This window comes from Heloderma suspectum, chromosome 15, assembly GCF_057233095.1.
Source record: "Heloderma suspectum isolate Gila_16-S chromosome 15, 16-S_ref, whole genome shotgun sequence".
NCBI lineage: Eukaryota > Metazoa > Chordata > Lepidosauria > Squamata > Helodermatidae > Heloderma > Heloderma suspectum.
In genome coordinates this window covers 15,778,954-15,848,308 of record NC_139472.1, presented here as the reverse complement: position 1 = coordinate 15,848,308, position 69,355 = coordinate 15,778,954, and the positions used below count along the sequence as shown (strand labels likewise).

Sequence of the window (69,355 nt, the reverse complement as noted above, 5' to 3'; positions counted from 1 at the left end):
TACAGTTTCCATTATGGCTCACCGCTGACCATGCTGTCTTGGGCTCAAGGGAGTTGTGGGCCAAAACATCTTGAGGGCCAACAAAGTGCCCATCCCTGGTGTAGGGGAACTCATATGGAGTCTTAGAATAGTCAGGAGTGGGACCACCATTCAAATCTTCAGACAAAAGTAGGTAGTAACTAGTAACCAAACAGGGAAATCGGTTGAGGTTGTGCGTGGCACAGCCTTCCCCAATCTGGTACCCTCTAAATGTTTTGGACTACATCTCCCAGCATTCTTGACCATGGACATGCTAGCTGTGGCTGATAGGTGCTGAAGTCTCAAACATCGAGAGGGTACTTGGTTGGGGAAAATTGGAACAGGGTGTGAAGGAGAGATGACTAAATCAGGACCATCTGCACTACACCCTCCATGGTACTGGAGGACAGCAAGTTGCACACATTTAAGAACATATGAACATCAGAGGAGCCCTGCTGGATCAGACCAAGCATCCATCTAGTCCAGCATTCTGTTCACACAGTGGCCAAACAACTGTTGATGGGAAACCCACAGGCAAGACATGGGTGTATGTGCTCCCACCCATATTCCCCAGCAACTGGTGTACATAGGCTCATTTGCCTCTTATACTGGAGGTAGGACATAGCCATCAAGACAAGACTAGTAGCCATTAATAGCCTTCTCCTCCAGGAATTTGTCCAACCCCCCTTTAAAGCCATCCAAATTGGTGGCCATCACCATGTCTTGAGGTAGCAAATTCCATAGTTTGACTGTGCGCTGTGTGAAGAAGCATCAGCTTCATGGGATGACCCCGGGTTCTAGCATTAGGAGAGAGAAAAATGTCTCCCTATCCACATTCGCCACACCATGTATAATTCTGTACACCTCTATCATGTCTCCCCTTACCCTCTTTTTTTTTTTTTTCCCAAACTAAACAATCCCAGTTGTTGTAAGATTCCTTCATAGGGGAGATGCTCCAGCCCTTTGATCTTTTTAGTTGCCCTTTTCCGTACTTTTTCCAGCTCTACAATATCATATTTCGAGGTGTGGTGATCAGAACTGTACCACAGAACTCTAGGTGTGGTCACACCAGAGATTTGTATAGGGGCAGTAAGATATTGGCAGTTTTATTCTCCATCCCTTTCCTAATTATCATAGAATCATACATAATTTCATTTTCAACATGTCCCATCCTTTTACACAATCACATTACAGCCCTGAGGAACCCCTTTTTCTGCAATCAAAAATATGGGCCCAATCTAATGTTCTGCATATTGTCAAAGCAATTTTATTATGATTTATGAAATTTATATCCCGTCTTTCCACTAAAACTAGTTGTCAAGGTGGTTAGCTATAAAAATACAAATAAAATAAAATAATTATTTTTTATTTAAGAGCCTGTGTGGTGTAGTGGCTAGAGTGCTGGGCTGGGAGTTGGGAGATCCGGGTTCTAGTCCTCACTTGGCTGTGAAGCTTACTGGGTGACTTTGGGCTAGTCACAGACTCTCGGCCCAACCTACCTCACAACGTTGTTGTTGTGAGGATAAAATGGAGGAGGAGGCCCATGTACGCCACCTTGGGTTCCTTAAGGAGGAAAAAAGGTGGGATATAAATGTACATATTGTGTGTGTGTGTGTGTGTGTGTGTGTGTGTGTGTAAAACAGAAACATGTATTAAACACAATTAAAAACATGCCAATTAAAACACATCAATAAGAAAGAAAGAAAGAAAGAAAGAAAGAAAGAAAGAAAGAAAGAAAGCAAGCAAGCAAGCAAGCAAGCAAGCTGTGCCCACTGGATTAAAGCCTATTTCAGCAAATAGACCAGCTTAAAAGCCAAAACAACAACAACCTCTTGTCTTAATAAAAAATATCTTTGGCTGCCAGCCAGACAAAGGACAACACAGATAGAACTAGCCTGGTCTCCCTTGGAAGGCAGTTCAAGGGGCTGGGAGCAGATACCAAGAAGGCCCTGTCTTGCATTCCCACCCATCATGCTGTAGTAAAAATGTAACCTAAAAGCCATTGTATGTGTCTTGACCAGCACGTAGTATTGTAAGAGCTGCGCATGCCTGGAATGAGCAGACAGTAACCCTAAGATAAGGTTGCCAAGCAAACTGCTAGCAACCAATCAAAGTGACACGCTGGCTGAGGAATGCAAGCTAAGGTGATAAAACTGTAACGCGGGGGTTGCCCAGGGTCGACTCTGCTTTTGAGCGTGAGCTCCTCTGTCGAACTGTTTGCAAACAATAAAATCGAGCTGGACCCAGCCTGCAGTTGACTCTCCTCTTTGGGGCAAATTGGACCAGCCTCCAGGGGGCGAAACTAGCATTTTGCGCAACAATGCCTCTGCTAGTGGTAGGACAGAGAGAAGGGCTTCTTCTGAGGATTTTGAAACCCAGGGAGGCTTCTGCGGGAAAATTACAGAACTGTTTCCTGCCCCACTGCCAGAGCACAGTAACCCTTTTGGATGGCATATTTGCACCCCAAATCATTAAGTCTAGTAGGCCAGGATGTGTGAGCGTGTGTGCATATGCGCGTATGTACACGTGCACGTTTGCTGGTTTGTTGCCAATCCTGTTCAGTTGTGCAATGCTGACATGTCGTCATCCTAGTCTAACAGGATTAGGCCACTGGAGTGTCAGTGTATGCATTCTCGACCCAGCAAGATTGGAATCCCCCTTTATCTCCCTTTCTCCATCAGCTCTCTGAATCCCCACAAGACTGTGCCTCACTGTCCTTTTCTGCCTTCCTTTGTTTCCCATAGAAACCCCTTTTCTATTTTGAGCATCAGAATGAGGAAATGGGTCCAAAAAGGGGAAAAAAACAAACTTCCTTGACACTCGGTGTTGGGAAACCCTCCTGCCAGCCTTGACGTGAGGAGTGAGCGAGGAAACGGCTCCTCGGGTTTGCAGCTCTGCTCACACACTCTCCCCTCTTCTCCTCACAGGCATGGCAGAAGATGAGGGGGGTGTGTGTGAACCTGACGGCAGTTTCGTTATTCCTGCAACATGAACCCGTAGCTTAGCATTACATCCAAATTGCCCTCAAGACTCAGAAACTCTTCCTCTCCGTGTCGGAGGGTTAGGGTCATGTTGTTGGTGTAGGTGTGTAGTTGTGCGCTTAGAAAACAAACACCCACACACTCGTTTGATTTACCAATTTATTTAAAATACCTATCTCTCACCTTGCTTTCCCATCTCTGGGATATCCAAGGTGGCTACTGGAAAACAATTAGAAACCAGTAATGCAAATTAGAAAAGCAAAGAGCAAAGAGCCAGTGTGGTGTAGTGGCTAGAGTGTTGGACTGGAGTCAGGAGATCCCAGGAGATCCTTTTAATTTGGTAGTAGTAGGAGTCATCCATCAGGATGCACCCAGAGACTGGTTGTCCGAATAAGCCCACGTGTTTAAGGAAACGGAAGGTGAAAGTGGTAGGAAGAATATGGAACAGGAGTGGCTGCTTCGTTTCCTAGGGTCTTAGGGTGTAGTGGTGACAGTGCTGGACTGGGAGCTGGGAGATCCGGGTTCTAGTCCCCCCTCAGCCATGGAAGCTCACTGGGTGACATTGGGCCAGTCACAGACTCTCAGCCCAACCTACCTCACAGGGTTGTTGTTGTGAGGCCAAAATGGAGAGGAGGAGGAGGATTATGTACGCCGCCTCAGGTTCCTTAAGGAGGAAAAAAGGCAGGATATAAATGTAATCACTCAATCACTCAATCAATCAACAGAGGCAGCAGAAATAAAATGAGTAAAGCCACAGGTAACATATATTTCAAAAGTCAGGAAACCAAAATAAAATAGTTACGTAAAGATTCACAAGCCCAGGAACACAGTTCGAAAACAATTGGGCAATCGAGTTAGATCTGGTGTGTATGCCTTAATATTAGGGCTGCAACTTTTAACGCAGGGGTACACAACCTGTGGCCCAAGGCCTTTACTGTGGCCCCGCATGGGTGAACTGGGCCCTGTCAATTTACTCCTCCCTGCGCCAATTTCCCTCCTGCCTGTACTCTACACTCTTTTCCACAGAGATTCTCATACCGATCACTCTTCCTGCAGCTGCAGCAGCAAAGAAAGAGCATCTTTATCAGGAATGTTGGTGTGTGCATATGTGTGCGCGTGTGCGTGCAGTCTCCCCTCCCCAAACCCAGCATCACATGTGGCCCTCAGGGCTGAAAAGGTTGTGCTTGTTGTTGTTCAGTCGTTCAGTCGTGTCCGACTCTTCGTGACCCCATGGACCATAGCACGCCAGGCCTTCCTGTCCTGCGCTCTTTCCCGGAGCGGAAAAGGTTGTGCACTCCTGCTTTAATTAACTAATTAATTAACAGAGCAATCCTATGCATATTTAGAAAGAAAAAAATGCTGGGAGTTGTAGGACTCTTCTTGTCAGGGTGGACACTGAGCCCATAGAATCCCAGAGTAGTTCTGATTCTGAGGAAGAGCAGCCGCTCCTGGGAGAGGAGTGCTCTCATCCTTCCCAGGGCCAACAGCTGACGGAGATTCCTTCCACTGTCATTCCTAGCATAGATAGCGGTCCTGGGAGTGAGAAAGCGCGGGAAGAGGGCTTGCTGGATGTGCGACGCTGACGCAGGGAGCGGCGCCAAATGGAGGGCGCGGAAAGGAGGCATAGTGCCCGGTTGGCGTGCAAACAACAGTTGCGCCCAGAGGATCCAAGGGAAAAGGGGAGGGACTCTCCCTAGCCCATAAGTTCAGGGTCTGCCAGTGATTCTCCTTCAAACGGGGACCAACTGTTCCAACTTAGGGCATAGGCACTCTGCTGCTCATATCTAGTTGCTAACGGTAGAGTTGTTAAGTTGTAAAAGAGGAATAAAGCTTTGAAAAGAATCCCTTTGTCTGTGTCTGGACTTGGCTACTGGATTAGACTGAGAGAGGCCTCCAAGGAGCCCTTGACGCTTCTCTGTCTAAACATGCACGGGATTGTGCCCTAAACGTTTTTTATTGACCAAAATGATGCTCCTGATGAATCAGGTAGCAGAGTAACGCTCCTCCTGTTTTAATACATGCATTTATAAAAGCTGCAGAAGGTAAGGGCTATCTCAAAAGAGACATCTTTCCCTCTTGCAAAAGTGGGAATGCTTCTACCACAGTGATGCCTGCTACCACCTATCTACGCATGCAGAATATATCAATAAAGAAAGCATGCCACATACTTCTGTTGGTTGTTTTGACCCATGTGCAAATTTGATAGGATGGAACGTAGGACGAGGCACAGGTCAGGCTCTTTGTCCATTTCGCTCAGCATTATCTGCTCTGCCTGGCAGGGGCTCTCCAAGGTCTCAGACAGGGAAACATCTCTCCCATCACCTGACCCTTTTAATGGGAGCAGATGCAAAGGATTGAACCTGGGACCTCCTAAGCTATGGCCTTCCCCAAGATTTCATTAATCAGCCAACTCATACCATGAGCCGATGGAGGTTTCTTTAATTGGGCAATCTTTATTTAGGTTCAAAAGAGCCATTCTGTGTTTTTGAGCTCAGACTCCACCTCTGCCTTGTAGTTGGGTTCTTCGGGGAAACTGCTTTTCTTTTAGTCTCACCAATTTTCCTTCTGGAAAATGGGTGTTTCGTGGCCAGCCATGCTCACCATGGCAGTCATTTTTTGAATATTCTCTGAAAATTGTAGGGATGTATGGATTGTATAAAATCAGTTCCACCTGTGTTTTGTGGATTGTTACGCCCCTTTCATTCCATCATCCACCCATTGAAGGAATCAGGTTTTTCTGTTTCCGAATTTGGGCAAATTCGCATTTGTGCAAAAGCGTAGTTGCGCACAGTTGCGCATGCGAAAATGCACCAATTCCCCCCAAATGTGCATTTTCACTCTTTAGCCTATGGGGGAAACGTACGCTTTTGGCTGGGTGTTTTAAAAAATTTTGTGTATTTTTCTATGATGAAGTTTGTGCAAAAACTGGGAAAGTTAGAAAACTAGTCTGCAAGTCTGTGGAATCCACCCAACAGGGGGAAAGTCGGTTGGAATCTGCAGGTCGGATTCATGAAAATCTGAACTCATTTGATTCTGTTGCAGATTTCTCCAACAACATCCCTAGAAATTCCATTGCAGAGTTCTCTGACATCTCATTGACCCCAAAAGGTTGGGGATCCCTGCTCTAGGATGACCGGGAGCCATCACAAAATACCTTCTCTTGACTCATCCCAGCCAGCCAGCCAGTCCAGAATGATTCCATGGCCAATGGTATCCAAAGCCACTGATAACTCCAGCAGGACAAACATGGACACACACTCTCTGTCCAGTTCGCAGCTTTGTTCATCTATGAAGGAAACCAATATTACTTCAAACCCAAAGCCTGTTCAAACCTAAAGCTGGGCCCAGACTGTTTTGTTGGTTCCAAGGGATGCGGGGTGGGATGGAGGGTGGGAAATGGCCCCTGCAGATTGTTATAATCTTTGGGGGTTGGCTAAAACAAGATAATTTGAATCACAGAAGCATATAATTATTTAAGACAAGGTGCCAGGGGCAGGGTTGTCCTTTGAAATGAAAGAAGAAGCTTTGCCCTCACTTTAAGCAGCAACGGAGCTGCAGCTCAAGCAGCCCAGTGGTTTTTTCTATTAGGTGGCCCAAGGGAAATGAGACATTCTTGGCCCCAGGCATGGTTTAAAGGCACAGGAGGCAGCCACCTTGCTGAAACGAAGCAGGTCTGGGACTGGACAGTGCTTGGAGGGGAGACCACCTCGGAAGTTCGGAACCCCATGTAGCCACCTTGAGTTCCATGATGGAAGAAAGGTGGGATAAAAATAAAATAACAAACAAACTGATCCCCCCACTGGCAAACCAGGGGCAAATGGGAATGTGGCCAGGCTGCTTGAAGTGCTGGCAAAAATGTTCCTTGTCAAAGAAAAATCTTGGAGCACAAATGGCTCAGAGAAAGCGTGTGTGTTTCAGCCCTGCTCTAGTGTGTTCAACATGGTGGCCGTGGGGACTAATGTGCCCATGGCACTTTTCTTGGTGACCGCCAAGCTCCCGACACCTCGTGATTTTAATTTTATTAATTATTCCTTGAGATTTTTTTTTAAAATTATGCCTTTTGAACCAGGAGGCTGGCATGCTGCAAAGCAAAGTATGACCTTTCAGCACCATCTTTATTTGTAGTTCAGGCCCCATGTCTACCTTGGTTCTTGGTAGAGATATATGGCAATTTCATTTTTGCTCACAAAAATGCCCCGTTCAAAGCCCCAAATGCACCTGTGAGTGCGAGCATGTGTCAGCTGAACGTTTTTGCAAATTGTCGAACATGTGCTCATATTCGTCTTGTTCCCAGTTCGATTTGTGCACATTTCCTAATTTGCACAAATTTCTCCAGTAGATTGAATCAGCCCCACTTCAGTCTATGGAGGAAAATTGCGCACGTTAGGAAATTTGCACAAATTTCAGGAGATTTGTGAAAATCTCCCTTCCGATCGCTGCTCAGTTAGCACAAAGCTCCCATTCGTGCAACGTGAGCAGCAATTGCAAACACGAATGAAAATCGGGCATGAGATGAGTGCCAGGGTGATGCTGGGCAAATCCTAGCAGTCTCCAACATTGCTTGTTTGCCCAACCCTTGTTCTTGGGCAAGTTACTTTTCTTTTAGTCTTTCCAGTTACCTGCTGAGAAATGAGTATTTTGTGACTGGCCATGCCTCCCATGGCAGACATTTTAGGAATGGGCAAGCCCCCCATGGCAGCCATTTTGTGAGAGTGCCCATGGCACTCTCAAAATTCCAAACATGCCCACTGACGCAAAGAGGTTGGGACCCCTTCAACAGCCAGTTTGATATAGTAGAATAATGTACAGCAGTTATTAAGTTCTAGGCTAACTGGGGATATTACTGAAGTGGGAATATTTCAAATACCCTAATAGAAAACTTAATACAGACCATAGGACAGGGTGCCCACCACCCTAATACTTTATTCCTGGTCTATTCCTTCTTCTTCATTTCAAACCTTCCCCTTTTCCTGTCCTCTCCCCATCCTTATTGAGGCTACAGTTGGACCCTTGCTGCCCCCATCCTTGCAGGCACACAATCAGAGACTAACAAACCAGAGCACAAATATGCAAAATGGTCTATGACACCTGCCCCAGTTGGACCAATCAGAGGTAGGGTGATGCTCAGGCTAAGGGGGGCAAAATGTGCCTCAAAGTATTGTGGGGAGGAAAAGCAGGGTGTGATGCCATGAGTCTGGACACAGGCGGGGGTGAGAACCAAGCTGAGCTTGAGGGCTGATAGAAATAATCGGGGGTAGCCACATTACAGGTGCCTTGGGTGGTGGGAAGGCATGCTCTCTCAGGGATAGGGATGTATGGATTGTGTAAAATTCCTTTTGTCTGTGTTTTATGGATTGTCAGGTGCCTTTCGTTCCGTTGTTCGCCCACCAATGGAATCAAGGGGGGGGGGTTGTTTACGGATGTGTGCAAATTTGCACATGCGAAAATGTGCAAATTCCCCCCAAAGGCACATATTCACACTTTAGCCTATGGGGGAATTTGCATTTTGGGCTGTTTAAAAATAATGCATATTTTTCTGTGATGAAATGTGAGCAAAATTTGGGAAAGTTGGAAAAAATGGTCTGCAAGTCCACAGAATCTGCCCAACAGGAGAAAGGCCGGTTTGCCATGGAATCTGCAGGTCAGATTCATGAAAAGCCAAACTCATTTGGTTCCGTTGCAGATTTCTCTGACAGCCCTAATCAGGGATATCCTTGGCCAGTCCCTGAGTGTTCATCTAGACTAAAACGTCTCTAGCCCTTTTCTTTTTGCTCGCTGAGTTATAAGGAACAGTGGGCAGGCAGTATTCTGTCCAATTGCTCACCAAGAAGTAAACATTTCTCAGCCTTCCCATGTTCTGGCGAATGAGTGCAAAGGCACTAGGATCATGGGAAAGTACCAGGACGCTGCTTCCAAAGCAAGCTCTCCAAACCTCAGGAACAGGCATTAAAACAGCCAATGCAGTTCAATGTAAGAAGGGGTAAAGTGACACATATCACATCACTATGCTACATGTATCACTTCATATATGCGGGTCTGAGCCAATGCTGTCTGACCAAGAAAGAGAACTTGGGGTTGCTTGGTAAAATCATAGAACCAATGAGCAGCAGCTGTGAAAAAAGAAAATACCCCATTGGGCATACTTAGAAAAGGAATTGAAAATAGATCCGAAGAACGTAAGAAGAGCCCTGCTGGATCAGACCAAGGGTCCATCTAGTCCAGCATTCTGTTCACATAGTGGCCAACCAGCTGTCGACCAGGAACCCACAAGCAGGGCATGAGTACAGCAGCACCCTCCCACCCATGTTCCCCAGCAGCTGGTGTACATGGGCATACCACCTCTGAACTGGAGGTAGCACAGAGATATCAGGATTAGTAGCCATCGATAGCCTTCTCCATGAATTTGTCCACCTGCCTTTGAAAGCCATCCCAACTGGTGGCCATCACTACATCCTGTGGTAGAATGGCTGATATGGTGGTGACTTTATACCAAACTGATGAAACCATAGTTGGAAGGCTGTGTACGGTTTGGGTCACCTCATTCCCCAAAAGGATACTGTAGAGTTTGAACAGGTGCAGAAAAAAGGACAACCAAAATGATCAGAGGGCAGAAGCAACTCCTTTGTGAGGAAAAGTTACAACATTGAGGGCTTTTTAACTTAGAGGAAAGATGAGTGGTGGGGGGGATATAAAATTACATGTGGCATATTAAATTACACATATTATGGAGAGAGTGGATAGAGATGAGATTGACTTTGATAATGCTAGAACTTGGGGGCTTTCCCATGAAGCTGAATAGCAGGTGTTTCAAGGCAGACAAAAGGAAGGACATCTTCACACAACGGATGGTTAAACTGTGGAACTCGCTATCACAAGATGTGGTGATGGCCGCCAACCTGGACAGCTTTAAAAGGGTCAAATTGATTTATTATTTATTTACTGCATTTATATCCCACCTTTTTTCCTCTTGCAAGGAACCCAAGGTGGCTTACATTATTCTCCTCCTCTCCGTTTTATTCTCACAACAACAACCCTGTGAGGTGGGTTGGGCTGAGAGTCTGCGACTGGCCCAAAGTCACCCAGTGAGCTTGCATGGCTAAGTGGGGACTAGAACCTGGATTTCCCAGTCCAACACTCTCGCCACTACACCACACTGGCTCTCCATGGACGAGGAAGCTATCAATGGCGACTAGTGCTCATGGTCATATGTGACCTCCAGTAACAGGGGCAGTGTGCCTCCAAATACCAGTTGCTGGGGAACAGTTGCTGGTCTCCTCTTGTCTAGACTACTGTAATGTGCTCTACGTAGGGTTACCCTTGAAGACGGTTCGGAAGCTGCAGCTGGTACAGAACGCAGCGTCTCACCGGATTAAAGGCAGCCGCCGGTGTGATCACATCACTATGGTGCTGAAGGAGTTGCTTGCACTGGTTACCAGTTGTTTTTTCTGGGCCAAATTCAAGGTGTTGGTTTTGACCTTTAAAACCCTATATGGTTCCAGCCCAGCTTATCTCAAGGAGCTCCTCCAGCAACACCAGACGGGCCACTTAACAAGATCAGCCTCGGATGGCCTTCTCTCTGTCCCATCAGCCAGGACAGCTAGGCCGGTGAGGATGAGGGAGAAGGCCTTCTCTGTGGTGGCCCCCACTCTGTGGAACTCCCTCCCTAGGGAACTCCGCCATGCCCCCTCTTTAATGAGCTTCCGCCAAGCATTAAAAACATGGTTGTTCAGGCAGGCATTTGGGGTGGGTTAGGGTATTTTTTAGAAATATGATGTTTTAAAGTAGAATTTTATTGTTTTAAAATTGTTGTATTGCTGTACATTACCCAGAGTGGCCAGGTGACCATCCAGATGGTTGATTAAGTAATTCAATAAACAAACAAACAAACAAACAAACACAAGTGGGAAGGTGCTATTTCACTCATGTCCTGCTCGAGGCTTCCCATAGCCATCTGACTGGCCACTGTGGGAACAAAGTACTGGACTATTTGGTCCAGCAGGGCTCTTCTTCTGTTCTTCTCCATGCACCAAGTCAGATTACTGGCCCATCTGGCCTAGTATTGGCTACTCAAATTCGCAGTGAGTCCTGTGCGACCAGTGAGACCTTTTTTAAGCTGGAGATGTGAGGAATGGAACTCGAGCCTTGTGCATGAGAAACACGAGCTCCCTCACTGACTTGCATGGGTTGGGGCTGGGCTGCTAAGTGTCTGAACAACATGAGGTTTCCTGCAGGAGTTGAGATTTTGCTGGGTTAGGGATGAACACTCATGTTCCAAGTTTTGCAAATATGCTGGAATTGACCTGTGGTCAAAAAGGCTGATTTGCTAAGCCATTCTCTCCCCCTGCCACCAATGTTACGAGGCACACGTGTTGACCTTGAACTTAGCTTATTACGAAAATGTCCGTTTTGATGAGGTTTCCTGTGCCATCTTGAAACTGGCATTTTGCCCCTTTTCTGGGCTAGTTCCAGACCTTCCAAACACCAAGCAAGCCCTCTTTGGCTCTCACTTGCCTTGCCTCTACCTCCCTTGAGGCAGAAGTATGCTTTGAGCCCAAGACCTTTGAGGGGACGTATATCAGAATATCATTCCAGCTGAGCTATTTAAAATCCTAAAAGATGATGCTGTTAAAGTGCTGCACTCAATATGCCAACACATTTGGAACACTCAACAGTGGCCACAAAACTGGAAAAGGTCAGTTTACATTCCAATCCCAAAGAAGGGCAATGCCAAAGAGTGTTCAAACTACCGCACAATTGCGCTCATTTCACATGCCAGCAAGGTGATGCTCAAAATCCTACAAGCTAGGCTTCAGCAGCATGTGAACTGAGAACTACTGGAAGTACAAGCTGGGTTTCGAAGAGGCAGAGGAAGTAGAGATCAAATTGCCAACATTCGCTGCATCATGGAGAAAGCAAGAGAATTCCAGAAAAAGTCTATTTCTGCTTCATTGACTACGCTAAAGCCTTTGATTGTGTGGATCACAACAAACTGTGGCAAATTCTTAAAGAGATGGGAGTACCAGACCACCTTACCTGTCTCCTGAGAAACCTGTACGAGGGTCAAGAAGCAACAGTAAGAACCGGACATGGAACAACCAATTGGTTCAAATTGGGAAAGGAGTACAACAAGGCTGCATATTGTCGCCCTGCTCATTTAACTTATAGGCAGAGTACATCATGAGAAACGCCGGGTTGGATGAATCACAGGTAGGAATTAAGATTGCCGGGAGAATTATCAACAACCTCAGATACGCAGACGATACCACCCTAATGGCAGAAAGCGAAGAGGACCTAAACAGCCTCTTGTTGAGGGTGAAAGTGGAGAGTGCAAAAGCTGGTTTGAAACTCAACATTAAAAAAACGAAGATCATGGCATCTGGCCCCATCACTTCCTGGCATATAGAAGGGGAAGAAATGGAAGCAGTGACAGATTTTACTTTCTTGGGCTCCAAGATCACGGCAGACGGTGACTGTAGCCATGAAATTAAAAGACGCTTGCTCCTTGGGAGGAAAGCTATGGCACACCTAGACAGCATAGTAAGAAGCAGAGACATCACCTTGCCAACAAAAGTTCGTATAATCCAAGCTATGGTTTTCCCAGTAGCAATGTATGGCTGTGAGAGCTGGACTATAAGGAAGGCTGAGTGCCGAAGAATTGATGCTTTCGAACTGTGGTGCTGGAGAAGACTCTTACGAGTGCCCTGGACTGCAAGGAGGTCAAATCAGTCAATCCGAAAGGAAATCGACCCTGAGTGCTCATTGGAAGGACAGATACTGAAGCTGAAGCTGAAATATTTTGGCCACCTAATGCGAAGAGAAAACTCCCTGGAAAAGACCCTGATGCTGGGAAGGATTGAAGGCAAAAGGATGGCAGAGGATGAGATGGCTAGAGATACCATCACCGATGCAATGAATATGAACTTGAGCACACTCCAGGAGAGAGCGGAGGACAGGAAGGCCTGGCATGCTGTGGTCCTTGGCGCCACGAAGAGTCGGACACGACTGAACGATTGAACAACAACAGTATCAGAATATCCTCAGGAGATTCTTAGGCTGAGTCTTTAATGTTCTTCACCACAACCTTGGCTCTATTCTGTACAGCTCTGGTCATCTGATCTCAAAAAGAGTACCTTAGAGCTGGGAAAGGTGCCAAAAAGGGGAACTGAAATGATCAGGGAGATTATGTATGAGGGACAGCTGAAGTCTTGCAGACCTTTTAATTTGGGAAAAGGGCAACTAAGGGAGGACCTGATGGGGGTGTGTGCATGGTGTGGAGAAAGGAGAAATTAAGTTTTCTTCCTCTTTCACAATGCTAGAGATCATGGCCACCCAATGAAAATGATTGACAGCATATTTGGGACGGACAAAAGAAAGTTTTCTGCACAGTGCAGAATTAATGTACTGAATTTTCTGCTGGATGATGTAGTGGCAAGCAGCAGGTTAGCACAAGGTGCTGCACTACCTGAGCTGGAAGGATACACTACCTCCTCCTCCTCCTCCTCCCTATCTTCACTTCCTCTCATTCTTCCTCCACTTCTTCTCTTCCTCTTTCTTCCTCACCACTTCCTCTCTTCCTCTTTCTTCCTTTCCAACTCTTCTCTTCCTTCCTTCCTTCCTTCCTTCCTTCCTTCCTTTCTTCCTTTCCACTTCCTCTTTCTCCTTCCTCTTTCTTCCTCTCCACTTCCTCCTTCCTCTTTCTTCCTCTCCACTTCCTCTCTTCCTCTTTCTTCCTTTCCACTTCCACTTCCTCCTTCATCTTTCCACTTCCTCTCCACTTCCCTTCTCCTTCTCCTCCACTTCCTCTCTTCCTCCTCTCCACTTCCTCTCCTCCTTTCACTTCCGCCTTCTCCTCTAGTTTGCCAAAATCACCCATCAGGACTTGCTTTGGGAGCCACTCCGGCAGTTGCAGCAGGAAAGTGGCAGGTGGGGCTCTCTGGAGGACCCTCAGCACAAGGCCCTGGGCCCAGTGGGTCCTCTGCAGTGGGCCAGCAGTGGCTACAGCTGCTGCCAATTAGGGAAATGTGGCTGGTTGCTCTGGCAGTGGTCAGCCCTCCATATTGTGGGTGGTGGTGGTCCCCTCTTGATCCATTGCCTCGTGGAAGGGGTGGCCCTGGCAGCCAGTAGCTTAGCTGGCCATAAAAGGCAAATTTATGGAGGACAGAGAAATCAACAGCCATTAGCCACAATCGCTAACAGAACCTCCAATTGCAGATGCAGTATACCTTGAATAACAGATGCTGGGGGGTGAAAACAAAAGGGGGAGGCTGTTGATGTCATGTCCTTCTCGTGAGCTTCCTGGAAGCATCAAGCAGGCCACTGTGGAAAACAGGAGGTGATCCGGCAGGGCTTTTCAGATACTCATTATTTCATCATGTCATAGAATGAATCATAGAATAGTAGTGTTGGAAGGGGCCTATGAGACCATCACGTCCAACCCCCTACTCAATGCAGGAATCCACGTCAGAGTATCCCTGGCAGGTGGCTTCCAGCCTCATCTTGAATGCCTCCAGTGTGGGAGAGCCCACCACCTCCCTAGGGAATGGGTTCCATTGTCATATTGCTCTAACAGTCAGGAAGGTTTTCCTGATGTTTAGCCGGAATCCGGCTTCCTGTCACTTGAGCCCATGATTCCGTGTCCAGCACTCTGGGATGATCGAGAAGAGATCCTGGCCTTCCTCTCTGTGACAACCTGTCCAGTACTGGAAGAGCGCTATCATATTTCCCCTCAGTCTTCTCTTCAATCTCAAGGCTAAACATGCTCAGTTCTTTCAGTCTCTCCTCGTAGGGCTTTGTTTCCAGTCCCCTGATCATCTTTGTTGCCCTCCTCTGAACCCTCTCCAGCTTGTCTGCATCCTTCTTCAAGTGTGGTGCCCAGATCTGGACACAGTACTCCAGATGAGGCCTAACCAGTGCTGAGTAGAGGGGAACTAGTACTTCACGTGATTTGGAAGCTATACTTCCATTCATGCAGCCCAAAATAGCATTTGCCTTTTTGCATCCACATCACCTTGTTGGCTCATTTTCAGCTTGTGATCTACAACAATTCCAGGACTGTCCGATTCAAAGCAGAGCCTCAGCTCGAGCTGAGGTGACATTTCTCAGTTGACATTTTTATGGGAAAACACTGAGATTTTTCTTCCTCTTTCTGGTCACCCTATGAAAAGAAGGCCACATTGTAGAATTTTCTCATTATGCTCTCCACCGATTTTTTTTTCTTGAGACAGACACGATTTCCTCCTTTCAGTGCCCCAGAACGACACCAGGTGTGGGGCAATGTGGAAATTGCAAATGGTGGCCAAGCTGCCAACACAGTTGCTGCTGCTGTCCCTTGCAGCACCAACAGCAGCTGCCGCGTGGTGGCGGGGGAACCCTTAGGGGAAAAAGAAAGATGTGCTGTTGCTACCACTAATGGTGAGTCTCACCCTAGAGAACCTGCTGGAGAATTTCTCCTCCCACTGGAGAAACTCAGCAAAATGGTCCTTCACTTTCAATATCTTTGACTGAGAATCATAGAATCATAGAATCATAGGGTTGGAAGGGGCCTACAAGACCCTCGAGTCCAGCCCCCTGCTCAGTGCAGGAAGCCTGATTCCCAGGCGGTCTCCTATCCAAGGACTAACCAGGGCTGACCCTGCTTAGCTTCCGAGATCAGACGAGATCGGGCGTATCCAGCCCTTTGCTCGTCCCCAGCCCTTCAAATAAGATAGAGAATGTCAAGAAGCCTTTTACACACAACTCTCTGCTTTGAACCCGCTGCTTGGGACTCCTTGATTTGGATGTCATTTTTTGATCAGGGAACCTGTGGCCTGTGGGAATGCTGTGGACATAATATACCTCAACTTCAGCAAAACTTTCAACAAAGCACCTCATGATATTCTGATTAACAAACTAGCTAAGAGTGGGCTAGATGAAACAACAGTCCGGTGGATCCACAGCTGGCTACGGAATCAGATTCAAAGAGAGCTTATCAGTGGGGTCTTCTCAAACTGGGGAAAGATAACGAGAGGGGTACTGCAGGGCTCAGTGCTGGACCCAGTGCTCCTCAACATTTTTATGAATGACTTGGAGGAGGTGGTGGTGCAGGGAATGCTGATCAAATTTGCAGATGACACAAAATTGACACATACCCTGGAAGACAGAAACTAAATTCAAAGTGATCTTGATTTGGAAGTCTTGCCAGTGGCCAACTGACCCTCTTCATTCTGTTCTTCCAGCAGGAATGACTTATAGTTCAGCTTCATTTACTGGGACCAATTTGGAATGTAATGATGAATTCACCGTTGGACAGAGATGTGGATATCATAGGAGAGGAACCTCAGCCTCTAGATCATTACATAAGGGAGGGTAAGTCTCCTAATATCTAATCTGGCCTTGGCCAGAAAAGGCCTTTAACATGCTCACTCAGAAACATTTACTCAGATGAGTGAGAATGTTGGTTCAGTTTGGTTTTGATAAGAATTTCCCCAAATTTGCAAAGTTCTCCATATTTGGGACAAAAAGAACTTAAGATTAAAAAAAAAAGCAAATGTGGGAGAAAATGAAACTCACACATTCATCCACCAAGGCCCAGGGCTTCTAGTGCTTTGCTCTTGAAAGTCTGGGTTTGAACATGCTGGGAATAATTGTACCTATTGAATTTGGCTGGTGCAGATGCAGGAGAATTTCAATTCTGTACATTTTTGACAAGAATTTACCAACATCCACAAAGTTCCTCACATTCAAGCAACAGAACTGTCCATCCGTCTATCTATCTATCTATCTATCTATCTATCTATCTATCTATCTATCATCTTTCACAAAATCAGGAGTTAGTTGGTCTTCCCTTTTTGACTGCCTTCCCATTGACCAATTCTCATGAAACACTCTTAACTGGAAAGCTCTTGACATGCAGATTCCACAAATAACAACGGTTTTCCCTATAATTCAAATTCAGGAGTTTATTTATGTCCATAAAGCTGTTAAAAAAAAATTAGGCTATCGTCTATAATAATGTACCAAAAGTTGTGTTTTTAATATCAAAAAAGTCAAGTGAAATAACCAAACATAATAAATTGCAAATTGGAGCAAAATGAAATATGAACACAGAAAAAGTCTCTGCACACCTTTATAAACAGAAGTGCAGGCCAAAGTACAATGATTTGCCAGTAACATACGGCTGGAAAGAAATCATGAAGGGATTAAGAGACACCTATATTTCGAAGGTTTCAATAAATGCAGTTAGTTAAGTGAAACCTTTTGTTAGATTTGATTTTTCCCTGCGAATCTGATGCAGGAGAAAATGAAATGGGCAGATTCACCCCGTGTGCGTTTATTTCCTAGTAACTGTGGTTAGCATGGCAGCCCATGGAAAGTGAATGCTACTTAATGAGTCGGAAACATCCACCTCATCCTTGGGTTCCATTAACTAACAGGTTCCCAAAGGTGTCAAGAATGAGTTACTCATATGAACACACTCACATACACAATGAAAAGGATGAGAATGGATGCTATGCTTTCAGCTGCATTTCCATACATCTCCTAACAACTACCTTGTTGACTTCTCCACCCATGTTCATGACAAAGGGTGGGGAACCTTCTCTCTGTTGGGGGCGACATTTCCTTGGGAGTAACGTGTGGCCTGCCACCAGTGGATGGGACTGAAGCCAGAACTCATTGGGGTAGAGCTACTCCTTCTCCTCTCTTCCTGGCATCCCTTTCTCTCCTCCAGCTTCCTCCCAGGCTGCTAGGGGATGGACAGCTTGCTCTTGCCAGAAACCTGAACTGATTGAGGGCTTTTTAAATTAGGTTGAGGGTTGCCTGCCCTAGGGTCACAGGGGGATGGAATAGATGGCCTCTGAGGCACCCTCCTATGATTCTATGATAGTATGATTCTATGTTAATTAGATCTAACTAAATGTTGTGTTCATAACGTCAATGGAGGTCAAGCTTTATGAGAATTCTTTGATTGTTTAGTTCTTCTTTCCATCTTACAGCTGAACAAAGACTCTCAAGTTTTACCATTTCAGTAATATTCCAGGCTTGTGCAATTCAGTGCTTTAACACAAGGAATTTATGGTCTTGCCACCTATTCACTAACTTTTCCACTCTTTTCCACTTGCTAACTTTTTAGACATTGCTAACTTTTCCACTTTTTAACCCTTTTAAACTTCTACGAGTTTTTATTGATTGGAGGGTGTGTGTTTTTAACTTGTACTGTTGCAAGTTTTATTGTTTTAGATGTTTTCTGTCATACATGTGTCTTTACTCTTTTCATAAGCCTCACAGGGGATGCCGAACAGCCATGGAAGGACCAAGATAGAAATGTCAGCAAATAAATAAATAATCCAATGGATCTGGAGAAGTTTTTGATCACACATCTGGAGTCAGACTTCAGTTTGGTTGTGTATCTGATAGAAATGTTAAATCAGCCTTCCCTAATCTGGCACCCTGCAGATGTTATGGACTACAACTCCCATAATCTGTGACCACTGGCCATGCTGGCTGGGCTGATAGGAATTGTAGTCCAACAACATCTGGCAGGCGCCAGGTTGGGGAAGGCTGTCTTAAGTCATTGCCTGCTAGTTTCTAGCCAAAAATTGCTCATGGTTGTCCCTTTGCCTCCTGGCACCTGAAGGTTGCTGATTGTTTCTCACCTTTGCTCTTGCTATGGGCATGACAGTGACTTTTAAGTGGTGACACCACTGTTACACTGTTGTTTCCTTATATTTGGCAAATGGGCCAGGAGGCAGGGTGCTGTTTATTTGGGTCTTTCACTACAGTGTGGAGGAAGAACAATTATGGTAAAAATGCATTTGGTTGTTTGTCATATATGAAAGATGTTTATGTTCAGTTTCTCAAGAGCTGCCATTGAGCTGTTTGCTTTTAATTTTGTGGTTATTAAATATGTTAAATGGATTTGTAAGGTGTTTGTGAAATTTATGGGTTGAATCCAGACTTAGAGCTTTTCTACTCAAGGCATTTATTTTGCACACATTGTTCCGTACTCACAGTTGTTTACAGGTTCTTTAGACAACATCGTGATCCTCCAGTTTCACTTCTGTTTTTAAACAGCACTTGCAGAGAGTATTTTTAGAGTAGAGGAAATGTGTTATAATTTGTGAAAGCGAAAGAAAATGGGTTTTCCACTTGTGTAATTGAGCTATTCTGCTATACCATAGTGCCACCTAGAGGTTATGCAGTGGAAAAGTGGGAAATGAAACACTCTTCGTGTAGTGTTCAGATCTCAATTTTGTGACAAAACTGAAAGTAGATACAGTAGATTAACAGCCTTGTGTTGAAAAGCTGTTAATCATGCTTACAGGACTCGCACTGAAATCAATGGGGCTTAATGACTAACTAGTCCCATTTATTTCAATGGGTCTAGTCTACATAAGACTAAATCAGGATCCATGACACTTTTGATATTATACACCCCAACCTAATAACTGATCCTCTGTTATACTTACATGTAATGCTGGGGTGCATAACTTGTGGCCTGGGGACCACCTAAGTCCCCAAAGGCCTGACCCACCCACCCCCACTGCCAAATTCCCCATTGCCTGTACTCTCCACAACCTTCCATAGGGATCCTCATAGAGATTGGTGGATGTGGATGTGTGCGTCTGTGTGTGTGTGTGTGAGTACATGGAGAAACATCAGAGGTGCACAACCTCTGCCCCCCGATTCCCAAGCCAACATCACATGTGGCCCTCGGGCCTGAAAAGGTTGTGCACCCTGATGTAATGGAAGCCTGAAATTATTAGCCTACAAAGTCTAGGGCAGGGAATTAACACTGACCCTAGTCTGGCAACAGTGCTCAAAAGACTTGGGGAAAGAGTGGAGGACAAAGAGAGACTTGTGACGCAGATATTGGCAAAGATGGTGATAGGTAATTAATTCCTCAGTTGCTTGTGGTGGTAGTGGGGGGAATTGTACCAGTAGACTCTTGCAAAAGTTTCCCAAAAAGTGATTGCTAAATCCATCAGAACGTTGAGTGTCAACCTTTGAGTCAGCTGATCTGATGACATCAGATGCTTTGGGCAATGCGTGGATGCAAGTTTGTCATCTTATGTGCTATTATCCTCAGAGTTTAGTTAATCTATGCTTGTGTGTATGGTCAATAGGCATGCTTATAAAAATGTCCACATCTGTATTTCTCCCTGGATTCTGGAATTCTGAACTACCTGGTCTTGTTCCTAGAGTGGAACTGGTGGCGTTAGGAATTCTCCATTGTTCTGTTTCTTATTTTTATAGAATCATAGAATAGTAGGGTTGGAAGGGGCCTACGACAAGACCCTCGAGTCTAACCCCCTGCTCATTGCAGGAATCCAAGTCAGAGCATCCCCGACAGATGGCTGTCCAGCCTTCATAGAATCATATAGAATCATAGAATAGTAGGGTTGAAAGGGGCCTACAAGGCCATCGAGTCCAACCCCCTGCTCAATGCAGGAATCCAAGTCAGAGCATCCCCGACAGATGGCTGTCCAGCCTTCATAGAATCATATAGAATCATAGAATAGTAGGGTTGAAAGGGGCCTACAAGGCCATCGAGTCCAACCCCCTGCTCAATGCAGGAATCCAAGTCAGAGCATCCCCGACAGATGGCTGTCCAGCCTTCATAGAATCATATAGAATCATAGAATAGTAGGGTTGAAAGGGGCCTACAAGGCCATCGAGTCCAACCCCCTGCTCAATGCAGGAATCCAAGTCAGAGCATCCCCGACAGATGGCTGTCCAGCCTTGTCTTGAGTGCCTCCAGTGTGGGGGAGCCCACTGCCTTCCTAGGTAATGGGTTCCATTGTCGTATTGCTCTGACAGTCAGGATGTTTTTCCTGATGTTCAGCCGGAATCTGGCTTCCTGTCACTTGAGCCCATGATTCCGTGTCCTGCACTCTGGGACGATCGAGAAGAGATCCTGGCCTTCTTCTCTGTGACAACCTTTCAGGTACTTGAAGAGTGCTATCATATCTCCCTCAGTCTTCTCTTCTCAAGGCTCAACATGCCCAGTTCTTTCCATCTCTCTTCATATGGCTTTGTTTCCCTGATCATCCTTGTTGCCCTCCTCTGAACCCTCTCCAGCTTGTCTGCATCCTTCTCCAAGTGTGGTGCCCAGAACTGGACACAGTACTCCAGATGAGGCCTAACCAGTGCTGAGTAGAGGGGATCTAGTACTTCCCGGGATTTGGAAGCTACGCTTCTATGAATGCAGCCCAAAATAGCATTTGCCTTTTTTGTTCCGTTCAATGATTGTAGATGACTCTCCTTTTTTTCTGGTACTAAACCTTTGCTGCCACTGTGCAGCAATATATTAACTCAAGAGTGTGAGCCTTATTGAGGTGTTCTGATTCTGCGTAAACACACAAGGAGACGGAGCATGCTACCTCCGTACCTTCAGTCATCACGTTTGTCACCCTCTGTACGTTGAGGGTGACTTTCTGAAGAAGACAGTCTCTTGTATCTGTGGAGGCTCTCTGTGTGATCCAGAACACTGATTTCCAGCATTCTGAATCCTGTGGACAGACTTCACAGATACAGGAGGCAGTCTTTTCAGAAAGTCGCCCTCCACCAGTTCAGGGTGATGAAAGTGACAGCAGAGGAGGCAGGCCTAGTGCATGGCCTCTTCTCACATGTTTACTAGTGCTGTGCTGAAAAATTTCTCCCACTTTTTTTCCCAACCATTCTCATGCAATCTGATAGAAAATAAATGGCTTTTGGAATGAAATTCAAAGGAGAAGAAATTTCTGAGAAATTCTCATGGGCTGGGTTTGGGGTTCTTGTGCTTACTTTACTTATGAGGTGGGCACAGAGTATAGAGAGATTCATTGCACAATAATCTCTGTGGCAGCCTGTAGCCTCCTCAGCTTCCTTCCCATACTTCAGTTATAGCCATCATGAGGAAGACGTCATGAGGCCATTCCTCCCATGGGGCTTTTTCAGTCCAGGACGTGCGGGTGGCCTGGGAGGCTGCAGAGCAATGGAAGGATGTGTAACAGAGAGATAAAACACACACGGCACCCTCAGCCACCTCTCAGTGATTGGGTATGCTCAAAAACCAAAAGAGATTCAAAATCCTTCCCCAGAAAAGTGGAAGCCTCGTTGTCACCTACAGAAACAGTGCAGTAAACCCAAAACCCTCAGGAAAAAAGAAAGAAGCTGTGCGCTACAACCCTGCCTATAGTGAGCCCTATCTGTGAGAAACGGTTGGAGAATTTCTCCTCCCCTAGGAGAAATTCACTGAAATTGTCCCCCCAATTTCTCTGCCCACAAATAGGCTGGGGAATTTTGAGAGGCCATTTGCACACCACTATAACAATTAGTACTGTTGTTCTCAGCCTTCTTCCATTGCAAACCTGGCATGCTTCGAGGCGAGGCTCTAATGTTTACTCTACACAGAATCAGAATGCCTGAATTGGGCTATTGTCTACACAATGTTATTCTAAGCTGCTTTATTCTAAGCTGATCTATTTCTGGACAATTCATTAATGTTCATTCATGAACCTGTTCCATCCCATTGCCATCCCATTCTGCATTAAAACAGAAAAAAAAAGAGTGCAAACATTTGCATTATTTTTGAATCATTGTTAGTTATTGTTATCATTAAACATTTGTATACTGCTGCTAAAAAGCCATCGAGGTGGCATACAGCAATTTATAACAATCAAACAATATTCCCTCCCCCCGCCCACACACACAAAAGACCCATATTTGTATACAATTTATCCTAAAATAAGCATATTCCTAGAGTTTGGGTTCTTGTTTTGAGCCAAGAACTGTATCCAAAAGTTGGTGATGTGTGGAAATTGAAAGACAGCTGCATTCCTACCTTGTATAATCCAGGAAGTGTGAATCAGGTTGGTTTGCTTAAAACTGCAGACTGAATAAATCTGATAAATAAATTTTCTGCATCCCTAAGTTAGTACTTAGTTCCCTAAGTATCCCTTTGTATCCTGGCTCTAGATCATTTAGTCAAAGCCAGCATTGTGTGGAGCCTCTTGTTCTGATTCTGTGTACATCCCCCAGCCCCAATATATCTGGTCTGATCTTGATGACAGTATGTTTCTTGTTACTCCATGCATACACCTGAGTTTGTTCTTTCTCTGCTCTTACAGGGCTGAAGCAGTTGCACCAGGAACAACTTCTCTGTGATACAACCATTGTGGCCGGGGGTGAGCGATTTCCTTGTCACAGGTATTGTGCATCTGGGTTTCTGTTTTTCACACTGACAAGGGCCTTCAGAGTTCACAGCATCAGTCTAATTCTCTGTCTGTCTGTCTGTCTCTCCCTCCTTCCCTCTCTCTGCCCTCCCTCCCACCTTCCCTCCCTCCCCGCCCCCATATCTTAATGTAAAAAGAAAAACAAAATAGACAGGCCCTGGTCCTAGCCTGCCTCAAGGCAAAGCAAGGTGCTTCAGGCAGTGGGACTTGGCAACTTGGTATGGCACTGAAAATAAGGACATTTTATCCAGAAATGAGATTTTTCTCTCCATAAGCTTCTGGGTGTCTCCTTTGCAGGATCTTTTTAGCTCTTTCTTTTTTCTAGAACCCCTTTCTAGACTCTTGTCAATCATCCCTGTATTTCTGCTGCCAGGCTTAAAACATCTCAGATGCTTTGCCCAAGCAAGAACATTCAAATCCTCCTTGATGTTTAGGTGACATGTGGTGGCAACTGTACCCATGATTTGGTTGTGAGTCAGTCAGCTTGCAGTGCTATTTTTTGCACTGTATGCCCATGGCAGAAGGATGCAGACAACATGGATGCAGTTAAAAAACAAAAACAAAACAACACACATCTAGATGTCCAACTCTCCTCTGCTCCTAGGAGGACCATCTCAGTGACAAAATTATACCTATCAGGATTGATTCTGAGCGTATGGAGGTAGCTCACAGTTCAGATTCAGAAAGGGAACAGCCAGAACCGGGGGAGGCATCTTCCCCAGCCAGTTCAGATATGGATAGGCGTGCTTCTCAGGAGGCTAGCACCCAGATGGCTGGGCCTGAAGCCCCCCATCCTCCACGAGAATCCAGGAGGAGGAGAGCGTGGGGCGTGACCTGAGGGATGCTAGACTGTGGCACAGAGCAAAGCGGAAAAAGTTAGAGGTGGACTCAGACGGTCAACCTGGTTGGCAATGCGTGAGAGTCGACATAGGGGAGCATCACTGGATGGGAAGGGGTTCCCTCCCTACATTATTCTAGCCAGCAAGTCCCTGTTCAAACTGCCGGCAACATCGTAGCTCCCATTTGGATCCCCTGCGGTTATTCCTCTGTAGCCAGAGAGTCTTCAGGGATTTGCATCTGTAATTAGGGATGTCAGAGAATTCCACCATGGATCTTGGTGAGGCTGAATGCCAGTGCATTTGGCCCCCCGAAATCTGTGGCGGAACGAAGCCCCCCGCCCCACCACCCTGTGAAAGGCGCACGAAACGGGACACTTACCTGGTGCCATTCGCGCTGCTTTGCAAATGGCATCTGCGGCCGCCATTCGCTTCCCTATTTTTGCTGTGATAGGCTACGTAAATATTTACATAGCCTATCACAGCTTATGGTATTACGTAGCCATTTGCGTCCCTGCAGAGGCCGTGATAGGCTACGTAAGTATTTACAAAGCCCGTAGCCGCTGCCATTTGCGTTCCCTTTTTTTGCCGTGATAGGCTACATAAATATTTATGTAGCCTATCATGGTGAAAGACAGGGGCGCAAATGGTGGCCACTACGCCATTTGCACCCCTGTTTTTTTGCCGTGATAGGCTACATAAATATTTACATAGCCTATCACAGCAAAAAAACAGGAATGCAAATGGTGGCCGCCATAGCCTCCATCATTTGCATCCGTAGGCTCCACATGGCGCCTGCGAATGCACCCGGCTGGCAGCTCTGCGGAGTTGCCACAGAGTGGAGCTGGCCAGGTTAGGATTTTGGGGGGAGGTGCGGAGCGCCTCCCCCCCACCGCGAATCACCCTGTCGAAATGGTAAGTGACTTTCGTACATCCCTATCTGTAATGAACCTGCTGATAGTGAATTAAAGGCGTGAGACTGAAGCCCTTCCTCTTGTGTGTGTGCATGGGGAAGGTGGGGGCCAAGGGAATGTGACAATACCCTCACCTCCTTCCTCATCCTTGCAGGAATTGGTCTGTGTTCCAAGTGAGGGCTTCTTCATATGGAACTTTTATCCTGCTATTGAGATTGGTTACTCATGGAAAAGTGAAGGTCCTTTGGATGACGTCGTGAACCTCCAGGGCGTCTCCCACACTAACGGACCTTTTATTCCATTTGTAAAAAGATCAGAGATAATGAGCTATCATAGAATCATAGAATAGTAGGGTTGGAAGGGGCCTTCAAGGCCATCGAGTCCAACCCCCTGCTCAATGCAGGAATCCAAGTCAGAGCATCCCTGACAGGTGGCTGTCCAGCCTCGTCTTGAACGCATCTAGTGTGGGAGAGCCCACCACCTCCCTAGGTCATGGGTTCCATTGTCGTATTGCTGTAACAGTCAGGAAGTTTTTCCTGATGTTCAGCTAGAATCTGGCTTCCTGTCACTTGAGCCCATGATTCCATGTCCTGCACTCTGGGATGATCAAGGAGAGATCCTGGCCTTCCCCTCTGGGACAACCTTTCAGGTACTTGACGAGTGCTACCCTATCTCCCCTCAGTCTTCTCTTCTCAGGGCTAAACATGCCCAGTTCTTTCAGTCTCTCTGCATAGGGCTTTGTTTCCAGTCCCCTGATCATCTTTGCTGCCCTCCTCTGGACCCTCTCCAGCTTGTCTGCATCCTTCTGAAAGTGTGGTGCCCAGAACTGGATATAGTACTCCAGATGAGGCCTAACCAATGCTATCAAGTTGTTCCACTTGAGTTCCACTTGAGTTCCCTCTGTGAAAAGAGGAAAACCCACTGTAAGAGGATCTAGACCACAGCACCATGTAACGTCTGTAGAATGAAACATATCAAAGACTCAGACAAGGGGGAAAAGGAGGGGGGAACGGAAGCACATGCAAAGGGAGCCCGTCATGATCCTGCATTTAAAACAGAAGCAGAAAGCCCCATTTTAAATGAGGGATTTTAGACTGCTTTAGAGATGCTCTGAGTCTCCCTGGCTGGGTCCCAGTTGCCTATATTGATGTTGCTCTGTCTGTTGGCTAGGATGCTCCTTGCTGCCACCAATCCATACTTCCGAGCCATGTTCTCCAACGCATTCCGAGAGTCTCTGGACGGAGAGGTTCTCCTGCAGGACATAGATCCCTCCATTATCCAAGCAGTGGTGAACTACTACTACACAGAGGAGATCGCCCTTGTGCCAGAGATGGCCCAAGACCTCTTTGTAGCAGCCAGCCGGCTCCAGATCATCCCGTTGCTGGAGACCTGCTCCAGGTAAACAAGAAATGATGCACCGCCCTCGAACATTGCTTGCTGGGGGCTACGGGAGTTTCCTCAGATTGCATCTTTGCTTCTATGGCTCAGGAGCACCCTCTGCAGTGCTCCTGGCCAATGGCTCCAGCCAATGTGCGGTTTCCTAGCTCCTGTCCTGTGCCAAAATGTTCCACCCCTATTTTTCATTCTGCAAACTCCAGCGTTGTGATCGGAAGACATTACCGACAAGGGCTTGCTTAGTTTGTCGGAATCTCTCTGACTTCCACCATTCCGATGTTTGGATAACTCCGATCTTCGGATTTAGGACTGGATTTTTCTTTTAAAGAAGTTGCTGCCAAGAAAAAGTTGGCAGAAAGCGAGAGGGAGGGCTTTGAGGGAAGGCATGCAAAGTTGACTAGCCGTGAGCAAAACAACGTGTTTGCTGCCACTGGTAAGGAAGAAATGGCAGGGAGGAAATTCTAACTCAGGAAGAAGGTAAGCCCCTAGAGATGATACTAGGCCATGACTATCAATCTACCATAATTCGGAGCACTACAAATGTCCCACAACAAGCATAAAATAAGGACTAGAAATATGTGCAAAGCCAATAAATCAAGCCCATGACCCTATCCACAGACTACACATTAAAGCTGCAACCCAAACCCACTTACTGGGAGTAAGCACCATTGAACTCAATGGGATTTACCTTTGAGTAGACAAGTATAGGATTGCACTGCAAGTCACAAAACACACACACACATACATAGCATATTATTATGGAGGAATTAAGCATCTGTACAGCTGGGAAATATTTCCCTATCCTCTCTTTAGAAGATAGGCTAGGCAAAATTACCCATTTTACAGATGGAGAACACTTCTGAAATTTATTTTGATTGCTTTCTGTTAACCTGTGTGGTGTAATGGCTAGAGTGCTGGGAGTCAGGAGATCTGGGTTCTAGTCCCCACTCAGCCATGGAAGCTCACTGGGTGACTCTGGGCATGTCACAGGCTCTCAGCCCGACCCACCTTACAGAGTCATTGTTAGGAGGATAAAATGGAGAGGAGAAGGATTATGTACACTGCCTTGAGTTCCTTAAGGAGGAAAAAAGGCAGGATATAAATGTAATGACTAAATAAATATAAATAAATAAACCTAACATGAGGATTTTTATTTATTTTATTCACTATTTTTATTTAGAGTATTTATATACTGCTCCACATCAAAGATTTTGGAGCGGTGAACAACAAGGTAAAAGAATAAAGCACCATATTAAAACAATTAAGGGCACAATCCTATGCATGTTTAGACAGAGAAAAGGCCTACAACTCCCAGCATTCCCTTGCTGGCTGGGGAATGCTGGGATTTGTAGGCCTTTTCTCTGTCTAAACATATGTAGGATTGTGCCCTAAAACATTTTAAAAGAGTAGAAGGTTAAATACTGAAACCCTAAGATAATTTGGTAGGCTGGGCCTACTCTTTAAAATTGCTAGGTAGCTGGGGCTGTCCTCCCTGCATCCAAAGCATGCTGAAAGCAGGCTGGGTCCAGTCATGGGCACCTGAGAGAGGGAGGCAGGCAGGAGAGGTATTGCAACCTCCAGCTGACCTCGCCCAGCCTTAAGAGCTGGACCACCCTAATATCCTAACAATGGAGCCATTTCCCACTCATTGTCCTCTGCTTTGGGCCAAAAATGGAAAAGAAGATTCTATTTTGGGCAAGGTTTTGTGGCTCCCCCCCCCCGCCACTTGTGCTGCTGTTGTTGATTTGCCATCAACTATGATGTGAGCTACCTGGTGAAGAAATGAAATTACCAGCAGCCCTTCCCCCAAGATAATCTGCCATCAGGCTTCTTCACACAGAGCTTTTATCCTGCTACTGCGATTGGTCCCTCGTGGAAGTTTGCAAGCCCTTTAGATGACGCCGTGAACCTCCAGGGCGTCTCCTGCACTAAATGATCTTTATTCCATTTTTAAATAGATTGGAACATCAGAAGATCCCTGCTGGATCAGAGCAAGGGTCCATCTAGTCCAGCATTCTGTTCACACAGTGGCCGACCAGCTGTCGACCAGGAACCCACAAGCCGGGCATGAGCACAACAGCACCCTCCTGCCCATTGTTTCCAGGAACTGGTGCGCATAGGCTCACTGCCTCTGGTACTGGAGGTAGCACATAACCATCAGGACTAGTAGCCAGTGACAGACTTTTCCTCCAGGAATTTGTCCAACCCCCTTTTAAAGACATCCAAATGGGTGGCCATCACTCCATCCTGTGGTAGCGAATTCCATAGTTTTAACTCTGTGCTGTGTGAAGAAGCCCTTCCTTTTATCTGTCCTGAATCTCCCACCCATCAGCTTCGTGGGATGACCCCATTGGGTTCTAATATTTTGAGAGAGGGAGAAAAATGTCTCCCACATTCTCCACACCATGCATAATTTTGTACACCACTATCGTGCCTCCCCTTATCCTCCTTTTTTCCAAGCTAAACAAGCCCAGCTGTTGTAACCTTCTCTCATAGGGGAGATGCTCCATCCCCTCGATCGTTTGAGTTGCCCTTTTCTGCACTTTTTCCAGGAGATAATAAGGTATGAAATTACCCCGCTTGTGTTCCGGTTGAGCTCCCTCCGTGAAAAAAGGAAAGCAACCAGAAGAGGAGCGACATCAATGAAACATAGGGAAGACTCAGATAAGGGGGAGAAATGGGGGGCGGGGGGCAGAAGCCAGCATGTGTAAATGGAGTCCACCGTGATCCTGCATTTAAAATGGAATTAGAAAGCCCCGTTTTAAATCCGGGATTTGAGGCTGGTGTTGAGATGCTCATAGGCTCATGTCCTCAGGTGTGTCAGTGTTGGGCTGCATTACTGACGTGGCTTTCCGTTCCCATTTCTTCCCTCTCCCAGATACCTCCTGGAACACCTTTCCCCAGAGAACTGCCTCAGCCTCTACCAACTGGGCTATGCACACAGCGATCCGGCACTGCTTCAAGAAGCCAAGACTCTGGTCAACTTGCACTTCAGACGCCTCTCCCAGGAGGACAAGAGCTTCCTCAACTTGAACCCCAGCACCTTGGTCAGCATCATCTCCTTGGACAGCTTGGCCATCTCCTCGGAGCTCCTCGTCTACCGCGTGGTGTGGCGTTGGGTGATGGCCCAGAGCGCCGCCCGCCTCCCCTTCCTCGGGCAGCTGCTGTCCTGCGTGCGCCTCCCGCTCCTGACCCAGGAAGAGCTGAAGGAGGTCCAGTCTGAAATCACGCGCTACAGGGACCTCCGCTTGCGCTGGAAGCGCCTGAACCGCCAAGAGAGGCTCCACGAGAGCCGAGGCCTCAGGAGGGGCATGTACACCACCTGCATCGTGTGCGTGGACCTCTTCAACATGGAAGGCCCGGAGCTGAAAACAAAGGATTTCCAGGTCGGCTGTTACGACCCGCAAACAGAAACCTGGGAAAAGCTGCCCCTGTTGAAATGCTTGTATTGCGCGCGCTGCGTGGCTGTGGGAGACAAGCTGTACGTCGCAGGAGGGGTTCACACGGACGACACGTACTCAGACACGCTGCACGAATACAGCCCCCTGAGGGGCCGCTGGACTCAGCTTCCTTCCATGTCTGTGGCCCGAGCCTCCCACGGCCTCCTCGCCTACAACCAGAAGCTCTTTGCCATGGGAGGCTGGTGCAAATACGAGGAGTACCTGGACTCGGCGGAGAGCTTTGACTTGGTGGAGAAGTCCTGGACCCCCATCGCCCGGATGCCCCTTGCCCTCAGCCACTTCGCCTCAGTGGTGCTGAAGAACAAGCTCTACCTGGTCGGCGGGGTCACAGATTCCGTGGGCTCGTGGTACGCATCCCGGAAAGTCCTGATCTACGAGGTCAGCTCAGACCTGTGGAGCCAGGTGTTCCTAGACAGTGAGAGCTATTGGTCTGGGGCCGTAGCGATGAACAGTGGGATCTATGTGGTTGGAGGCTACTTCCGGAGCCGAGTGAGACATCGCAATGAGCGATGGCCTGAATCGGGGAACCTTCACTGCACCCGGAGGTGCTTTTTCCTGGGCGAGGACGGCCGGGTGGACAAGAGCATTATGATCCCCAGGCTGCCGATAGAGCTGGCGGGCGCCGGCGTGGTGCGCTGGAAGCACCGCATCTACGTGCTGGGTGGAGAAAATACCTATTTGTATAATAACTTGGAAGGAGAGAACGAAGAGGAATATTACAATACCGTTTACTACTGGGAGCCAGGGGCCACGCGGTGGGTTCAGTGCCAGGAAAGGCTACCTTTTACCAGGTGGGGTCTGAGCGGCTTTGGCTGCACGACCATGAAGATTCCCAAAAAACCCATCCTGGAGCTTTTCCGAAAGACATCCATTGCCTTGACCGCCATTGAGGTGGTGAACTCCTAGTGGCGTCGGGCAGCTCAGTTGCATGGATTACAATGGCCCCAGCTTGTAAGGGATTGCTTGCCTATGAAATCTGAAGGCACTTACTGCCTAGAGGTACCAAACAGAAAGACTAGTGATGGCCTACTCACTTGTGTTCAGTTTCTCATTTATATCCCCACCAACACCATCCCCCAGAGATGGGGAACCTTCCTTGTTTTTATGAGAGCTGCATTCCTTCATGGATAATCTGTTTGGGGTTCTTGCCAAAGAACTAATCCCTTGTAGAAGGCTTTTGAAATTCGGGTGAGGGTTGCATGAATTAGATGAAGGGCTGCATGCAACCATAGGGCCCACAGGTTGCTGACCCCTGGTATTAAACATGAGCTCAATGCTCGTGAGAAATACCATGCCTTTTGCTAGTAGTCTTTAAGGGCGCAATCCTATGCATGTTTAGACAGAAAAAAGTCTTACAATTCCCAACATTCCCCAGCCAGCCATATCCTCTAAAACAAGCCAAACAAACCCAGCATGTTTAGATAGAAAAAGGTGCTACAACTCCCAGCATTCCTCAGCCGCTAGTTCTTCAAAGAGCTGATCCTTCAGGAGAGCTGCAGTTCCCATAGTTCCTTACAACCATCACACTGTTAGGCAGCGCAATGGAGGTGAAGTGGGGAGAGGGGGGAAGTATTGATTTTTGTATTACTTGCTTCATATTTTGAGGACGGTTTTACAGGCCCCCAAAGTCTAGTTCTGAGCCTGAACTAGGAGAACATCACCTGCATATCTAATTATTTCATTGTCTCTATGTGGAAATTTGTGAATAAAGTTACTGATGCAATGGAGATGAGCTGATCATGCCACCGAAAGAAGATCAGGAACACTTTTCAGTTATTCTGTTGCTGTAAGAACGTAAGAAGAGCCCTCCTGGATCAGACCAAGGGTCATCTAGTCCAGCATTCTGTTCACACAGCAGCCAGCCAGCTGCCCATAGGAAAGGAAACCCATAAGCAGGGCATGAGCGCAACAGCACCCTCCCACCCATGTTCCCCAGCAACTGTTGTACATGGGCTCACTGCCTCTGGTACTGGAGGGAGTATAGAGCCATCAAACCTAGTGGCCATTGATAGCCTTCTCCTCCAGGAATTTGTTGAACCCCTGTTAAAGCCATCCCAATGGGTGGCCATCACTACATCCTGTGGTAGCAAATTACATAGTTTAACTATGTGCTGTGTGAAGAAATCCTTCCTTTTATCTGTCCTGAATCTCCCACCAATCAGCTTCATGGGATGACCCTGTTGGGGTTCTAGTATTCTGAGAGAGGGAGAAAAATGTCTCCCTCTCCACATTCTCCACACCAGGCATAATTTTGCACACCTCTATTATGTCTCCCCTCACCCTCCTTTTCTCCAAGCTAACAATCCCAGCTGTTGTAACCTTTCCTCATAGGGGAGATGCTGCAGCCCCTTGATCATTTTAGTTGCCCCTTTCTGCCTTTTTTCAGCTCCACAATGTCCTTTTTTTTAGGTGTGGTGCCCAGGTTCCTGCCTCACTGTCAATATAAGGGAAAGGAAAGAAGGAGGGGGTTGCGGGTCACTTGGGATTTCCCTCCAAGATTTCCCAATTATCAAGCCCAAGGCAAGCCAATAAGAGACCTGAAAGGGTTGCCCATCTCTAAAATAAATACATCTTGAGTCTCATCCTTCAACCTGGCCTCAAAAGTGCTGGCCAACAATTTTACAAAGCAGTTTTCTAAAACCCGCTTCTGAGTCTGAAACAGCAGCTACAATAGGCAAGCTAGAAGTGGGGAACCCAGATGTGGTTGGATTACAACTCCCATCATCTCTGACCATTGACTTTGCTGGCTGGAGCTGACAGGAATTGGCATCCAACAATGTTTGGAGGGCCATCAGGTTCCCTACCCCTGCTTTTGCACTTCTGACAATGATCAGAATAGAGTTAAGCACAGGCAGATACAAAAACGGAAAATTAAACTCAGATTGTGCAGAACGATATATTCAGCTTGAATATCAGTTACTAATTACCTAGGGAGGTAGTGGGCTGTCCCATGCTGGGGGCATTCAAGATGAAGCTGGACAGCCATCTGTCAGGGATGCTTTGACTTGGACATCTGCGTTGAGCAGGGGGTTGGACTCGATGGTCTTGTAGGGCCCTTCCGACCCTACTATTCTATGCTTCTATGACTCTATGAACTGGGCATGTTTAGCCTTGAGAAGAGAAGACTGAGGGGAGATATGATAGCGCTCTTCAAGTCCTTGAAAGGCTGTCACAGAGAGGAAGGGCAGGATCTCTTCTTGGTCATCCCAGAGTGCAGGACACAGAATAATGGGCTCTAGTGACAGGAAGCCAGATTCTGGCTGAACATCAGGAAAACCTTCCTGACTGTTAGAGAAATACGACAATGGAATCAGTTACCTAGGGAGGCAGTGGGCTCTCCCACACTGTAGGCATTCAAGACGAAGCTGGATAGCCACCTGTCAGGGATACTGTGACTTGGATTCCTGCACTGAGCAGGGGGTTGGACTCGATGGTCTTATAGGCCCCTTCCAACCCTACTATTACATGATTTTATGATTCTATCCATACTACAGATTCCTGCAGTCAACAAACAACACCCAAGTCTTCCAGGGGAGCTGAATTTTTGCATTTCTTTGTTGTGCAAAATATGCAAATGTTGCCATTTTGGTGATGGATCAAACCTTATTTAATCAATATGAGATGTCCACAGGACCTTTGCTCCCCCCACACACACCAATTTCCTGACCAATGGTTCTGTGTTGTTTTTACCCCCTTTTTCATTTTCAAACAGGTCCTTTAACACTATAGTGCTATGCACACTTAACATGGGTTATGTTCAATTGAACTCAGTGGAACTTACTTCCGTGCAAATATATATAGGGTTGAGTTGATATCAATTCATCGATCAGTCGATATTTCTTTATTACACAGCATTATGGGTAGCATCCCATTGTGCCTGTGCGCTTGCAGGAGCAACCGCTCGCACAACAGGGCTTTATGCACTGCTAAAAATAACCTGAAACAAGCAGAAATGCTCATTTCCAGATCAGAGCCCGTCAGTCTTCTTGCTGACCTGTCCTAATCCCAAAAGCAAGTGTTTCTGCCTGTTGCCAAGGTTATTTTTAGCAGCATGAAAGCCCCAGGGCGTAAGCCGTCGCTTCTAGGGATGGCGGAGAAATCCACCAGGCCCCCCGAAGTCCGTGGCGGAATGGACTACCCCCCTGCCACTCCCTGAAATCCCCCCGGGATGGACCCTACCTGCTGCTGGCTGGTCCGAGTCCGTCCGCTGCTGCCGTCCATCCGCTGCCCCGGACTGCGGCTGCAAATGGCGTCTGGTGTAGGGGACGCCATTTGCGTCCCTGCTCTTTGCCGTGATAGGCTACGTAAATATTTACGCAACCTATTACCAAAAAAAGCAGGGATGCAAATGGTATCCCATACTCCAGACGCCATTTGCGGCCGCAGCCCAGCAGCGGGCGGAAGTCTGGCTGCTGGCGGGCCTGTCCAGCGGTTCCACGGACTTGCTGCGGAGTGGAGCCGGCCGGGCAGGATTCCGGGGGAAGGGATGGATCACCTCCCCCCCACCGCGGATGCCCGGACCAGAACGGGGTGAGTATTCCGTACACCCCTAGTCACTCCTGTAAATGCAACGGAGCCAGCCAAGAATATCCAAACACATCCACAAGGAAACAATCAATCAGTCAGTCATGACTATCGTGTGTACGATAGCTCATTGTTTGTCATTTGGCACTGAATCTTAGTGCTAAACTAGATGGGACACCAGTTCTGCGATTTTTTTTTTTTTAAAAGAAGGGAACTAGGAGGCAAGACCTCAGAATCCAGATTGTAATCCTAAGGGGGTCACTAAAAGGACCAATTACTAGGGCGGTGGTGGGCTCTCCCACACTGGAGGCATTCAAGATGAAGCTATACAGCCACCTGTCAGGGATGCTCTGACTTGGATTCCTGCATTGAGCAGGGGCCTGGACTCGATGTTCTATGTAGGCCCCTTCCAACCCTTCTATTCTAGGATTCTACAATTCTGTGAAGCTGGACAGCCATCTGTCAGGGATGCTTTGACTTGGAATCTTGCACTGATCAGGGGGTTGGAATCAATGGTCTTATAGGCCCCTTCCATGCCCACTATTCTAGGATTCTAACCCTTTGCCTTCCCCACTGCAGTCCCAATCTGGATCAGGCTATTTGCACTGAAAGGAATTCTAATCTGCTCCAAAGGTGGTTTTGCTTCTAATGCCAACTGTGGGCACCTCATTGTGATTCAGACTATGGCACAGGGCAAAGGGTGAAAGCGCCTCTACTCCATGCCAGCATCCTGATCTTGATCATTCCGTCCTCACCACAGCTGCTATTGACTTTTGAAAAAGCCATTCACAGTTGCAAGTTGTGTGAAGGGTGCCGCGTCCATTTCGGCCCCGAGTCACATCGCTGCAAAGGATGCCAGTAGGCAAGTCACCCCCTTATTAGTGTCATTCAGCAAAATGGGTGCTGCCATCCATCCCACTGTTTCTGTCAAATACACGTCCAACGGCAACCCTTGTAGGGCATTTCTGTAAGTGATGCTAGAGAACATCATGGGTGAGATCTTCCACTGCTCCCAACACACAAAACCAGGTGGAGTTATCCCCAAAAAGCTCTTCCTCCATTGCGGGGGCAGTACTGGGTGGCCCAAATGACATTGCTGTGTCCACAGGGCCAACCCAAAACATTTTGCTACTGGAGGTGGAGCAACAAACGGTCCTCCCCCCCACATACACATACCCCTCCAAGTCAAGGTGCACACCACCCTAGGCCAGCCAAATTATTCTGGCACCTGAGGAGAAAAGCCCACATGTCCCCCTCCTTGGAAGTAAACATACAATAATAAACACATGTCTATCAATATGCTGCCTTCACATGACACCTGAGACAGCTCCCTCACGCTGCCTAAGGGTAGGGTCAGCCCTGTGTGTCTGTGCTTTGAAGAAGCTGTTCAATATCTATTCTGTTGTGGTTGTATTTTTCTAAGAAGCTTACCCATTATGTACAATGGAGGGATTGAACTATAGCAAACCCTCCATAAAATCACCCACACACTGCTCCCCATTAATAATACAACACATGTCCAGTCATGGGATGTCATAGGATGTCCAGACATCCTATGGTGCTATGCGGCCTCTCTCTCTCCCTCTGTATTTATGTGGGGGTGAGTCACATCAGCTAGGGGGTCTAGAGAGCCAGATGAGATGGAAGCGGGTGTCAGGATTGATTCTGGGTAGGGATGTTAGAGAATTCCGCCATGGACTCCAGTGAGGTAGGGATGTACGAAAGTCACTTACCTTTCCACAGATTATGTTGATGGTGGGGGGGGAGGCGTTCCATCCCTCCCCCTGGAATCCTCGATGGGGGGGGGAGGTGATCCGTTCCTCCCCCCCCGGAATCCTCCACAGCTGGCTGTGCTCCGCGGTGGTTCCACGGAGCAGCTGGCCAGGCCCAGGCCAGGGCCGTTCGCAGCCGGATTTCCAGCCGCGGAGGGCTCTGGGTAAAACAAAAAACAAAAAACGCTTACACAAATGGCGGCAGCTATGGCCGCCACCATTTGTGTTCCTTATTTTTGGCCATCTTAGTCTACGTAAATATTTATGTAGACTATGACGGCGAAAATAAAGGGGAAGGCAAATAGCGTAGCCGCCGCCATTTGCGTACGAATTTTTTTTTTTACCCAGCCATGATAGGCTACGTAAATATTTATGTAGCCTATCACGTCTTGTAACCCCCCCCCCTGACAAGACTGCAAATGGTGGTGGCGGCAGCCGGTCGGAAGACCAGCTGCTGCCACCGCCTCAGCCACAGCCGCTGCCGCAGCCGCCCGGAACATCCGCCCCAGGTAAGTCTCGTCCCGGGGGGGTGGCAGGCCATTCCGCCACAGATTTCAGGGGGCCGAATGCACTGGCATTTGGCCTCACTGAGATCCCTGGTGGAATTCTCTGACATCCCTACAATGAGGCCCTTGGAGTCCATGGCAGAACGGACCACCCACCTCTGCCACCCCGCGAAGTTGCCGCAGAATAGATCCTACCTGCCACTGGCCGGTCCGATCTGTCTGCTGCCATCCTGCGGAAGAAAATGGCATCTGGCGTAGCGGACGCCACTTGCGTCCCTGTTCTTTGCAGTAATAGGCTATGTAAAGGTTTACATAGCCCATCACGGCAAAGAGCAGGGACGCAAATGGCGTCCGCTATGCCGGACACCATTTGCGTCCCAGCGGCCGGAAGTCCGCCAGCGGCCGGAGCCAGCCGGCAGCTCCGAGGACTCGCCGTGGAGCAGAGCTGGCCGGCGAGGATTCTGGGAGGGGGGGAGGGATGGATCGCCTCCCTCCCCTGCGGACCCCGTGTGGACTCGAGGTCAGGGGGTTTCGCACATCCCTAATTCTGAGCGCAGGGGGATAGTTAGCAGCTCAGATTCAGAAGAGGAGCAGCCAGAACTGGGGGAGGTTTTTCACAGGCCAGTTCAGGTATGGACAGGCGTGTTTCTCAGGTTACCAGCTCCCAGATGGCCAGGCATGAAGCCTCCTCCTTACCCCCCTCTGTGAGAAGCAGTGAGCAGGAGGGGGGGGCTTGAGGACTGTGACCTAAGAGACGCTAGGCGGTGGCGCAGAGCTAAGAGGGAAACGTCAGGGGCGGAGGTCAGACGGTCGAACCGGTTAGTGATGCGTGAGAGGCTACGCAGGGGAGCAGCACGTGAGGGGCGGGCCCCCCTCCCTAAGTTAGCCTAGCCAGGCAGCCACCCTTTCAAACTACGGGCAACTTTCGGTGATCCCCTTTTGAACCCCCTGGAGGCATTCCTTTTTAGCTGGAGAGTCTTCAAGGATTTGCATCTATTAACTCGTGAATAATGAATTAAAGGCATGAGACTGAAGTGTGTGTTTTGTGTGTTTGTGAGAGGTTAAGAGGGGCCAAGCGAATTGTGACAGCGGGAGTCTGAAATACTGGGTTCCCTTTGTGGGAAGGAAGAGAAGAAGTCTCGTGTGTCTGCTGTAGGCCTGGAAATCACTCATATATAGTACAGTGGCATGTGATCTTTAGAAAGAGCTTTGCTGAGCTAATGGGACCTCACTAGTAGGCTGAACAATGGCTAAACTAGGGGATTGGTAAATTCCACCACCAGTTTTGCAAATGACATTCTAGGTTTGTTTGGGGGTTCTTTGCTAGTGGTTGAGTGCCCCCTTGGAGATACCTGGGGTACTGCAACATCAGACTCAAAAAAGGAGGCTGGATGGTAGGAGAGGTAGAACTGTCCTTCTGGGAAACCTGCAAGATCTCCTGCAAGCAATGGTGTCACGGAGGCAGGGCCTGCAGGGATGCAGCCCCAGCACTTTTTCATCAGCAGGGACTCTGATGTCATCTGCCACCCCGCTCAGAATCCCCTGTTCCCTCTGAGCTGAGCTGCAATCCTCGCTGTCCCTGTGGGGGGAATGCATTTTCCAAGCAACACTATATTGTTCCGTGTTGGAATGCAAAGTCTTTGGGATGACTTGGTCTGGAATGGGCAATTGAGACCTCTTCACTTTCTCAAAGACGTGCTCCTGGTGGAGACGAAAACTCCTAGACCTGGTTTGTTGATATGGATCGACACAGCTGCGGGAAATTTTGGGACTGCCCTTGGAGACTGTCACAATGAGCGGCTGCATTTCCAAATTTACCACTACACCACTGCCCACAAGAAGGTTCTCTTCAACCACCCTAGTAATGCTCATGGCATGCCTACATTTGGCAAGGATGGTCACTGGCATTACAAATGCCTGTTCTTCACACCAGCAACCACACAACAGTTTTGCCTGAATGCAGGGAAGGGCTCACGACTCAACTACCATTTGGCAAGCAATTTGTTCAAAAGGGGATTCAGCAAACATATGGATATGAGCCACGATTAATAGGCAGGCCCTCCATATTCAAAGCCAATGTCAGTTGCTGGTTGACCAACCTCAGGGCAGCCTGCTGCATTCATGCTCAGCTTGTGGGCTTCTCAGAACCATCTGATCAGCCACTGTCAGGAACAGGATACTGGCTACCTAGGCCTTTGGTCTGATCCAGCTTCTAGCCTCTACTTATTTCCTTATTTCACTTGCTTTGCATATCTTAGTTTTGTTGTTCAAAGTGTAGCAGACCAAGGCTCATAGCAAGTCGTTGGCGGTCATCCATAATTCCATTATAATTTATTTACATGCACCTGCCAGATTTTCACTGACGCAGAAGTTAAGACAGGTCCATCAGGGGCCAGCTATTATTTGCTGATGGCAGCCACTGGGACAAGAGAGGCCACTTGGAAAAGCTGAAGTATGTGAGGTCTGGGTCTCAGCAGGGTAACGCAGCCAAACCTGCTGAGGCCCTCACGGGGTACCGGGATTTCTGCAGTGGACCGATGCCAACGAGGTTCACCAGGTTCCCAGTGGTAGATGGTTTTGTGGCGCTGGGTTAAGTCTTCCCCGCCCAGAACATAGATCCGTTTGCCACAGCAGACCACGCCTGCGTTGGCAAGCCCTCGTGGCAATTTGGGGATGCCGAGACCGTGGCTCACTTTGCCAGCCTCATTGACAAAGAAGCATTTGCGGGTGCTGTGGCGGTTCTCTGGTAGGAGAGCCCCATCCACCGCATCCCAGGTTTTCTTCTCAGAGTATCCCCCAATCACATAGATCCCATTGTCCACAGTCACAGCTCCTGAAGCGAAGAACCCGGTAGCCAGAGGCACCTGGGTCCACGTGTCAGAGCCAATCTCATAGATCAGAAACCCTTTGTGGAACAACCAGTGGCTCGAAATGCCCATTGCGCCACCTAGGAGGTACAGCTTGTTGCGGAACACGCTCGAAGCTGGGTGGCTCAGGGCAAACGGAAGCTTTGCCATGGCGGCCCACTTCCCTGTCCCGAAATCAAAGCGCTCGGCCAAGTTAAGAAAGCTTTGGAATTTGCGCCAGCCCCCCATGGCAAAAAGCTTCTGGTTGTGGAACAGGAAGCCATGCGCAGCCCGGGGCACTTCCATGGGGGGTAGCGCCAACCACTGGCTGGTGAAAGAGTTGAACTCGTAGACGGCAGTAGAGTAAGAATTCCTGTAGGCGCCCCCGGAGACATAGATTTTGTCACCAGCTGAGGCGCAGCAAGCGTGTGTCAAGAACTGCAAGCCAGGAAGTTTCTCCCACTGTTCAGCCTCAGGGTCGTAGCAGCCCATGTGTGCCTCTTCAGTCTCCAGCTCTTGGTATTCACACATCTGGGTGTCGATGCACAGAATGTGCGCCTTGTACATGCCCTGCCGGAGCCCCCTACTCTGGCGCAACCTTTCCTCACCATCCAGCAGCTTCCATTTGAGTCTGAGGTCGCCCCGCTGCTCCAAGTCCCTCTGGAGTTTGTCTTGCTCTTCCAGGCTTAAGAGTGGGAGGCGGACATGGTGCATAAGCTCACCGAGCAGGGGGCTGCGCTCGCTGGGTTGTCCCTGCACCCAGCACTGCACGGCCTGGTAGACGCTGAATTCGGAAGCAACGGCAAGATCACTGGAGGATATCAAGGTGATGAGTGTGCCGAGTTCAAGCTGGAGAAACTCACCTTTCTCAACGACCCTGTCGAAATTCCTGGTGAGGAGCTGTGTGACAGCATGAAGCAGAGTGTGGCTCTTATGGGCTCGAGCCAAATTGTACATCTCAAAGCAGTTCTGCACAGAGAGGTTCATCACAAGGAACCTGGAAGGGGAGAGAAGGGACAGGGTTGTACAGGACATGAAGGAGCCTGCATGGTTCCCACCAGAATGTCTGGTGATTACCACGGAACCTTGAAAGTTAGTTGCCAGCCTGTCGCTCTTGCAAATGCATGTTTTAACAAGGAGAAAAGGCAGGCGATGTTCTGAAGGCACACAATGCAGTCATCTTGCTGAAGCTAAGCAGGTCTGGATCTAGGAAGTGCCTGGACAGAACACCACCTGGGAAACCAGGGATGCCACCTTGAGTTTGTCATGGCTGAAAATTTGGGCCATGGCTCTTGATGAGGATGGGAAAAACTGAAGAGCAGGAACCAATTACCCGGGGAGGTGGTGGGCTCTCCCACACTGGAGGCCTTCAAGACGAGGCTGGACAGCCATCTGTCAGGGATGCTCTGACTTGGATTCCTGCACCGAGCAGGGGGTTGGACTCGATGGCCTTGTAGGCCCCTTCCAAACCTACTATTCTATGATTCTATGAACCCCCTGGGGGGAACCCTGGAAACACCCTTGCTACTGGAAATACTAGTGCTATGCTGAACATTTCAATTCTTCCATTGTTGGCATTTTGTGGGGGTGAGGCAAAACAAAAACTCTGGCAAAAGAGGCTGAGAGAGGTGAAAAATTTGGAGAACTTTCTAAGTTTTTATTTTCATTTTTTAAAAAATCACTCCTTGCACTTGCAGGAGCCCAGAACTCTTTTGCAGCCTGGCAGGTCTTTCTGAACTCCCAGGAGACCATGTGACCTCTCCTTCTCCAATAGGCATTCAGGAAGAACTCCCAGCTGGAGATGAGTCCTGAGCTCCTGCAAGTGCAAGGGGTGTTTTTTTTTTTTTTTAAATAAAAACATAGAAAGAAGATCCCTCAATAATTGCCTACACTTAAAAAAGGTATGTGGGAACTCTGTCCCTCTCCCCAAGGAGAAAAGAGCCAGCGTGGTGTAGTGGCAAGAGTGCTGGACTGAGAGCCGGGAGATCTGGGTTCTACTCCCCACTCAGCCATGGAAGCTCACTGGGTGACTTTGGGCCAGTCACAGACTCTCAGCCCAACCTACCTCACTGGGTTGTTGTTGTGAGGATAAAATGGAGGAGGGTTATGTATGCCACCTTGAGTTCCTTGGAGGAAAAAAGGCGGGATATAAATGTAATAAATAAATAAATAAATAAATAAATAAATAAATTTCTCCAACATTCTCCCCCTTCCTGCAAAAGAGGCAGAAAAAACATGGCCTCTTCCACAGGGAGAGAAAACGTTCCTGGAAATAGGGGGCAGGAATTCGGCACAGTACTAGAAAATATCGCAAGTGTTACCAGTATCCACTCTTCCTGAGAGGGAGCCCTGCCTTCTTCCTCTAACTCAGAGGACTCTTTTCCTACTCAGAACCTTCAACTTGTGCCCAAGAGCCGGAGACAGCAGGAGATCCCCCAGCCTAGCCTTACTTACCAGAGTCAATACCGTAGAAGCAAGGCACAGTTCCTTTGAGCCACATGAACGTGCATAAAAGGGAGCGGAGCTAGAGGCAACACCCTGACTGTGGACCTGTTGAAGTACACACGCGCCTTCAGGGAATTGCCGGAGCAACATCCTTAGCTTGCTTAGACATGCCTTGGTCCAACCACTGATCCTTTCTCTACAGGGAGCTGGTCAGGGTCCTGATTTCCTGGGTCTAGGCCAGGGGTGCATAACCCCTTTCAGAGCTCATTTCGGAAAAAGCTTTCCAACAAGAGGCAGGGCCAAAGGCAAAAGAGGGTGGTGCTGAAAGCAAAAGGGGTGGGTCCAGGATACAAAAAAAATCACCATATTTTAGTTTAAAGCTCTTCCTTTAACTAATTAAGCCTTCAGAGAGACATTTCCACTTTTTAGAAAGGGGGAAAAATCAAATGGCACAAGAGACAGAAAACCACTGAATGATCAGTGGTTGGGGAAAAGGGGGTGTAGAAATCTGAGGAACCCCAGAGGAGCAAATTTGGCCCCTCGGCCTGTTATTCTACACCACTGATCTGGGTGATCTTTCCCTAACTTGGTACCCCTCCAGATGTTTTGCCCAGTGGTCAGGAATCTGGGGGTTATCATCTGAAACATCTGGAGGGTGCCAGTCTGGGGAAGTCTGCTCTCCAGGCTAATGTTCTTATTGAGTCTTGTCAGCACACCTACAGAGTTCTAGGCCTGGAGCAGCGTAGGGATGTCCGGATCATGTAAAATCTGTTTATGTTTCATGGATTATCAGGTGCCTTTCATGCCATCGTTTACCCAGTGATGGAACTGGTTTTGTCTAGTTTCCAGATTTGTGCAAATTTGCACTTGCCCACGTGCAAAAACGTGCAAATCTCTCTCCCCCCCCCCAGTGCACATTTTCATGCTTTAGCTTATGGAGGAAATGTGTAGTTTTGGATGGGTTTTTTTTTTTTTAAATTTGTGTATTGTTTCTACCACAGGTCAGATTCATAAGCATCTGAACTCATATGGTTCCACTGTGGATTTCTTTGAGGTCCCTAGAGCAGCATAGACTGGAAGGCAGGCAGGATATAAACATGATAAATAAATAGGAAGAATGGCTTGGTTCAGAATAGAAATGGCTTGTTTCAGGCAATGTAGAACTCTCCACATGGAGCGTCCTTATGGATGCAACCAAATGGAGGAACTTACATTCAATCCAATGCAGCCATGTAGTCAGATGCCACTTCCATGCAAACATTTGTGGGAGTGTGTTGGGTAGAAAATGGGCCACAGTGAGTCTGTGAATTGCTATCAGAAAGCAGAATTTATCAGATGCTGTTGTGTTTGTGGGGATGCTCTGAGCGGAAGGATGTACAAGCATCTGTGATAGGCCTTTGTGGAGGCGTTTGAATGAAGCAAAAAAAATGTATGTCTTCACAAAGGCTGGACATGCTTTTGCATTTAGAAAAGAAGAATGTTTTAAAATAGAGCTGTGTGCAGAGGACCTCTCCAAATTCTCCACTTTATTTGTGGGCAGAGAAATTTGGGAGGAACTTCACCACATTTCTCCAGGGAGAGGAGAAATGCTCAGCAGTTTCCTCCCAAGTAGGGCTCCTTCCCTGGCAGGGCTTGTAGCACAGCTGCTTCCATTTTCTGGTAAAGGACTGAGTTTTGTCATGCTGCGACCAAGGGCATCAACTGTGTTGGGAGACTGGCCCCCATTTTGCATCCACCACAATGCAGGTGTGTGTGTGTGGGGGGGGGCAGGCAGTGTTGTGTCAAGCTCCAGGGACGAGGTGGAGTTACTGCTCTGTAAAAAATCTCTCCTCCAATTTCCAGAAAGTTTTCTTCTCCCATGAAAGGGGCCTCCATTGTTCTGTCTCGTCCTCAGGACAGTCTATTATTTACCTTGAGTTTCTTTTGCTGGTATTTTTGAGTTTGCCTAACTCCCCTGGGGCTTTTTCATCTTGATCTGAAAAAGCCCCAAGGGAGCAATTACCTCATGGTGCCTTTAACTGAAGTGTAGGAAGCTGAGGAGGCTACAGGCTGCCAAAGAGCTGATTGTACAATGACAGACAAGACACTCATGCACACTCCTCAGCCACCTCATAAGTAAAGTAAGCACAAGAAACTCAAACCCAAGCCTTGAGAATTTCTCCAGAATTTCTCCAGTATTGGATTTCTCTTCGAAAGCAATTTCTCTTCTATCAAAATGAATGAGAATGGTCAAAAAATGTGGGAGAAATTTTCAGCACAGCACTATTTTAAAAAGCATCCAAACCTAACCCAGGAAATGATGGGCAAGTGCATACCCCTAAGGCAACCCACGCCATCTCATGATCATGCATGAGCCCTTGATTACTTTTACCTAAGCTCCTTCAGCCTGGGGAATGAAGACTGGGAAGCTGTTTTGGGTAAAGCCATTCTATCCATTGTCCGAGGCCCTTGACAAAGAATCTCTGATTTCCAAGCCTGGCCATAAAGATGAAAGCCCCCCACCTCCACTGCTTTAAAAAAGGATTTTGTAGAAACTTGCATCCTACATATATGACTGGATTTAACATTCCATGATACGGTGACATCAGTTTACTAAAGTGCCTTGGTAGCAGTTCCTAGTTACTTCCATGTTTCTCCACTTTTGCTAAAGAACACCTTGATCAGTTGATAAGACCATTGCATGATTGCAACCATCTTCATTAGGTCCATGAGAGACGAGACAGAGCTTGGATGCTTATCAGGCTATGTTCACTGCAAATTATGCTAGCGTGTGCTGTTGCGTACACAGGGAAAGAAGAACAGAGTGGCTTACCTACAGCAGATGTTCTGTAGTGGAACAATCTGTAGCCGGCTGGCTCCAGCAAAGAGGAATGGGGCTAGATCAGGCGTGAGTGCTATTTCCTCTGTGTAGATGTATTTAAGAATGCTTTGGACAATTGATGGGGCCACATCCTGAAGCAAAACCTCTCTCCCATTGGACTCTTCCCAGGTATTGACGAAAATATCCCGAAAGTAGGGGCTGATGGCTGCCAGCAGCGCTCTGAAGACAAGAAAGTTGGGAGGGGATCCACTGAGTTAGTTTTGCACTTCTGAACTATGATGTGGATTGAAACTTAGTTATCCTTTGAAATTTGCACTTTCCTGAACTTCGCACTCTTCTCCCAAATAAAACAAGTGTACAAAAATACATATATTATTTCTGTGAACTGCCCAGAGAGCTTCAGCTATGGGGCAGTATATAAATGATGATGATGATAATAACAACAACAACAAAGCAGAGAAAATAATACTGTAGACCAGGGGTGGGCAACTTGTGCCCTTCCAGATGTTTTGGCCTATAACTCCCATAATCCCTCACCACTGGCTAGGCTGATGGGAGTTGCAGGCCAAAATGCCTGGAAGGACACGGGTTGCCTACCCCTGTTGTAGACCAGGGGTGGGCAGAAGGTAAATCTGGATCTATCTGTGTATCTCTGGGCAATTTGCAGTAGGTTTCTGATTCCCAAGCAACAAAATGACTCTTCCCTTTCCTACCCCTCTAAATTATCCTGCTGAAATGAAGAAAGCTCAGGGTAACTAGGAGTGGAGTTTGTGTGGAAGGACTGTGCACTCTGCTCAGTTTTGGCACTCAAAACCACTTTCTGGGCTCTGCATCCTTCAATTCAGAGTTCCTGCACCAGGCTCTGATTGGTGGATCTCAGGGTTCTAGTAAAAATGAAGTAGATCCTACAAGCCTGAACTCTTCCACCCCTGCTGTAGACAATATTGAGCTAAATTAACCACTGGACCAACTTTGGTATAAAATAGCTTCCTATGTTCCTAAGTAGGAGTGCAGAGAGTGAGGCCTTCATCCCTGGTTCCAGAGAGCATAGTTTAAGTGGCCCAGGATTACGTCAAGATGGCTTTCTGTCTTTTTCTTCCAGGCATGCAAATGAATGGAGAGAATGGGAAGCTCTAGCAAACTGTGCATGACACTAGAATTCAAGAGGAGTGGAATGCAGGAGTGTCCTACTATGGCTTGAGCAACCTGTGGGGCAAATCCATTCAACCATGTCAGAAGGCAGGCAGAGATCAGAAGCACATATAGCTGGTCAAGAAGAAGGGCAGTCCAAAAGCAGGGTCTGAGGCAGAGCCGAAGTCAAGCACAGGCAAGCAGTCCGAACTGAGCACAATCCAAGGAACAAGGTCTTATCAGGACTCCAGGTATCACCAGCATGAGAGATGAGGCCAAAGGAGGCCCAAGCTGGGAAAACTCAATGGCAAGATGCTGGGAGCTGAAAGAAAGGTGTTCCAGCAACCAGCAGCTCTCAGCTGTGAGCTTATATAGTTAAGGCTCTCAGACTACACCCAGGTACAGCTGCAAGTCAGCTTCAGAGACTCCCTATGCCTGAGGAGACCCTTGCTTTTGGGTGGACCTTTACACTTGAGTAGCCTGGTTGCCTGTGGGTCTTGAGGTGTGGACCGCCCCTGCATGGCAGTGTGTGTCTCCCCCTTCTAGAGTGCTCTAGGACTGGGCATAAGCTCAGCCTCCTCCTTTGACTCTCTTGGGGAGGTACAGTCCTCAGGGACCCCATCCAGGGATTCCTAAGAGTCCACCATTGCTGAAAGGCCCAGTGTAGCTCGTCCACAGCTGCCAGAGGTGCTTGAGGTATCTTTAGAGTCAGGGGGTCTCACAGGTCTTTAGGCTCTGCAGTGTCAGGGTCTTCTAGAATCAACCTGGTCCATTATGGGACAGAATAAAACAGAAGAACAATAACGGAAGCAAAACTCTCTTATCCCTAGTGAAACAAGACATAGAAATCAATATTCTTATGATGGGTTTACTGGACTAGGAACTCTCCAAGCTGCACAGGAACACAGGAAGCTGTCTTTTACCAGGTCAAATGAGTGATTGAATGTGTTTCTATATCAGTTTTCTGAGGCCCACCAAGCCAGCTGACAAAAAATTCAAAACATAAAAGACATCTTCACATAAAAATATAGTAAAACATTACAAACAACATTAAAGCCATACCAGTATAAAAAGGCAAGTTAAATAGATGTGTGTCCTGAATGCAGAGAACGTGGGAGCCAGTCGGTACTCCAAAGGGAGCGTGTTCCAGAGTTCGGGAGCACGGCAGGAGAAAGCCCTTCCCTGAGCGCCCAACAAATGAGCCCCCGAAAGTGAGGGTGTCTTCAAAAGGGGCTCATCTGCTGATCTTAGTAACCGAGCAGGTTCCTACTGAGAGAGATGAACCCTCAGATAGTCAGGCCCTAAGGTTAAAGATAGGTGAAAACCAACACCTCGAATTGGGCCCGGAAAACAACTGGCAACCCGTAAGATCTTCCAGGGTGATACGATCAAGATAGCAGGCAGCAGGTAGCAGCTGAATTGCTGCATTCTGCACCAACCGAAGCTTCACGGAACAACCCTTGAAGCTCTTCAAGGGTAGTCGTATGTAGAATGCATTGCAACCATCTAACCATGATGTAACTCAGGCATGCATAACTCTTGCCAGATCAGACTGACTCTAGAACAGTCGCAGCTGGCGCACTAGGCATAGTTGTGCCAAAGTATCCGTCCATCTAGATCAGTATTGACTACTCTGGCTGGCAAAGATTCCACAGACAGAGCTGTTTCTCAGCACCTGGTACTACTAGATAATTTTCATTTTTAACTGGGGATGAACCCAAGGCCTTCTAAATCAGAAATATCACAGCCTACCTGTGGCAAGGAAACCTTTGCCCATCAGCTATGAGGGTAGCATCACAGAGCAGATCTTCCAGGTACAACTCAGCTAGACCTAGGAGCACAGGGAGAGGGTGAGGGTCAGGAGGAGAGACAGAAGCAGGCCCAGTAGCCAGGATGGCCCCACATCAAAAGACCAACTAGCCCCATCCTAACCACCAGCAGTTGCATTGTTTGGGTTGCTTCTCTGAATGCTAGCCCTCACATGGTTTGAAGGACCACTTGCTCCCACGTGAACCTGGTCTGCTATTAAAGACTTCGGCAGGAATCCTTCTCTGAGTTTCTCTACCTTCTGAAGTGAGGTGAGGTGGATGGCAATAGGTGCAGGGCCTTTTCTGTCATGGCACCTCATTTCTCTCTATCCATCCATCTCCCCTGGCCCCTTTTTTTATGCAGGTCTTTTTTGAGACTGTGTGAGGCCTGATGGATGCATGCTCATTTGACCCTCCCTCCATCCGCATCTCACAACGTGTTGCGTCAATGTCTTTCCCAACATCCTCAGTTCAAGCACAGTGTTTGCCAATGACAATATGGCCCCCTCCATGTGTGAGGGTTTATTAAATTGTTCACTGCGAGTTCCTGGAGATGTCAATTAGAGCCGAGCATAAAATGGCTTCTCAAAATTCTTCACCCTATTTATGGGCAAAGAAATTGGGTGAGGGATCATTTCACCAGATTTCTCTATGCAGAGGAGAAATTCTCCAGCTGTTTCTTGGGGGTGGGGCTCACCATTTCCTGCAGCAGTAGCACAGCATTTTTTTCTTCCTAAGGTTTTCTTGTTGCTGATGGACTGGCCACCATTTTTAGGAATATATGAGAATTCCTTTTCAGCAAATCACTCAAAAATGCCCCATTCACAACCTCAAGTAGGAATGGGAGCTCAGGTTCTCTGAAAATGTCTGCAAGTTCCTGAACTTGCCTTTGCAGTGTTTGAACGTAAAAAAATGCACACACACTTTTGAAAAATGCACACTTTTCCCATTGGAATGACCTGAAAAAGCAAACGAGAATGGGGGTGAGCTGAATCAAGCTTTGAAGTAAGCTTGGAGAATTTTGGTGAACATGAGCATCCCTGGTCTTCCATCCCTAACCATTTTGCAAATATGTTCAGAGACATTTGGGCTAGTTGTCATCCTTCAGGGTTGAGGTTCCTCCCTAGGGTTCCTAGTAGTTAAATTTCGGAGTGCGAATGTGTCATCTCTAATGGCATGTGCATGAACGCTAAGAGTGGTGACATTCCACAAATGTAATAATGTTGGAGGAACTCTGCTGAACCTTTCCATTATGCCACTGGTTGCCCATTATGCTTGGGCAACTGGTTGAGCACACGGTCATGCAACCGGGCGCACAAGGTGTTGTACAACAGGTGCAAACAGTTGCGTAACCAGTTGCACAAGCGGGATGCATAATGCATTGCACAATACCTTGCTTAACAGGTTTCACAATGGTGGTGCACAATTTGAGAAACTCTCCTGGGTGCCACCACAAAATGGCTGCCATGGGAGGCATGGGGAAGGACAAGTCACCTGCCCAAAAGATGGAGCACAAGGCAGAGGTGAGGGTCTGAGGCCCAACACACTCAGCAACTCTTTTGAACCCACAGTTTTCAGCACTAGCAGAAGCCTATTCCAATCCAAAGCAATCCCAGCTGCCAGTAAGAAAGTGTGGGAGGGATAGGGCACCTTGGCGGTCAACAAGAAAGGTGTCCAGGTGTGCCTTAGTGCCTGTGGGCACCACATTGCCTACCCTTGACCTATTTTGATGGAGGATTTGAACCTGGTTCTCCCCACTCCTACCCCTATACTTTAACCCAGACTTCTCCAACATGGTGGCATCCAGATGTTTTGGACTTTAACTCCAGTTGGCTTCTGTTAGCATGGCCAATGGTTAGGAATGCTGGGAGTTGTAGTCAAAGCATGTATAGGGCAGCAAGTTGTGGAAGGCTTGTCTAACCCAGCCTTTCCCAACTGTGGGTCATAGACCATAGAATAGATCATAGAATCATAGGGTTGGAAGGGGCCTACAAGACCATCGAGTCCAACCCCCTGCTCCATGCAGGAAGCCTGATTCCCAGGCAGTCTCCCATCCAAGTACTAACCAGGGCTGACTCTGCTTAGCTTCCAAGATCAGCCCTTTGCTTATTTCCAACCTGGGTCTGGGTCCCCAGACATTGTTGGACTATATATCTCATTATCCCTGGCCATTGCCTATGATGGTTGGGTATGATGAACATTGTAGTCTAACAACATCTGGAGACTCAAGTTTGGGAAAGGCTCCTCTATCCATTACACCATGCTGGCTCACAATGATAATGTAATGTTTCCTTGTTCTTTGGAGATAAGGTCTTAGTTTAGCACAGCTTTGCCAAGTAAAACCTACGGGCAGGTTGGCTTCCCCCACATCTGGCTTCCCCCACATCTGGCTCCCCCCACATCTGGCTTTGCTGGCTTGGTTGCATTCTGGTAACTTGCCATCCGGATCTGAAATATGATATGCTCATGATGTCATATTAGGGTGGCCAGGTGTCCTCCTTTCCAGAGGACAGTCCTCTGTTTTGGAAAGCTGGCAGAGGACAGTCATCTACCTGAGGCATCCTCTATTCGAAGAGGTGTCCAATCCAAGATGGCTTTAAAGTCAAAGAAGCAGAAGGAGGGAGAAAGCAGGGCAGCAGGCTGAGAGCAGCCGCTGAAGTCAACTGCTCCCACCATCTTCCCCACGATGGTGTTAGTGATTTACTGTGTTCCTACTTAAGTTATAGTTCTTATTTCTAAATTTGCACATGACAATATTCTGTAAATTGGTTTCCTCTTGGTCATCTCTTTTGGTGATGTGCTTCTTCCCTTTAGGCAATGTGCAAGTGGCCACCTTCTGTCATATGTTTTACTTATTTATTTTGTTTACAACATTTATATACTACTCCACATTGAAACAGATTCCGGAGCGGTGAACAACAGATAAAATGAACAAAAGATAAAAAAGAAGAAACATGATATTGAGATTATTCTTTAAAAAACAACCAGAGTGCCAGTGAAACCCGAGGCTGGTTAACCAAGGAAGGCTTCCTGGAAAACAGCTGTTTTCAGGAGGTGCTGGAAACAACCCAGTGTTGGCGCCTGTCTGACCTCCAGAGGCAGGGAGTTCCAGAGGATGGGAGCTACCACACAGAAGGCTCTTCTCCGGATGGACTCCAATTGGGCCATGGGTCCATGTGGAACCACCAGGGTCATGCCCTCCGATGACCTCAGTGATTGGGCATGTTGGTAAGGGAGAAGGTGCTCTCTCAGGTATCCTGGTCCCAAGTCATTTAGGGCTTTATACACCAGTACCAAAACCTTAAACTTGTCTCAGTAGCGAATAGCAGTGCAGTTCTTAATATACAGCATTTCGGTACTGGAAAAAGGGATCTTTGGGGCTCTTTACCTTGTCTTAGACCCAGAGGTCGTGGCTTGAGTGTTGCTGGCTGCCCCTTTTTATGGCTAGAGCTCATGATGAGCAGATTAGGGAATGGATGAGAGGAGAAGGGAAGGTGAAACCTGCTGAAAGAGAGAGAGAGAGAGAGAGAACAATTATACAGTGGTGGCGACAAGCCTTTACGAGAGTTCTGAGTTAATGACATCACAGTATTAGAACATTTGACCAAGATTTTGAATGGAAATTGAGACGTATTATCAAGGCAATGGGCTGGATCCAGAGAAGAATGAGTGGAACTCTGCATGCCCAAGCAGCTTTCCTGGCTCTTCCTTTCCAGTGAAACCCGCTGCATGCTCCCAAAGCCAATTCTGAGGGTCAAGGGCCCCTTTAGATGGTGAGAGATGGGGCACAGAAGGCTGACGTGGGATGGGGAAATTGAGAGAATTCAGTGGATGAGCAGGATGAAAATGCTCATTTGGATGTACAATGTACTTAAGTAGAATTCCAGCTGGGATCAAGGCTAAGGGACTGATAGACCAATGCTTAATGGGAAGGTGCTCTGGACATGTTCAGATTCAGAAGCTCTCTGTCATCGGTTCCAATTTTAGATTATTACCACAGGAATAGATGGGGATAGGTGAGTTAACTTTTCACCTGGCAAATGATGGGCCATGCCACTATGCGCTGCGGGGGGGTCGGGGAAGGTGGTTTATTGTGACTCACTGTCATCTCATGTGCTCCAAATCTCTTCGCAGGCAGGCTACCTCCCCGGGGCTTCTTTTTGGGGCTCCTTCCCCAGGGCTTTAAAGGTCATCACCAAAACTTTGAATTCCGACCGGAAGCTTATTGGCAGCCAGAGCAATTCCTTTAAAACTGGTATTATATAATTTTTATAAGGTGTTCCGGCCAGCAGTCTAACTGCTGCATTTTTGCGCTGGCTGAGACTTCCACAAATTATGCCGCTCAATACCTGCTGCTGGGGAACACGAGAGAACAGTTGCTGTTGCACTCTTGTCTTGTGTGTGAGCTTCTCATAGGCCTCTGGTATCAAGGGCTCCTTGGAGGCCTCTCTCAGTCTAATCCAGTAGCCAAGTCCAGACACAGACAAAGGGATTCTTTTCAAAGCTTTATTCCTCCTTTACAACTTAACAACTCTACTGTTAGCAACTAGATATGAGCAGCAGAGTACCTATGCCCTACGTTAGAACAGTTGGTCCCCGTTTGAAAGGGAATTACTGGCAGACCCCTGAACTTAAGGACTAGGGAGAGTCCCTCCCCTTTTCCCTTGGATCCTCTGGGCGCAGCCGTTGTTTGCGCGCCAACCGGGCACTGCACCTCCTTTCCGCGCCCTCCATTTGGCGCCGCTCCCTGTGTCGGCGTCGCGCGTCCAGCAAGCCCTCTTCCCATGCTCTCTCACTCCTGGGACCGCTATCTATGCCAGGAATGCTGGTGAGTGGAATCTCTGCCAGCCGTTGGCCCTGGGAAGGATGAGCGCACTCCTCTCCCAGGAGCAGCTGCTCCACCTCAGAATCAGAACTACTCTGGGATTCTGTGGGCTGGGCTCAGTGTCCACCCTGACATCTGGCTGGAGAGCCAGCATGGTGTAGTGGTGAGAGTGTTGAACTGGGAGCTGGGTGATCTGGGTTCTAGTCCCCACTGGGCCATGGGAGCTCACTGGGTGACTTTGGGCCAGTCACAGACTCTCAGCTCAACCCACCTCACAGGGTTGTTGTTGTGAGGAGAAAATGGAGAGGAGGAGGATAATGTAAGCCGCTTTGGGTTCCTTGCAAGAGGAAAAAAGGCAGGATATAAATGCAGTAGATAAATAAATACTAAATAATAATAATCTGGTTGGTTATGAGAACATTGTAGAAGGCTGGAATACATAGGCCTTTGGTCTGATCCAGCAGGACTCTTCTGATATTCATATTATGCTGTTGTTGTTGTTATGTTAACTAGTCATATAATGCCAAATTCAGGAAGAGAAAGAAAATATGCAGTCTCCAGCTAGCATGACTAACTCCCACTTGAGTCCTCCCCATTTCCTGTATAAGAAGCCTCCATTTCCTTCCAACATGCTGGATGAACATACCCACGTTATCGTGCATTTAATTCTCAACTAAAGGTGATGGCTTCTCCATCTTACCACCTGTGTGAAGTGACAACGCGATAACTGGAGCACACCAGTAAGGAATTCGTGATATTTCACCCAAAGACTAGCACCATTGGTGTGGTTCCCACTGGAGGCCAGTCCGCCTGCTGATGTCACTCTCTGCTTCTCCCCTCAAGCCACTATTTCTGCCCTCTGCCATATCGGAGGTCTCTTGCAAGGTGAGCGGCTGGTGCTGGGAAAGCCCTTTCAGGCCACTCAGAAATGTAGCCATTGTGACATCATCTGGTCTATGGGGCACAGACAAAACATCCTATTGGCTGGAGCAGGATCCTGTCTGTTTTAAGGAGACACCAGAGCTGGGTTCAGGTCCATAGACTGGCTTTGCATGGGGAGGAATCTTCCTAACATTTCTTAGGGTGCAATCCTATGCATGTTTAGACAGAAAAAAGTCTAAACGTTTTTGCATGCTTAGGGTGCAATCCTATGCATGTTTAGGCAGAAAAAAATGTCTAAATGTTTTTGCATGCTTAGGGTGCAATCCTATTCATGTTTAGGCAGGAAAAAGTCTAAACTTTTTTGGACGTTTAGGGTGCAACCCGATGCATGTTTAGACAGAAAAAAGTCTAAATGTTTTTGCATGCTTCGGGTGCAATCTTATGCATGTTTAGACAGAAAAATGTCCTACAATTCCCAGCTTTCCCTAACCAGCATGGCTGGCTGGGGGATTCTGGGAGTTGTAGGACTTTTTTCTGTCTAAACATGCATAGGATTACATCCTTAACAGATCTTCCAGGTGATTTGGGGGAGAGTTTTGCTATCATTTGCTTTCACTTGGGCGGGGGGGGGGGGCACATGACCCCTCCCTAAGTTGGCAACTAATTTTTAATAAGAGGCATATTTTCTTTCTTTTTAAGCATTATTATTACTACAAATATTACAGTTGACTTATAGAAATGATCCAAAACAAGCAGCAAACATAAACATATGTAGGCATACTTGGCTGCAGCTTTAACTAAAGTCTAAACAATGCGAGAGGTATAATCTGAAGGAAAGACGTGTGGTTGCAGCTTTGACACAAATCCATACAATACATGGACATTTAATCCGAAAGAAAACAAACAGGCAAACCAGAGCGCATTTTTAAATAAACAAGCAAAGGCTGAAGCAACAGCAATGCTGTCTTGCCAACTGACTCATTTCCACATCATAGGTCAGATAGCAGCTCATTGCTCCCTGCAGTACCAACACTCCTGTTCAGAGCAGGCCAATTATAGTTGGGGGTTTGCTACAGCATGCCATGATCCTTTTTGCTTAGGAAGTCAGCTGATATCACAAAGCCAATCGGGTGCAATTATGCAATATATAGCTCCTGGAGCAGGCGAGCAGGCTTGTGGAGTCTCAGTCCTACAGGCAACATCTGGTTTGCCTGGCGTCTCTATCTGGCCTTCTGGGGTTCCCCTTTCTCTGGCTGCACTGCTTTCCCAACCACCAACTGCTGGGTGGTTCCCCAGGATCTATGCCATCCCCCCCCCCATTCTGAAGGGGTGAGATGCCTCTTCCAAGGCTTGCGTCTGGCCACTTTAAGCTAAAACCACTTGGTTACCCACAAACACAGTCTGCAGAGAAAAACCAAATCTAATGAAAGGTTTAACTCAACTAACTGTGTTTACTGAAACATTCCAAGTGCTACGCCTTTTATCTGTACAAAAGTGCCTTAAATACAATGTCCTTGTTGGTGTAAATGTCAGGGTGGCCACTGTAATGTCCTCATTGTGGTCCATCAACCAGTTGAATCTTGAGGTTTGCCAATGAGTGCAAAAATGACTTATGGCAATGTAGATCCCTTCACGATTTGTTTACAGGATGTATGTTACCAGCATATCATTGTACTTTGGCCTACAGCTGTGTTTATAAAGGTGTACAGAGACTTTTAAATGTTATTTTGTTAAATTTAACAGCTAGTGACTTCCTTTCTGAGCAATAACTAAACTTTGACTGGGTTACTTTTAACTGTAGGTGTTTCTAGATCCCTTCATGATTTATTTATTTATTTATTTATTTATTGAATTTATTAATTGCCCATCTGGCTGGTCACCCAGCCACTCTGGGCGATGTACAAAGTATATAATAAAACTGTTTAAAACAATAAAATTCTACATTAAAAACATCATATTTCTAAAAATACCCTAACCCACCCCAAATGCCTGCCTGAACAACCATGTTTTTTTTAATGCATGGCGGAAGCTTATTAAAGAAGGGGCATGGCAGAGTTCCCTAGGGAGGGAGTTCCAGAGAGTGGGGGCCACCACAGAGAAGGCCCTCTCCCTCGTCCCCACCAGTCTAGCTGTCCTGGCTGATGGGATAGAGAGAAGGCCATCCGAGGCTGATCTTATTAAGTAGCCTGTCTGGTGTTGCTGGAGGTGGTCCTTAAGATAGGCTGGGCTGGAACCATATAGGGTTTTAAAGGTCAAAACCAACACCAGGAATTTGGCCCAGAAAACAACTGGTAACCAGTGCAACTCCTTCAGCACCGGAGTGATGTGATCTCACAGGCGGCTGCCTTTAATCAGGCGAGCCGCCGCGTTCTGTACCAGCTGCAGCTTCCGAACCATCTTCAAGGGTAACCCCACGTAGAGCGCATTACAGTAGTCTAAACGAGAGGAGACCAGGGCATGTACTACCGATGGGAGCAGATGGTCGGGAAGGTAGGGGGGCCGCCGCCGTATCAGATGGAGTTGGTACAGCGCTGCCCGGCTCACAGCTGACACCTGAGCCTCCATGGACAGCTGGGAGTCCAAAATGACCCCCAGGCTGAGGACCTGGTCTTTCAAGGGTAGCCGTACTCCATTCAACACCAGGTCAACATCCCCCAGCCTCCTCTTGTCTCCCACCAAAAGTACCTCAGTCTTGTCAGAGTTCAGCTTCAGCTTATTCCTCCCCATCCAGCCACTCACTGTCTCCAGACATTTGGACAGGGATTCTACGGCCAACCTTGGTGAAAATTTGAATGAGAGGTAGAGCTGCGTGTCATCCGCATATTGATGACACCGCACCCCAAACCTCCTGATGATAGCCCCCAGTGGCTTCACATAGATGTTAAATAGCATCGGGGAGAGGATGGAGCCCTGTGACACCCCTGTGGCCATGGGTCTGAAACCTCCTCTCCCAGTGCAACCCTCTGGTACCCCCCGGAGAGGAAGGACCGGGACCACTACAATATGGTGTCTCCGATGCCCAACCCCTCCAGGCGGTCCAGGAGGATACCGTGGTCAATGGTATCAAAAGCCGCTGAGAGGTCAAGGAGAACAAGGAAGGAGCATTCACCCCTATCCAGAGCCCTCCTCATATCATCCACCAAGGCAACCAAGGCCGTTTCTGTCCCATGCCCAGGCCTGAAGCCCGACTGAAATGGGTCTAGATAATCGGCTTCTTCCAAGCGTGCCTTCAACTGCATCGACACCACCTGCTCAATCACCTTGCCCAAAAATGGCAGATTCAAGACTGGAAGAAAGTTGTTCAGAACTTGGGGATCCAAGGAGGGCTTCTTTAAGAGCAGTCTCATCACTGCCTCCTTGAGGGCTGATGGCATCACTCCTTCCTCAAGGGAGGCGTTCACCACCGCCCTGATCCCCTCACCCAATCTCTCTCTGCAGCCCATAATGAGCCAAGATGGGCAAGGATCAAGTAAGTAGGTGGTTGGCCTTACAGATGAAAGCACCTTGTCCACTTCATCAGAAGGAAGAAGCTGGAACCGATCCCACAAAACCGGTTTGCCACAGGCCGCCTCTTGCTAACTAACTGTGTCCACAGCGCACGGAATAACACTCCTGATCCAATCAATTTTATCTGCAAAGTGCCTTTGATTTGTTTACAGGCTGTATGTTACAGGCATATCATTGTACTTTGGCCTGCACCTGTGTTTATAAAGGTGTACAGAGCCTTTTTGTGTGTTCATAATCCATTTTGCTTCAATTTGCAATTAATTATATTTGCTTAATTATACTTGACATGTTTTTGATATTAAAACAATAAAACTTTATAGTACATTGTTATAGAAGATAGCCTAATTCTTTTTTTTTTTAAAGAAGTCTATGGACATAAATAATCTCCCAACTTTGAATTACAGTGAAAACCATTGTTATTCATGGAATCTGTGTGTCAAGAGCTCTCCAATGAAGTGTGTTTCATGAGAATCAGTCAATGGGAAGGCAGTCAAAAAGGGAAGACCAACTAACCCCTGACTTTGAATATATATATATATATATATATATATATATATATATATGTGTATGTATGTGTGTGTGTGTGTGTGAGAGAGAGAGAGAGAGAGAGAGAGATGCTAGTAGTAGTTCGGCCTTACACTCCCCTGGAATTTGGCCCCCAAGAGCTTTTTCAAAATGGAATTTGGGCCTCAGGTTACTGAGGGCCAAATTGAAGGCCCCTGTCCTAGAGCTCCTACTTTCTCTCAGTCTGGGCAGCTGGTCATGGAAGAGGCTCCTTGGTCCTATCAGGCATCTAGTTGCCTGCCTGCCTGCCTGCCTGCCTGCCTCCACCATGTCAGCCTACCTTCAGCCCACTTGCATCTGAGATACCTCCTGGCCTCATCCTGCCAAGGTGTTTTTTCTCCCTTCAGCTGAAGGGAGCAGTCACAGCAGTTTCGTCACCCACTATGTGCCTGAAATGCTGCAGGTTGGGCTGTCTGGCTTCTTAAACAACGTAAGAGAGCTGGTGTGGTGTAGTGGTGTTGACTAGGATGCAGGAAATCCAGGCTCTAGTCCTCACTTGGCCATGAAATTCACTGGGTGGACCAGTCACTTCGGGCCAGCCACTGGCCTAGTTTGCCAGTGGCCACAGGGGCTTGTTAACTGCCTACCTATCATGAAAACCCAGTCATCGACTCTCACCCTAACCTACCTCACAGGGTTGTTGTGAGGATAAAACGGAGAGGAGAAGGACCATGTAAGCTGCCCTGGGTTCCTTGCAAGAGGAAAAAAGGGTGGGAAATAAATGTAAAAATAAATCAAAATACGTATAGTAGAATATGTGTATTTATCTGTTTATATATTAATTTATCATAGTGGTATTTGACACACCCCCCCCCTCCACACCTTTATTGTTTGAAAGCACACACCCCTGCAAACATTTTAAAAACAGATGTAAAGAACTGTTGCTAGGACACGGTGTGGTGTGTTGACTAGTGGTGCTAACCACACATTATCATCTCTTCTCCATTTGAAAAGGTGCAGAGTTGTGTGTGCGTTTCAGAATTTACACAAGAAAAAGATACATGGGACTGAATACAGTGAGATTGCTTTGCAACTGCCTGTGAAATTTACTAAACATTGAATTTCCTTCCCTCCTTTAATTTCCTTGTTTCTTTGTTACACATCACCATCTCTTCAGCATATCTTCAAATGATCAACTTCTAGAGGTTTTTGCAATGCTTGCACAGTATTTGTGGAGAGAATTAGACACAACAGTCAACGTTTTGGATTGCATTCAAGAGTTTATTGTGTTATCAGGTATGATCCATGGGCAAGCAGTACTGACGAAGGAGGGCATCATCCTCTTCCAAGGAGGAGCTGAAACCCAAAGTTTTGGTAAGCTGGAAGCAGAGTCTGCTGCTATGTTCATGGTGAGCCCTTCTTCCTGTCTAAATCTTTTTGGCCACCTCCTTAATGAAAGAAAACCGAAATTCAGCATGCAAGGCAGGATTCCTGGCATTTTGTCCCTCCTGCACAGCTCAGCTTCCCTCTGCAGTTTCATTGGCAATTCATTTGATAAACATACTGCTGGCCAGTGAGTCAAATGCTGATTCTGTAGTCTGGCCTGCTATGATTCAGGGAAACTGTCTCCCATTTGTAATGCTTAAAGCATGGCATGAAATTTTAACAACAGGCAAGATCTGTGTTTCCAACTAAAAATGACCTTGATCCCCAAACATCCTGACCGTTTTCTAGAGAAATAGTTTCTCTGGGATGATGCATAATGACTTTCACTGACTTAGTGACAAATCTTTGCAAAGCGCCATTGAAATTTAATCCTGGTCCACTTGGCGGAGGCATATAAGAAATAACGTCTAACTGGGGAAATATCCATATGCTTATCTCAACCTATTCTAGCTATCGATCATGGTGGATCTTGCCTTAGTTATACTTAGAGTTGACCCACTGAAATCAATGAGGCAAGCTAGTCATGACTAATTTAAGCCTTATTGATTTCAATAGGTTAACTCAGATTAAATCCATCTAATTTAGACTGCAATCATATAACCACTTGACTTATCTGGGATTAAGTCCATTGAACTCAATGGGACTTACCTCAGAGTAGACATGTTGCTTAAAAAAACTAAGATCATGGCATCTGGCCCCATCACTTCCAGGCATACAGAAGGGGAAGAAATGGAAGCAGTGACAGATTTTATTTTCTTGGGCTCCAAGATCACCGCAGACGGTGACTGTAGCCATGAAATTAAAAGACGCTTGCTCCTTGGGAGGAAAGCTATGGCAAACCTAGACAGCATAGTAAGAAGCGGAGACATCACCTTGCCGACAAAGGTCCGTATAATCAAAGCTATGATTTTCCCAGTAGCAACGTATGGCTGTGAGAGCTGGACTATAAGGAAGGCTGAGCGCCGAAGAATTGATGCTTTCGAACTGTTGTGCTGGAGAAAACTCTTACGAGTCCCCTGGACTGCAAGGAGGTCCAATCAGTCCATCCTAAAGGAAATCAACCCTGACTGCTCATTGGAAGGACAGATACTGAAGCTCAAATATTTTGGCCACCTAACGCGAAGAGAAAAGTCACTGGAACAGACCCTGATGCTGGGAAAGACTGAAGGCAAAAGGAGAAGGGGACGGCAGAGGATGAGATGGCTAGATAGCATCACCGAGGCAATGAATATGAACCTGGGCACACTCCGGGAGAGAGCGGAGGGCAGGAAGGCCTGGTGTGCTATGGTCCATGGGGTCATGAAGAGTCGGACACGACTTAACGACTGAACAACAACAAGACATGTTGCACTGTTAATGACTAACTTAGGTCCCATTGACTTCATTTGGGACTAAAGCATAACTAAGAATGGTCTGTATACAACGGGATTAGGGAACATGTGTCCTTCCAGATGTTGGACCATAACTGCCATCACCCCTAGCCAGCATAGCACTGGATGATGGGAGTTTCAATTCAACAGCATCTGGAAGGCCACACGTTCCTCACTCCTCATATACAATTTGGAAATTTAGAACAAACAAACAGATGGATGAAGAATTCCTAATGCATTGGTTCCCCTGTAGAAATGAGACAAGGTAATTCAAAACTCCATAATCTCGGGAGACATTCAGATGAATTTTGGAAGCATTTCAAGTGCCAGCCACAAGCCTCAGAACAGAAGGCAAATTGGCACGGACAATACGAGACGTATGGATGGGCCTGGAAATGGTGGCTCCATTTGGTCCATTTCCAATGGCATCTACACATAACAACCCAACCTTTATGACCTGGACACTCACCTGAGCAGAAGGAGTCTGGGCAGGTGAACCGCACCTTATAGTCGTGGCAGAAGACCCCTTTTCCCTGGTCAGCATTGATGCAAGCAAACCCATTCACCGCATCATTCCTGCTCGGGCGGTGGGGGTGGGTGGGCACAAGAGAAGAACCAAGTAAGGAAAAAAGATAGCCAGACTCAAGAGAGTGGCCGCTTGTCTGTTTTCCCATATCAATGACAAATGCTGATCAAACATGAGACACTTGCATTTTAGACCATTTGTTTGAGCTCGACTGATATATTTGAAGGCAGCTGACTTCTTGGACTAGGCTGCACTGTGTAAGTTACTCTGATGTTGCTGCGTACTACTTTCTTAAAGCTAAAGACAGGTGTGCATACTCCTTGGTTTGGATTCAGACTACATCAGTCATGCTTTAGTTCTATTGACCATCTTAAGTCCTGTTGATTTCAGTGAGCCTGAAGTTAAGACTAACAGTCTGGATCTAGTCCATTCCTCTATGTGTCTAGACATGGTAAATAGGTTTGGTAGCACTTCAAAAACCTCCAAACCCTGTCTGACTGGTGACAGCAGTGAACCAAACAAATGACGGTGCACACCGTGATCAACATTGCCTCTGTCATATCACCTGAAAAAGTAGCGTCTGGTGTCCTACCTTAACTTCGTTGTACATACCAAAACATTTCATTTATCCATTATTTCCAACCTGCCCCATTTCAATGGACCTCAGGGTAGCATCCAGTCAATATAAACAATTCAATCAAAACAAAAGAACAACTGTAAAACAATAATCCACAACCCGGGATGTAAAATTAGCAGCAGTAAAACAGACGCAAAGCTTGAGTAAAGGGTCAGGTCTTAACTTGGCACTGAAGCAAAGCCAAGGTCACCACTACCTGTGTGTGTGTGGAGGGCAGACAATATCATAACTGGTGTGCCGTGGATGACAAGGCCCTCTTTCATGTCTCCATATAATGTACAGCTCCCCACACAGTGGGACGCAAAGAACACAGGAAGCTGCCTTATACTGAGCCAGACCCTTGGTCCATCTAGCCCGGTATTGTCGACGCTGACTGGCAGCAGCGGCTCTCCAGGGTTTCAGGCAGGATTCTTTCCTAGCCCTACCTGGAGATGCCAGGGATCGAACCTGGGGCCTTCTGCATGCAAAGCAGGGGCTCTAGAAGAGCCCCCTCAGCAGACCTGAATACTCAGGCAGCTGTTTATGGGGAGAGCCGCTCTCTCAAATATAGAGGTCCCAAGCTGTTCAGGGCTCTTAACAGCATTCCTTCCATCTTGACCGTAGACCGTCATTCCTTGTGTTTGAATTTTAGCAGCTGGCTATGTGCAGCTGTGGGGACCATTGAGATTCTGATCTGTGTTTGATTGCTGCTCTTCATTTATATATAAATATATTGATTGATTGATTGCATTTATACCCCATCTTTTTTTCCTCTTGCAAGGAACCCAAGGCGGCTTACATGATCCTCCCCCTCTCCGTTTTATCCTCACAACAACGACCCTGTGAGGTAGGTTGGGCTGAGAGTCTGTGACTGGCCCAAAGTCACCCAGTGAGCTTCCATGGCCAAGTGGGGATTAGAACCCAGATCTCCCGGCTCCCAGTCGGCAACACCCTCACTACGACACCACGCTGGCTTTCACTAGTTTGTGGTGGCCCCTCCAATTTTCATCCTGTTCTTATAATTTGTAGACAAAATAAGGCAGATTGCCAAACCACACATACACTGAAACTGTCTCAATGACTGAGCAAGAGGAACATGGACCAAACTCTGTGTCCTACATGGCTGATTTCATTAGGAACCATTCTCCTGAAACAACAACAGTGAGTGATGAAAGCCAACCTAGAAGTGTTATGCCAGCAGATCCATAAACCTAACCCTTAACACTTGGAGATCTCACCGGGCGAATTTCTGTCCGGTCTGATCAGCTGGGATTCCATCCACAGTTTGGACCTCTATTGCAGTTGGCGTGTTGCAAATAGCCTTGGGGTAGTCCTTCTTGATATAGTAGATCAGTTCATAGTCCCCGGTTGCAGTGGGATTGTCCCTGTTTAACCATTTTGTCTTGCAAACTAAGGATTAAGAAAATGAGAGACTAGGGATCTGCATTACAAATTGTTGCAAAGTAACACCTCAGCCTCACCCTCTGCCCACTTCTCTGTTCATGGCTGCTGTAGAACTAAGGGTGAAACCAAACCATACACTACCTGTAGCATAGCTTCCTTCCTTTCCTGCAAACTTTTGTTTGTTCTTTGCAGCAGGGTGCTGCCACTGTTTTTGTCACCCACACTATCTCGGCCCTAGCATCATTGTTTGGGGTAGGCATGGGGCATGGCAGACCTACCTGTAGACTACACTCAACATCTAAGGCCCTCCTCTGGCTGCTTACTCCGAGGGAAGCTCGGAGGACAACAACGAGGGAGAGAGCCTTCTCGGTGGTGGCCCCCCAATTTTGGAATTATCTCCTTGACGAGGCCGGCCTGGTGCCAGCATTGCTATCTTTTCGGCACCAGGTTAAGATCTTTCTCTTCTCCCAGTTATTTGGCAGCATATGATATGTTTTAATCAATCTTGGATTGTATTATGGTTATGGTTGTTTGCTTGAGATGGCTTGCTTGAAGTTGTTTTAGATATATGTCCCCTTGTGTATATAGTCTGTTGGTGTGCTTTTTTTTTTATTTAAATGGCTTTTAATCTCTGTATATTGTATTTTTAATGTTTTTAATCTTTGTAAACTGCCCACAGAGCTTTGGCTATTGGGCGGTATAGAAATGTAAATAATACCACTACTAATACTAATAATAACAACAATAATATTATATTAATTGCATAGTTTGTAGCTGAGTCTGATCGTTTTATTTACTTTAGTGTAACTATGCATAGTCCCAATTCAGATCAGGGCCAGCACACACTGGGTGTGGGGGATTAAACCTTCCCTCATCCCTTCTTTCCTGAAATTCCACCCCATAGGGGGTGGGCGTTAAAAGTAGGAAAAGTCTCTAGTACTGTTATGTATAATTTTTTTGGGGGGGAAATGGCAGTGGGGGGTGGGGGTAGAGGTTAATCCTTCCCTCCTGGGGTGTGCTGGTCCCATCTGAATCAGGACTATGTGCCGTTACACTGGAGTAAAGAAAAATATAAAGCTCAACTACACCTACATAGTTAGCAGAATGTGTAGTTTGGCCCTGAATTTGGAGTCTGTAAAGATCTTGCGGTCCTGGTCATCACCTCTGTAGAGATCTGATGCAGGGGCAGTGAATTGTGGCTGTCCCTTGGTATGTTTAAGCTGTGTGCCTCCACCAGTGTTCACTGTGGGTATTTGTAAATAAACACAAATATTACAGAACTCCAAGAAACCTCCCATGACCAAACCAAACCTAGTTAAGTGCTGTGCCCCCCTCAAAATTCTCACCCCGTGGAGAAATGGGGTGAGCGTAACAGTTTAAAATAAGCCCTGCTGCATGAAATGGGAAGTCAAGAATGCAGACAAGCTGAAGAGGGTTCAGAGGAGGGCAACAAAGATGATCAGGGGATTGGAAACAAAGCCCTATGAGGAGGGACGGAAAGAACTGGGCATGTTTAGCCTTGAGAAGAGAAGACTGAGGGGAGACAGGATAGCGCTCTTCAAGTACATGAAAGGTTGTCCCTGAGAGGAAGGTCAGGATCTCTTCTCGATCATCCCAGAGTGCAGGACACGGAAGAATGGGCTCAAGTTACAGGAAGCCAGATTCTGGCTGAACATCAGGAAAAACCTTCCTGACTGTTAGAGCAATAAGACAATGGAACCCATGACCTAGGGAGGTGGTGGGCTCTCCACACTGGAGGCATTCAAGAGGAGGCTGGACAGCCATCTGTCGGGGATGCTCTGACTTGGATTCCTGCCTTGAGCAGGGGCTTGGACTCGATGGTCTTGTAGGCCCCTTCCAACCCTACTATTCTATGATTCTATGATTCTATAGTGTTGACGTCCAGGGTAGGCATGGTTGGGCACGTGCTGAGGGCCCACACCCCAGCAGAGGCCCACCGACAAGAGCCTCTTGGAGTTGCTCTTCTTCACCGTTGCAACCTGCCTGTTCACCTGCCTCTCGCTCCAGCCCAAACAGCAGCAGTGGCGAGAAGGAGAAGGAGATGCCACTGCCTTCTTGTCCACTGGCTCCCCGACTGTCAAGCAAGCAAGCCCTTGGTAGCCTAGATGAGAAAGAGGCCAAGGAGCAATCGCAACCAGTGAGAAGATAGACCTTGGGGGCCCGTTGCATGTGCCTTGCCCAAAGGTCCTCAAAACCCTGGAGCCCACAGGGACTGCATGGGACCCTAGTGTTCATATATTTGCATTTGAGTCAGGACGCCTCCTATTCCCCACTTAGAGATTTAAGATTTGGAGATTCTGGAGAGGGAAACGAACCATGAAAAATGATGACATGACTAACTCAGACCCACAGAATGTTAAGAAGGCATCCCCTCAAAGACAGGGCCAGCTCAAGACATTTTGTTGCCTGGGGTAGAGCAGCAAATGGCACCTCTTCCCCCCGCCCCAGTCAAAGCGCATAGAACCAAAGGCCAGCCAAGGTATTTTAGCATCTGAGGCAGAAACATGACCTGTGCCTCTCCCTGTCTCTGGTATTAAAAACACAACAGTAATAAATTAATTAACTCACAATTTGCTGCTCTTTGATGGCACCCCAAATCATCTTGCCTGAGGCATCTGCCTCTCTGTTCTTAATAATATGGCCTCGGCTTGGGGACGGTGATTTACCAAGGATATCTACCAGAAAATAGGGGCTGGCCCTGTGCATTCTGCCAGCATTGGTAGCCATACCACTTAATAATTTGCCTTAGTTTAAAACAGGTGTTGAACCTCAGGTCCTGGGATCAAATCTGGAGGCCCCAGTCCAACGTTCCAGTACTCCCCAGATGGCCACCACCACCCTCTCCCATGTGGCTAGGTGGTTCCCACTTTCTCTGTACCCCCCAATCATTTAGTGGCTTCCCAACTTTTGCAAGGTTCTCCCTCACCCTCATGCACACTCTAAATGATTGAAATGCTGTAACAGTAAAAATACCAAGGAAGAAAGACTCCAGGAATGCTTAGTGGCAATATAAGAAGGGGTGGAGAGGCACTCCTCAACTGTCCCCTGTGACACATTGGGTCTCCTGTTCTAAGACTGGAGACCAAAAGTGGTTCTAGGTTAAAGCAGTGTGCAAATGGCCTCTTGAAATTCTCTTACCTTACTTGCAGGCAGAGAAACTTGGGAGACAATTTCACCAGATTTCCCCAGGGGGAGGAGAAATTCTCAACCGTTTCTCCCAATTAGGGTTCTCAATCGGCAGGGCTTCTAGCGCAGCTTTCTTTTTTTAGTCAGGGCAGGGTTTGTGCTGCAACAGCACCATCAACTGTCTTGGCAGGCCGGCCCCCGGTTTGCATCCACCGCAATGCAGGTGGGGGCAGTCTTGTGTCCAGCTCCAAGGAAGGACGCGGTGGAGTTAGCGTTCTGCCAAAATCCTGAACATTTTCTCCCCCATAAAAGAGGCTTCCCTAGTTCTCCCTCATTCAGGATGTTTTATAACTTATTTTTGTGGTGTTTTTGAGCGTACCTAATCCCAGCTAGACTCCCAGGCTGCCTGCACGTCCTGATCTGAAAAGGCCTTATGGGAGGAATTACCTCATGGTGCCTTAAACTGGGCTTTAACTGAGGTGTAGGAAGGTGAGGAGGCTACAGGCTTCCGGATAGATGATTGTACAATGAAGAACAAGACACTTGTGCTCACTCCTCGGCCACCTCCTAAGAAAGGTAAGCCCAAGAAACCCAAACCCAGCCCATGGGGATTTCTCCAAAATTTCTTCACCGCTGAATTTCTTTTCGAAAGCCATTTCTCTTCTATCAAATTGAGTGGGAACGGTCGAAAAAAATGTGAGGGAAATTCTCGGCACAGCACTATTCTAAGTAGAACTGAGCTGACACAGCTGAGAAGACATTTTTTCCTGTGGAAATTTTTGAGTTGTTTCTTTTTCTCACCCCCCTGGAAAAAGAAGACCATTTTGCTGAAGTGTTTCGTTTGTGTGTGAGTGTGTGGCGGCAGGTGCCATGCCCCACGCCCACCCCGAACAATGATGCTAAGGCCAAGACAATGTGGGCGACGAAAACACCCTGCTGAAAAAACAAACAAAACCAACAGGGAAAGGAAGGAAGCTATGCTACGGTTAATGGTTAATCCCACCCCGGAGAAACTGCTGGGGATTTTTTTTTCTCCCCCTGGAGAAATTTGCTGAAATGGTCCCCTCAATTTCTCTGCTCACAAAGAGGATGAGGAATTATCAGAGGCTATTTGCACACAGCTCTAAGTCCTAGCCGTGTTCTCTGACATAAGAGGTGGCTGAGAATACTCTGAGGGGCTGTTGTTTTGCAAGAAATCCAACGCTGCCCTTCAGCAAAAGCTTCCAGGGTGGTTTACAAAAAACGAGATCATGCACAATTTGAAGTAAAGCATAACAGATCACAGCATGTTCAAATAATATCTTGAAAAGCCTGAGAGCATAAAAATATCTTTGCTTGGTCTGAAAAGATAACTATGCTGGAATCTGGCAGAGTTCCCTGGGGAAGGAAATTCTGCACGTGCGGTGCCACCACCGAGAAGGCTCTCTCTCTCGTCACCCCCGCCTTATCTCAAATGGTGAGGGCACCTGCGGGACAGCCTGTGGCAGCATGCTTGAAAGCTGACATGGCTGGCAAAAAAGGAAGAAAAAAGAAATCAAAGCTGGTGCAAGATTAAAGAGTTGCATGAATAGTCTTGTAATCCAAACCTGACCAGATCCAGATGTCGTATCTTTGTTTCTGAACAATAAAAAGATTATGGTTGGAGTTTTTACTTTGATTTGACTTTTTACCTGGCATGGGGCTTTTGAGGGTTGTTTGTAGTGGCACAGAGTCAATCGATGTAGTACTTGCAGGCTCCAGTTCAGACTGATCCTGTCCTGTGGGGCAAATGATTGTCACCATTACTTCTCAGTCAGAACAGAGTTTCTGAGCAGGAATGTGCAGGGCAGAACCTTCTTTGTGCCCCAACTAAGCCTTGCTTTTTTTTAACCAGCAGTAGAGCTCCAGAATGTGCATGAGAGAAAAGAGTTGAAGGAGGTATGACATCATTGCTTGAGGTGTACATGCTCATTTCTTTGTCTCTGGTCAAATAGGGTGTACAGGTTTTTGAAGTAGTACAAAAGCCTGAAAAACCTGTTGAGCCAGAGGGATGAGCATGCACACTGCACTGTGGGAAGCTATGCCTCTGTTGTGCAACCCTTAATACTATGAAAAAATAATCATATGTCCCCAGGTTTTCCATTGGTCAAGAGCCACTGGGGATGTATGAATTTTGTAAAATCCGTTTAGCTTTCATTTCATGGTTTGTTAAGAACCTTTCCTTCTGTTGTCCACTCATTGACGGAATCTGATTTTTTTTCCAGTTTCCCAAATTTGCACAAATTCACATTTGTGCAAATTTGCACTTCCAAAAATGTGCAACTCACCCCCCATGTGCAAATCCCCCCCCAAATTTTCACACTTTAGAGTACTGTGACCAGCTATGGGCTCCACACTTTAAGAAGGATGCAGACAAATTGGAAAAGGTTCAGAGGAGGGCAAATAAAGATGACCAAGGGACTGAAAACAAAGCCCTATGAGGAGAGATTGAAATAACTGGGCATGTTTAGGCTTGAGAAGGGAAGACTGAGGGGAGGTAGGATAGCGCTCTTTAAGTACATGAAAGGTTGTCCCAGAGAGGAAGGGCAGGATCTCTTCTCGATCATCCCAGAGTGCAGGACATGGAATCATGGGCTCCAGTTACAGGAAGCCAGATTCTGGCGGAACATCAGGAGAAACTTCCTGACTGCTAGAGCAATGCGACAATGGAACCCATTACCTGGGGAGGTGGTGGGCTCTCCCCCACTGGAGGCATTCAAGATGAGGCTGGACAGCCATCTGTCAGGGATGCTCTGACTTGGATTCCTGCCTTGAGCAGGGGGTTAGACTTGATGTTCTTGTAGGCCCCTTCCAACCCCACTATTCTATGATTCTGTGAGGCTGGGCAGCCATCCGTCAGGGATGTTCTGACTTGGATTCCTGCCTTGAGCAGGGGGTTGGACTCGATGGTCTTATAGGCCCCTTCCAACCCTACTATTTTACTATTCTAGTCTATAGGGGAAATGCACATTTTCAGCCAGTTTTTTTTTTAATATATAAGTATTTTTCTATTATTAAATTTGCATAAAACTTGGGCTAGTAAAAAAGCCGTTCTGCAAGTCTTTGGAATCCGTGTGACTCAGGAAAACCTGGTCTGCTGCAGAATCCATTGATCAGTTTCATAGAAATCCAAACTCATTTGATTCTGTGGTGGATTTCTCCAGATGTCTGGGTCTGCAGCTCCTATCACCCCTCAACATTGGCTGTGCTGGCTAGTGCTGATGGGCACTGTAGTCCAAAACAAGCTTCCCATCCTTGGTGCAACACAAGAGCAACACTATGGCCATACAACTGTATGGTAGAAAAATAAGAAATGGGTCACCAAATGCACCTTTGGACTAGGTAAGTACCAGCACTGAAAAGGTTGAAGACTACTTCTCAAGACTGAGTGGATAACTGTATGGGATGGTGGCACCATGTCTCTCTCAACTGAGCCTGATCTCATCTGCTCTCGGAAGCT

General features: G+C 47.2%; 2 protein-coding genes across 2 annotated transcripts; one reads left to right on the top strand and one right to left on the bottom strand.

The window, feature by feature from the left end:
* Window positions 1-16,267: 16,267 nt before the first annotated feature.
* Window positions 16,268-30,703, top strand: LOC146335395 (kelch-like protein 25). The gene is made up of 4 exons (XM_084821883.1): window positions 16,268-16,343; window positions 23,087-23,165; window positions 26,112-26,339; window positions 29,215-30,703. Exons 1-4 carry the CDS (start codon window positions 16,268-16,270, stop codon window positions 30,701-30,703), a joined length of 1,872 nt encoding a protein of 623 aa, XP_084678009.1.
* An 8,295-nt stretch (window positions 30,704-38,998) lies between these two features.
* On the bottom strand, window positions 38,999-51,105 carry LOC146335394 (kelch-like protein 35). Its single transcript, XM_084822362.1, has 4 exons — window positions 51,039-51,105; window positions 47,595-47,673; window positions 44,703-44,930; window positions 38,999-40,442 (listed from the first exon to the last, which is right to left on the bottom strand). The coding sequence occupies exons 1-4, from the start codon at window positions 51,103-51,105 to the stop codon at window positions 38,999-39,001; spliced, it is 1,818 nt and encodes a 605-aa protein (XP_084678488.1).
* Window positions 51,106-69,355: the final 18,250 nt, after the last annotated feature.

What these genes read in the sequence shown, in the direction of transcription:
- LOC146335395 (XM_084821883.1), top strand. Translation starts at nt 16,268, where the DNA reads ATGAATTCACCGTTGGACAGAGATGTGGATATCATAGGAGAGGAACCT. An exon ending in AGATCATTACATAAGGGAGG is followed by an intron (nt 16,344 to 23,086) that starts GTAAGTCTCCTA and finishes CTGCTCTTACAG; the next exon opens with GGCTGAAGCAGTTGCACCAG. An exon ending in GAGCGATTTCCTTGTCACAG is followed by an intron (nt 23,166 to 26,111) that starts GTATTGTGCATC and finishes TCTGTTGGCTAG; the next exon opens with GATGCTCCTTGCTGCCACCA.
- LOC146335394 (XM_084822362.1), bottom strand. Translation starts at nt 51,105, where the DNA reads ATGAGCTCTAGCCATAAAAAGGGGCAGCCAGCAACACTCAAGCCACGA. An exon ending in ACCTCTGGGTCTAAGACAAG is followed by an intron (nt 47,674 to 51,038) that starts GTAAAGAGCCCC and finishes CTGTGCTCCTAG; the next exon opens with GTCTAGCTGAGTTGTACCTG. An exon ending in CAAAGGTTTCCTTGCCACAG is followed by an intron (nt 44,931 to 47,594) that starts GTAGGCTGTGAT and finishes TCTTGTCTTCAG; the next exon opens with AGCGCTGCTGGCAGCCATCA.